The sequence below is a fragment of the Gouania willdenowi genome, chromosome 10 (genome assembly GCF_900634775.1).
Source record: "Gouania willdenowi chromosome 10, fGouWil2.1, whole genome shotgun sequence".
Lineage (NCBI taxonomy): Eukaryota > Metazoa > Chordata > Actinopteri > Blenniiformes > Gobiesocidae > Gouania > Gouania willdenowi.
In genome coordinates, this window is record NC_041053.1 from 20,548,154 (window position 1) to 20,618,883 (window position 70,730).

General features: G+C 37.9%; 8 protein-coding genes and 1 long non-coding RNA gene across 17 annotated transcripts in view; 8 read left to right on the forward strand and 1 right to left on the reverse strand.

Moving 5' to 3' along the window:
- Positions 1-5,187, forward strand: part of frmpd3 (FERM and PDZ domain containing 3) — a 100,978-nt gene extending 95,791 nt beyond the window's left edge. For 4 of the 6 annotated variants that reach the window (XM_028459826.1, XM_028459830.1, XM_028459831.1 and 1 more), the window contains one exon: positions 331-5,186. In XM_028459826.1, coding sequence (XP_028315627.1) covers positions 331-3,110 — 2,780 coding nt within the window. In that variant the 3' untranslated portion in view covers positions 3,111-5,186. Of the gene's footprint in view, positions 1-330 lie in introns of all 6 variants that reach the window. The other 2 variants (XM_028459833.1, XM_028459827.1) reach the window with 2 other exon arrangements.
- A 5,995-nt stretch (positions 5,188-11,182) lies between these two features.
- On the forward strand, positions 11,183-21,411 carry prps1b (phosphoribosyl pyrophosphate synthetase 1B). Of its 3 annotated transcripts, XM_028460352.1 has the most exons (8): positions 11,183-11,300; positions 11,387-11,560; positions 13,742-13,931; positions 14,695-14,793; positions 18,553-18,677; positions 19,219-19,392; positions 19,484-19,643; positions 21,273-21,411. In XM_028460352.1, the coding sequence occupies exons 2-8, from the start codon at positions 11,439-11,441 to the stop codon at positions 21,363-21,365; spliced, it is 963 nt and encodes a 320-aa protein (XP_028316153.1). In that variant the 5' UTR covers positions 11,183-11,300; positions 11,387-11,438; the 3' UTR covers positions 21,366-21,411. The 3 variants fall into 3 exon arrangements, with proteins under 3 accessions (XP_028316153.1, XP_028316152.1, XP_028316154.1); XM_028460351.1 differs by having other exon boundaries at positions 11,223-11,560; XM_028460353.1 differs by having other exon boundaries at positions 11,224-11,560; positions 13,742-13,925.
- A 3,632-nt stretch (positions 21,412-25,043) lies between these two features.
- LOC114471386 (solute carrier family 25 member 53-like) lies at positions 25,044-27,277 on the forward strand. The gene is made up of 2 exons (XM_028460158.1): positions 25,044-25,183; positions 25,342-27,277. Exon 2 carries the CDS (start codon positions 25,349-25,351, stop codon positions 26,219-26,221), a length of 873 nt encoding a protein of 290 aa, XP_028315959.1. The 5' UTR covers positions 25,044-25,183; positions 25,342-25,348; the 3' UTR covers positions 26,222-27,277.
- Positions 27,278-38,207: 10,930 nt separating this feature from the next.
- Positions 38,208-40,513, forward strand: LOC114471531 (zinc finger protein 836-like). Its single transcript, XM_028460370.1, has 2 exons — positions 38,208-38,635; positions 39,074-40,513. The coding sequence occupies exons 1-2, from the start codon at positions 38,416-38,418 to the stop codon at positions 40,240-40,242; spliced, it is 1,389 nt and encodes a 462-aa protein (XP_028316171.1). The 5' UTR covers positions 38,208-38,415; the 3' UTR covers positions 40,243-40,513.
- A 10,115-nt stretch (positions 40,514-50,628) lies between these two features.
- LOC114471530 (zinc finger protein 468-like) lies at positions 50,629-53,133 on the forward strand. The gene is made up of 2 exons (XM_028460369.1): positions 50,629-51,142; positions 51,581-53,133. Exons 1-2 carry the CDS (start codon positions 50,923-50,925, stop codon positions 52,843-52,845), a joined length of 1,485 nt encoding a protein of 494 aa, XP_028316170.1. The 5' UTR covers positions 50,629-50,922; the 3' UTR covers positions 52,846-53,133.
- Positions 53,134-55,006: 1,873 nt separating this feature from the next.
- tmsb1 (thymosin beta 1) lies at positions 55,007-58,197 on the forward strand. Its single transcript, XM_028460464.1, has 3 exons — positions 55,007-55,162; positions 56,668-56,782; positions 57,771-58,197. Exons 2-3 carry the CDS (start codon positions 56,680-56,682, stop codon positions 57,812-57,814), a joined length of 147 nt encoding a protein of 48 aa, XP_028316265.1. The 5' UTR covers positions 55,007-55,162; positions 56,668-56,679; the 3' UTR covers positions 57,815-58,197.
- A 1,336-nt stretch (positions 58,198-59,533) lies between these two features.
- Positions 59,534-67,973, forward strand: LOC114471618 (uncharacterized). Its single transcript, XR_003674998.1, has 3 exons — positions 59,534-59,602; positions 64,816-64,996; positions 67,077-67,973. It is a non-coding gene; the product is annotated as an uncharacterized LOC114471618 (long non-coding RNA).
- On the reverse strand, positions 64,129-67,338 carry LOC114471616 (probable basic-leucine zipper transcription factor K). The gene is made up of 5 exons (XM_028460463.1): positions 67,058-67,338; positions 66,059-66,247; positions 65,011-65,094; positions 64,799-64,930; positions 64,129-64,726 (listed from the first exon to the last, which is right to left on the reverse strand). The coding sequence occupies exons 1-5, from the start codon at positions 67,311-67,313 to the stop codon at positions 64,443-64,445; spliced, it is 945 nt and encodes a 314-aa protein (XP_028316264.1). The 5' UTR covers positions 67,314-67,338; the 3' UTR covers positions 64,129-64,442.
- A 1,935-nt stretch (positions 67,974-69,908) lies between the features above and the next one.
- LOC114471196 (SLAIN motif-containing protein-like) overlaps positions 69,909-70,730 on the forward strand; it is a 15,955-nt gene continuing 15,133 nt past the window's right edge. For both annotated transcript variants that reach the window (XM_028459835.1, XM_028459836.1), the window contains exon 1: positions 69,909-70,243. The gene's annotated coding sequence lies outside the window, so the exon portion shown is untranslated. The remainder of the gene's footprint in view (positions 70,244-70,730) is intronic.

A 70,730-nucleotide genomic window follows, 5' to 3' on the forward strand; every position in this document is an offset into this window, starting at 1 on the left:
TTGAGTTTTGAGAAATTTAAAAAGTTTCCCAAATTTGAAAGAAATTGTCAGATTATCATTATTATTATTTTGGTAACTCTAGCATCAAAATAAACACATTTACATTAGTGTAACCATGACAGCAAGAAATAGCAAAGCAAGTAGGGAATCACATGTATTTTTGGAAGATATTTTGAAGCACAAAGGAACATTTAAAATAATCTCCTTGTAAATTATGACGTTTTGGTTTTTTTTCTGATCAGTAAGCCTTACCAATTCTATTGTACAGTTGAATCTATTTCTGTTACTATGTGCAACCATTCCTGAGGTTATACTGTGTTGTCTCCACAGGTTTGATTGTCCTTGCAGCGATTACACCTGAGTCATCGTTGGACTCAGGCCATGAGACCAATTCATCTGAACTGACAGATGTTTCTGAGATGGTGTCAGCCATGAAGCAGAACCAGAATCAAGCCTACCTGCTGGCTCACCACATCAATAAAGAAAGAATCCTCTGTCGCCGGGACTTTCCTCTGGCTATCCCTGGTTGCACTGCAAAGACCATTGGGACTGGCGCCTTCTCTGTGGGTCAGATCCGTGCTGGCTGTCCACCCAAGCAAGTTATCCTTAGCAAAACGGTTCCCTTTAAAGTAAGCTCCAGCCACGACTCTGCAATACTTAGTGTTTTGACAGAACAGGCATTAAATCAAGATGCCATTAGGAGTGAACAGAAAATTGAAAAAAAAGCTAACTCTGAGTCCACCAAAGCACCACCTAAAATGCAAGAGGAAGTAAGAGTGACTGACTGTTCACTGGCTGCTCCTGTCAGTAAAGATCAAAAGGTAACAAATTCTTCTGGCGAGGCAGCGAACCAGAATCTGTCCAATGATACAAAGATTAAGGCAAGAGCACCACCTGATCCAGACAAAACAAGCAAAGTCTTACCTGTCGTCAAAACTGCTTCTGCCAAGCTTTCTCCCGCTAAAATGTGCCAAGATGCCAAGACTGCCTGTAGTGAGACCATGAAGCCTTCAAATTCTGCAGAATTTTTGTCAATTGATGACCTTTTCTGCACGTGTCCAGTGAAACAAGAGCCTGCACCTCAGCTACAACTCAAAGACCCACAGGTTCAGAAGAAAGCAGTGTTTCAATTGTCCTCTCCCACGGATGATGAGGGTCTTCGAGCAAAAGGCCTTCAACTGGCCAACAGCAAAGAAAATCCAGTGCGAACTGGATCTGAACTTATTACAGCAAAACCAAGCCCGCAGTTACAAACAAATTACTCTTCTCATTTGCCTGTTAAAAGTGATCAGAAAGAGGCAGCTGAAGCTAAGAATGAAGGTGTTCTGGTCAAATCCCTTGAATCACAAAAAGGCCTCATAAAGTCATTACCTATTTTAGATGATCTATCAGCCCCCATTACTTGTGTAGATAAAGTTTCTACTCTACCAACTAGAGAGTCAAAAAAAGAAGGCAGTGGAAAAGGAAGATCTCAGCGCAGTGCTCCTTTCTTGAGCTTTAGAAATCTCCTTTCAGCTACATTTCCTGCCAGAATGCGAAGAGAAACGGATGAGCGGAAGGCTCAGTTGCAAAAAGTCCGACAATATGAGCTTGAGTTCTTAGAGGAACTGCTGAAACCCAAATCATCACAAGGTGAATTTTTGCACCAGGGATCATCACCTGTGCCATCAGGCACTCCTTGTGCATGCCAACTACGCACCAGTCCCGTACTAAAGGCTCCAGGGATCTCAAGAGAGCAAAGGCGCAGCTGTGACTGCAAACGTGTGTGCCGCGGTATGCGACTCCCTGACACCCCTGTTGGATCTACAACAGAAACTCAGAATAGAGGGAGAGAAAGAACTGTCTCAAAGACTCCACCAGCAGTCTCCAAAACCCCTCACAACCAAGGCAGCACAAGACCACACACATTAGAAATTAAGACTACACGAATACGTTCTACAAGCCTTGAATCAAGAGAGCCAAGAGGAGAAAAGGGATCTTCTTTGGCCATTTGTGCATCTCAAACAGATTCCCTTGGAGCTCCACATAAAAAGCTCCAGCGGCGATACAGCATTGGAGAGGTAGAGAACAACACAAACACACCTGTGTATGCTGAGGTGAAGCCCAAAGCCAAAAGCCTTGAGAAGGAGATGGAAAGAGTGAGGGCCACAGGACTGAGGCTCCCTACACCGGTAGAGCCAGTGCATACACAGTCTCACCAGGCTGAAGGGAAAGGAAAGAAGGGTGTATTTTTCATTCAGGGAGAGGAACTGCAGCGCAAAGGCAAAGAGGTAACAGGGGAGATCATGCTAACTCTACCAAGTGAAGACAGTGATGACAGGGACAAATGCTGCTCCTTCTGCTTTTGCTACAGAAAGTGTGAGGCCACAGACAGAAGCAGTGAGAAAGATGAACTCTCATATTCCATACCACTGCAGGTCCTTCCAGGCATGGAGTTGGATTCAAACACTCTTCCAGTTGTAAGCAAAACACTGCAGGTACTTAACGCAGAGGACTGTAGTGCAGAGGAAGAGGAAGAAGAAGAGGAGGATGAGCCTCAGACACAAGAAATTGACCTGAGAGCCTGCAGGACACTGGAAGGCAGCCTGGCACGAGTTCAAGCTCTCCAAGGAAACACATTCACCTTGCCCGATGGTTTTCTAAACGCACAGCTGGATGCAACTGAGCTACTTGCTATCTTGCGTCAGTGTGCCAGCAACCAACAGCCTGAGGGTGAGGCTCGTCTTCAGCCTTCCCGAATCGCGGAGTACAAGCAGGAACTGGCAGTGCGCTTCAAGGAATTCCGTGCATCATGCCGGCGTGTGGCAAGTGTTGAAAAGAGCCCAACACGCATGCTAGCTGTTGTCTCAGCTAGCTTTCAAGTCCTGTGCGAGTTAACCCAGACCTTCATTAAGTTGGTCAGAGGGGTTCGGTCAGAAACTCAAAGGCTGCAGCTGCTGAAAAAAGTAGAGGAAGTAGCCATCAACTACACTTTGCTTCTGCGTGCTGCAGAAGAGTCAATGGGGCACTCAAGCAGCTTGCCGACAAAGACATTGAGTCCTCAAGTTTCCTCCAACATGAATAACATGAGCTCTCTCACTCGACCAATCAAAACTCTTCCTGCCCAGTAAGAATAAAAATAGGAAGAACACAGTTAAAGCAGTCCAAAATATGGGTGGCTATATTATATCCACATCTCTCACTCACTCTCTCTCTCTCTATATATATATATATATATATAGATTTATCTATTTATTTATTTATTTATTTATTGTTGACATTATTTTTTACATGTGCAATGAATCATCCTCAGTGAAAATTTGCAATGCAACTGTTCCATCTCATGTTTACAGGCCCTGAGGTAGCCTTGTGGATCGTGTATTGAAATAAAGATGCACCGCCCTAATGCACAAGCAGAAAAAGTACCTTCATGTAAAGTGGGTGACACAGGGCTAATCAGCTCAAATCATATAGTAGAATATTTTATATGTAATATATATTTCAGTTGTGTCTACTTAGCAAATAATATAATGTTTTGTGATGAAAAAGGTGAAGAATATATTTAAAGTGTGTTTATAAATTATAACACAACAGATTTAAATGTTTGTTTTGGAGAAGAAAAAAAAATAGATCAGAGATGTTGTTCATTTATTCTGGTAGATTCAGTAAAGGCAGTGATCTTTCGTGGACTTCCATAAAATGAAATGTCCAGACAAAATTTACCACTGTTATCTTTACCCGGATGAGCGAGAGCTGTTACAGACTTCTCCTCGTATAGTGAATCCTGTAAATTGCGTACTCAAAGGATTGAATAATTAGGTGGTGATGTGTTTGTGGAAATGTCTATACTGTTGTAATGGGGCAAACTGATCCCTGTTGGCTATGTTTCCTCTGGTGTGCAGATTAAAAGTCAAGATGTAAGCAAAGATGTTGGGAAAATGAAACCTCCTGAAAGCCAAGTATGACATGCTGAACACTGTTGATGAACACTGCTCACTGTTTCACTGAAGTTCATTCGGTCACTATGACGTGCAGGTTTGCGATTTACCTGCCCAGGTCAGATAATGTAGCAGAACAGCCAAGTTACAGTCAATTGCCTTTAGAGAAGCAGTTCCCTCAAATGATAAAATAATGCTAACTATCAGTGCAAATAGTTCATCGCTAACCTAATTCTTACTGTTGCTGATCATTTGTTTCACTTACAGCCAACTTGCTCGGATTTTGCACAAGTTAGCTCAAATAGCTCAATGTATCTTTTTCCAAGTTTGATCATGTGTTTGTTCCACTTTGCTGGTAAAATTTAATAACTTCACTTAAGCTCACATAACTAGTTTTTCATGGTTCACGAATCACGCTACAACCCATTAAAAATTTATTTTTTATTTTTTTTCCAGGTTTCAAGAAATACTACAAATGACTTTGCTCTTGTGTGCTGTTTCACTTTGTGCAATCTAGCCAATATATAAAAGACACAAAAAGTAGTTTTCTATGTATTTTAATAAAACTAACACATCATTTGTGTCTGAAATCTTTTTATTTGTGTGTCTTGCCACCTTAGTTGTGCTGAATATATAGATGACTGTTTCCTATGCTGCTGAATAAATTATTTTAAGAAATGTTGTGAAGCCAAATTACCCACAGTTACAGTTACATAGACACCTAAAATCAACCAGTCAATCTGATTGTCCCAATTCCATGAGCACTAATAACACAAATAAAAGAGTTTATTTCAAAGATGTTCATTATAAATAGATGGAGGTGGTTATATGATTTAATGGTGCCACTGTTTAATCTGTTTTCTTTATCTCCTTTTAACTGCAGTTAATGACAGAAGTTGTCTCGCTGTACTAAACATTAAAAAAAAAAAAAACTTTTTGTTGATTTTCCTGTAAAGTATTTCCTTGTGATATTAAAAAAAACTTTCTTATCCTCAGTCTGACATATAGTGGACTCAGATTGCTGTACCCTTTCATAAGGCATGTGATTAATGTGGTTTCAGACAAACTCAGAAATGAAAATGTATTACTGCCTCTTGCTGGAAACGCTTGTTCAGTCTAGCAGTGGATTGACAATGTAAATTCTGCTCTTGACAAAGATGTGCTGCTTTATTTTTTATGACAGCTGTATATTCGGGTTTATTTTTTAACATGATGGTTATACAATTTTATTTTTCAATTTATTTATGAACATCTTCCTCATTAAACACACGTTCTTGACTGAAAGCAAATGTTGCACACTGGAGTAGCCTTTCTGCTGGTTTTTGCATCCTTTACTTGGTTTTTCAAAACACTTGTGATGGTTGCTCCTCTGTTGTTGTCAGTCCATGTTTTTTTTGTGGTTTGTATGGTTTTTTTTTTTACACTGGACTGCATGTATCAGACTTTAAAGGGCAGGTTAAAAAAAGCTAATACTGATACTGTTTTTATTTTTATATCCTAAACATAAAAATAAATTGAAATCAATTGGAGCTAATGATGGCAATAGTTAGGTTACAGTTTCAAAATTCTTCCCCATTATTTTAATGCATATTACATTGTAAATGTACATAAAGAAAGACAACATTTCAAAGGTAAAAGCACTTTGTGCTTAAATTTTGATTTATTCAAACTCCACTATCTTGTAAATAGGACGAGAGAAAAAAAAAATATGTACAGCCATATTTATAGTAGTGATGTAACATAGAGACTAATCACATTTATTTTAAGGAACATACAATGAGTATAAAGCATGGGACATGCTTATTTTTCTAAATAAAATGATCATGCAATGCCATCAGCACTTGATAATGAACATTTTGTGTGGTTGTCATGGTTATGTTGCTTTGATAGACTGTCTGAATTAGTCTGTGTTTCATTCACACAATAACCAACCATGGTTTTGGCCCATTGTTTGTTTATGTGCTACTCATTCTGTCTTTATTTACTGTCAATGATCTTGTCCTCACTGTTGTCTTCTGTCTGTGTACAAAGTCAAATCATGTTTGAAGAGCAATAAAGTCTATTATATGAACTCTTACAGAGAACCCTGAAATGATGACATTGCATGCACTAGACTTGCAGTATTGCTGCAGAGTTGATCAGTGTTGTAGGTAATGCAACGAGGAAGCAGAGCATTTTACAAGAAAGGTCTGACTGCAAAGGCTGATTCTGTGATGTTGACTCAACAGTGCAAATGTCAAACACTGGACACAGCATTTACAGTTGACACTACGATGTTATGTTTTGACTACACAAAAAAAAACTGTCTATCATTTATTGTTGTACTTATGCTAAACTGCTTAAAAGCTGCAAACAACCTGCAATACATGTCCAAATCTGAGCAAAAAGGACACAATTTGATTCTGGCTGTGCACCTATCTGCTTAGAACACTATTTTAGGATAGTTTTGGTCTGATTTCATACATCAGACCAAAACAAGTATAGAACTGTTTGTGTATGTGTACTATAAGCAATTTATTCCTTTCAAATCAGCGAATTAGATCACATACTTTAACACTTTACCTTTTAACATATTTACAACAAAGTCGTTTTGTCTTGTGCCTGCTGCTGCTAAACAGAATAATGCAAAAATTACAGGGACTCTATTTAGTTAGTTAGTTAGTTAGTGAGTTAGTGAATTAGTTAGTTAGTTATTTTAGAATTAGATGAAAAGAACAAAAGATAATTATCATTATATACAGGAGTTTTCACCAACATTTTTACTTGCATCAGTATTCAGATGATTATGGTTTGTTTACAGAAAAGTTTTGGGTTTTTTTCCTGCTTGAGGACCAAAAGAATGTTACGTATTTTCAAAAACAGCTCAGAAAATGTGTCATTGGCCTAACTGCATAATGGCCTATGCCATATCAGACAATTTTCTACACTTTCCTATCAGCAGTGTTTGAAAGCTGGGCAGATATGAGCCAATAAGTCATCATGCTATTCCACAAACACTAAGTTACTATGAGGACAATTATATATTCTCCGTTATACTATAAAAAGTCCAGCCAGGAAATTACTCGCCTCAGATGTGTTGGTATTTCATTGATTTATTATCCTCTAACCATACACCTTTTTTTAAGTCTCTGCGAATGTCTTACAAAAAATAAGATTTTAATTGAGAGAACAACCAAGAAACTAGTCTTGTTTTGATAATCTTAATAATTCAGTTAAAAACAGTTAAAATTGTACTGCTTTGGGCCAACGAACTACTAGACTATATTTATCTGGATAAATGTAGTGTTTGTTACTCAGATTTAAGCAATATAGATATTGTTGGATTTTTTTTATTATTTTTGTTAATTTTTTCATGATTTTTTTAAGTCATTATAAAATGTCATTTAAACAGCAATTCCTACATACTTTAACCTACCCATAAGAATCGTTTTCCTTGAAACATTTCCACTCCTTTATCACATGAACGTTACCAGATAAGCCCCATGACAAGTAAAATGCTGCCAAATCGTTACTAAAAATGACATGTTTCCTGCTGATTAAAGTGGGTGGCACCGTAGCACCTTCAGCTACTAAATAATCATAATAATGTCTGGCATTTTGTTGATCACGCCATTTCAAAAGGCAGCCAACAGTTGTTCTCTCACAAGATTTATTACATAGAAAGGTTTACATTTCTGTAAGACGTTCATTCATTGTATGACTGTATGAATTAATAAACAGACAAGGCAGAAAGATAATGGAACTGCCAAATTCAACCTCACACACATGAGAAAAGTGCAAAAATTGCATGCCCAGACTATAGTAAATAAATACATTATTTATTAAAATGTCGTAATGAGCATTTGATATATAAGATAATATATATAAATTATAAATAATTAGTAATAAAATAAATGAAAGCTCTGTCCACTGGTTTTAGCCTTTTGTGACAACTACAATTACATTTTTATGTGAGAGATTTTTAAATGACTGTAGTGTTACGGTGTTTTAATAATTTATTTATTTTAAAGAAAAACATTCATTAGAATCCAATGTTTCTGAAGGCGCTACATGTAATCATCTAATTTGTGACATCACAGGTGACTGTCATCTTCGATCATGTAATTTTTTAATGAAACTTAAAATCTTCCTTACATTTTTGGGGGTATTATTTAGGATATTTGCGACTTTTTTTAAAATTTATTTAATGAATTCCAATTTTTTTGGTATGAAGACACAATATGTGGATTTGAAATAGGAAAATAATTACATTTGAATTAACGATTTCTTTATTTTCAAAATAAACTCTCCATGACTCATTTCTCCAGTTGACTTTTAGTCCCATGCCATCATTTTGTAAACTGACACTTAGATCATCTCTATCATCATCTTCAGGTGGAAATATTTGCTCTCAAAATCAGAATTCAATGCAAACTTAAAAAGCACATCGTCAAAAAAATAAAAGAATTGGCTGTAATGTGCATTTTATTGCTCTGCTCTGTATCTATCATCAAGGACAAATCATGGAATTTAAAATAACACCTCCAATTTCAAAATGTCATTTTGAAATTGGAGGTGTTTGTCATTAAGTGGTATTTAGCAGCAACAGGTTTGGTAATTTATAAAGCTGCTACCCCTGAATTTCCTTTTAAATATAAAATCATAGTGTATGCCTAATCGATCAATGCTTGGAACATAATTTACTCAAAAAAAACCCACTGTAAACGCTTCATTATGTGAAACGCTGTGCTTTGCATCATGGGCTATGGAGTCCAGTAAACAGATGAAAAGAAGTGTTTTTACTTCATTCTTACTGTCGTTGTTTGTGTTTTGCACAAAACAAGAAAGACAGTGATTCACTGGACACCATGTAGTTCTGGGTCAGGGCGGGGGGTCAAACTCATTTTGGTTCAGGGGCCAAATACAGAGCAGTTTGATCTCAAGTGGGCCACAGATTTTGTGGATGAAAATGAGTAATTTCAACATAAATGTGCCATATTTGCACTTCTACACCGACATAAAATACAAAATATGGTAGTTATCGACCATATTTAAGCATTAAGTGATAGATATCAATCTTAATAGGATCTTCACTTTAAATTTCCCTAGATTTTGTGACCAATTTTATTACGTTTTAATTTAATTCAAGGAAATGTCAATTTGAGGAAAATTGAAGGATTGAAGGATTGAAGGAGTTTTTCCAACTGTTTAACATTAAAAATTACTGCAATTATGCAGTGTAAGCACCGGGGTAACTGTGAGCCCCTGCAAATATTGTTGAGGTTCATTTACACAATGATTCACGTTTTCTCTGTCATTTTTACTTTCTCCTATGCACCGAATTGGATCCTCGGGTCATGAATTTGACACAATTGTTCTAGGTTGTGCCCGGTATTCCCATTATATCAGAATTAATTAAAAAAAAATACTTCAATGAACGGATCTCTGCGACTTTACATCCCATAATGCAATGCGCAGAAATGTCAACAAACAGCATTCACAGTGGAGAACATGACAAATTTTCAAGAGGCAATTTGTACCTTCCTCCTTTCTTTTTTGAGTAAATGGTGTTTGATTCATTGATCTGTGAAGCTTTCACTATGATTTTATCTAATAAAAAAAATAAAAATATCGGTGGTAGCAGCTTAAACCATAGACTGTAAAAAGAATGGATCGGACAAGCTCCCCGATGAAGTGAAGCTTTTATTTTTAGAGCTCCCCCTGCTGACTGGCTGCAGTATAGGTCATAAACCCCGCCTCCTCAATGATAACAGATGGGATGTGGGTCAAACTGTAAAGTTCAAATACTCACATATTTTTTTTCCAAACCTAAACTCTGCTGTGATCATTAGTTATTATCACCCTACATTGTGTTCAAGAGCTCATTTTTCTGTGAAGGGCTTGTTTTAAATAAGTTATTTGAGGTTGAAAAACAGGATTTTACATCATATATGACGTTGATTGACAGACGCGAATCTTGCAAAGCTCTCTTTGTGAATAGCAGTTACGTCGTGAAGGAAAGCCGAGACGCCATTTAACTAGATATTTGAGTTGAAATATATCGTGACTTTGTACTAACCTCTATGATCTGAAGAAGACGTTGGTAGAATTTCTAGCAGAAAAGATACCTATGTTCTTGGCATAGCTGGGCTGCATAAGTCATCTGGGCGGTACGCTAAATGGTGATAAATTTGCAAGATGGAATATTTCGGCTTTAAGAATGTTGAGTGGGAACAGCTAGAGTGCGCGCCCACTGCTTTAAACTGATATTCCACTGGTAAAACATGTAATAATTCTATCTATCTATCTATCTATCTATAAAGCAAGGAATTTCTGTCTGTCTGTGTCTCAAATATCTGCAAATCCAGCTCAGATTGACCTGAGACTTTCAACATGGCTGCTACTTGGTTCAAAGGTGTGGAACGTCAGATTTGTTTGAACTGCAATGATACCGTTCATAAATGATTTCATAGAATTTTCTTAAATGCAGCTTTGCAGAACAGCTCAATGTTGACAGGTAGTCATGGTAACACAGGATAGAATGCTACATAGAAACAACTAAAGTGGTCAAATATCCTAAAACACCCCGTAAATATTTACCAGCAGGTGTCCTCAGTCAGCAATTTTTGTAACTAAGGTGAGTAATAATAATAATAATAATAATAATAATAATAATAATAATAATAATAATAATAAATAATAAGGCTTTGACTATATATATATATATATATATATCCTATATTACATTTCATTTAGTCAATTAGCGAGCTACAAGTTGACACTGTCCGCTGCGCACTGGCCCTGGGCCGCTCGCAATTTACAATTAAGTTATAAATGTTGTAAAAGTCGAGGTTATGTACAGGATTATGACATATATTGATATACACAAGCATATGCGCCCGGTTATACACACACACACACACATATATATATATAGATATATATATATATATATATATATATATATATATATATATATATATATATATATATAGTACTTTCTCGCTATGTATATTATAGTGCTAAATATTAAACCTCCCACTTTTCTATAGCAATACATAGGCTACTTCCTACGGGCACTGCACTAGAAGTTAAATATATATATATATATATATATATATATATATATATATATATATATATATATATATATATATATATATATATATATGAAAAAAGGGTAAAAGTCCATTTTGTAGACAAAATAAGCAACAACAACAAACCAGGCAAGGTTAAGTAACGTTTGCAGTAACAACATCGTAAATTTGGCGGTTACGGTCAGCCAGCTTAAATCTGGCAACCTCGCTGGCATGGGCGGAATGACGTCACGGCAGCAGGACGTTAGTGAAAGCGTGCGCGCGGCCCGGGGCAGAGCAGCACGCTGTGGGACATAATGGTGGATAGGTAGGAAGTACGGAGAAGCTCTGTGTGGTAGCTCTAAGCTGTTCACCCTTTAGTAGCCGCTGACCCGGACTCTCCTCTTCATCTAGACTCCAGAGACACTCTTCGCTCCGACTGAACTGAATCCTGGACCGCCGCAAAATGCCGAATATCAAAATATTTAGCGGTAGCTCACACCCGGACCTGTCTCAGAAGATAGCTGACCGCCTGGGTCTCGAACTGGGGAAGGTTGTGACGAAGAAATTCAGCAACCAAGAAACATGGTAAGTGCTTATGTTCGTGTTACCACCGCAGACCAGTGTGAGTGCATTCATGTGTTTCTGGGAAACGTGGTGTCACTGCGCAGTGTTGATGGGACTTGTAGTCCACACATGGCCCTAGAAAGCCCCAAAACTCTCTGAGCCCACACGTTGTACAGTAGCTGCTTCGTCCCTCTACAGCAGTGGTTCTCAGCCTTTTCAGCCCACGACACCCAGAATAAAGGTGCCATACACGTGGAGACAAAGCCATCTATAAGGGGGAATAAAGAGGAGAGCTTTGTGGGGGTCCATCCATAAAGTAGGCAAATGATGGTCCATTGTTCTATCAGTCTGTGATAAACGTATTCACTTATTTATCTGAATAACATCCACTATTATCCAGAAAGTTCGTTATTATTTGTCATAGTATACAGTCATCTTAAAGATGTAAATCCTTGTTTTGTTTTCAGAAATAAAATGGGTTGAAATTGACCAAAAATGGTGGAAAAGGTGGTGAAATGGGATTTTAAAAACCACTAAAATTGGTTAAAAGTTGTAAATTAGAGTAGCCAAAAATGGACAGAAGTGGTTCAAAGTGTCAAAATTGTCTTAAAAGTAGGAACAGTTAGTTTAAACTGGCATATAATGGAATCTGTGTAGCTTTTGTTCTTTAGTTATTCCGTTTCAAAACCAAATTAAAACAGAAATACAAAAAAACCAAACAAGCAGCGTTTTTCTGTTTTAAAATTAAATGTGGTTCTGTTTGTGTAATATTGGATATTTACGGGGAATCTAGGACGAGAGCTTCATGTGTTCATCTCACCACCCAGAGGGGACACACAGACAAACTTTTACTCTGCTGCGTTTGATAAAAATTATCTATCGTGTTTTCCACCTCACACCGATGGCAGAGGCTTAATATGTGTGTCGATGATGTTTCGTTGAATAGTTATTGATGCTGGAAGTCAGAATCTGTGAATATCTCCACTTTTCTGAACAGTGTTACGGTCTAAATAGTATCTAGATTAACTGGTGACTGGGCGGACTTTTGCTCCTGGACGAAAAAGAAGCGACACATGTCAGATTACTGGTGAATTGAAACGTTATTAATACATAAATAAATCAAAACCAAAAAATGGATGTTACATAAAACATGCACATGATATGTGGAACCAGAGGTGGTGTAATAAATCTACTAGTGCTCCTCGTTTCTTGTGATCAACTTCTGTGTGTTGGCGGCTGCTGTTAGCGGTGTTCATAACGTGCAAAATAAACATTTTTAGTGCCCTCAAAAAAGCTGTAAGTGTTTTTGCAAAAGTGTGAAATGGTAGACGTTCTAACATCTATTGTTCCTCACACCAGCCTCACAGTTGATACCACAAAACATAAACGTGAGCACGCAGCTTTTTACGAGCTAATACATCCACACACTGAATGAAAACAGGAGCAGGACCAGAAAACTGCTGAAATAAATCCTAAACAGTCCTATTATGTGAGTAGACCTTGTCCAGGACCTGTAGAGGGAAAGCTGCAGGTGCAGTGGACTTCTTGCTCTAATTTCCTTATAATCATCTAAATATCTCACAAATGGAACAAGTTTAAAATGTTTTTTTTTTTTTTTTTTTTAAAGAGAGAAAGAGAAACGCAGCTTCTCTGGTTTTTCTGTATTTCTGTTTTGGTTTAAATCAGTAAAACAAAATAACTGCACTGTTTATTTGTTATTTTGATTTGGTTTTAAAAGGGAATAACCAAAGAACAAAGGGGACACAGATTTAATGAGCATGACAAATTGTGAATGTGGTTAAATTGGCAAAAAAAGGAATGAAATATGGTGAAAAGAGGTCAAGTGACAATAATGGGTCATCATATAAAGTGGGAAAGTGGTGGAAAAGGCATTGAAATTTGATGGAGAAGTGTCAGAAATGGGAGTAATTTAGCAAAAACTCATTAAAAAGAGCAAATAAAGTTATGAAAATAGGTTCAAATATGGCAAGTTTGGTGTAGTTGCTAAAATATTTTCAAAAAGACATCTGGCAACCCCTTCCTGTCTCTCAACCCCAAGGTTGAGAACCCCTGCTCTACAGTTCCCCTCCTGTCCTGCTTTAACCCATTATCACACATCAGACTGTTTACTTTTATCATTTATCTCCAGCCTGACACTGTGAGCTCTAAGTGATGTTTGCGTTGTCATGTTTTCACCTGCAGTGTTGAGATCGGAGAGAGCGTTCGTGGGGAAGATGTCTACATTGTGCAGAGTGGTTGTGGGGAGATCAATGACAATTTGATGGAGCTGCTGATAATGATCAATGCCTGCAAGATTGCCTCGGCCTCCAGAGTCACTGCTGTCATCCCCTGCTTCCCCTACGCCCGGCAAGACAAGAAGGACAAGGTGGGGGTGAGGGATATCAGTTTACTTCCTTCAGTCATGCCATTTACCATCCAGCCTGTTGAAGAGACGCTTGCAGCCATTTTCACCAACCGTGACTTTTTTTTTTTTTTTTTTTTTAACTTTTTTTCTCTCCTGCATGTTTAATTTTGTTATCATTTCAGTGATGCTGCATGTATTGCATAATAGCAGACTGTATATCATACAGCAGATTTGGCCAATGGCTCTAATTTTGAGTAAATGCACAAAATGGCTCCACAAACACACAAAACAACCAAAAAAAAACTTAATGAGAGGAAAAGATGCAAAATAAACAAAACACACAAAGCAACAGTAAAAAACACTTAAGACAACAGAAAGTAGAAAATGAGAGAAAAACACAAAATGACCACAAAACAACAATTGACCAAAAACACATGAAATGACAACACAAACCAACTTTTCTTCTCTATATTAATGATCAGATCGGTCATTGTTCCAAATGCTAACATGAATGTTGATAATGTGGCCCTCGGATCAGACAATCCTATTTTGGCCCCATTGTGGTAAAGGTTGCTCACATTTGTCATATAGTATTAGTTTGACTTTTTCTCATAAAACATAATTGTTGTCAAAACAAATCTGTTAACAATTAATGTGAATTTTGTCAAATGTTCTGTATTAGTGTAGGAGTTTTACTGAATCACTGAGCTCAGGATTGAATGCTATAATTACCACCGTCTGCCACTGTATTTTTTTTCCATGTCGTTAACTGTATCTATTTTTATTTCAGAGCCGAGCTCCAATCTCTGCAAAGTTAGTTGCCAACATGCTGTCCGTGTCGGGCGCTGATCACATCATCACGATGGACCTGCACGCCTCACAGATACAAGTGAGCAGCAATCACTTTCAATCAATAGGATGCTATTTAACTTTTGTTTTATCACAATTACATTAACTTAAATAGAGTAATATTAATTACATATTTTTTATGTACTTGTTTTTTTAAATCCATAATGATTAATTACAATTTTTTTCTGGGCATCGCCAACCTGAGAACTCATCAGTACACATGAAAGTGATCAGTACATGCTTTGATGCTTTTCTTATAAAGGAATTTGTGGGGATACAACATAGCGATTGCCTCTGAGGAAGACTGATAGTTGACAGTCGAAACATGGCAGGAGATCAAATCTTCTAAAAAAATAAATTAATCCATAACATATTATTTAAAGAAAAGACATAATGAACTTGCTGGAATTCATGTAGTTTGTAGATGGCTGATTATGCCTATATTTCTATTACATTTGCTCGTTATATTTAATCGTTGTTTAATTGTTCATATTTAATCCTTATTGAAAGAGGTGAGACTGATCACAGTTTGGATAGTATCATGGTTTTGAGTCACAGATCTGATCTGAAAAGGAAAAGACAAATATAACTTGTTCTTCAGTTTATTTTAGAAAACACTTTTGCCCATTAGATAAAAACATCCAACTCGATATCCAATATGGCCATTTAAATCATATGCAAACTAATGAAAGTGTACTAAGCACATGAGCAGCTGTTTTGCTTGCGTGGAAGTAGGGAACAACTTTGCTGATTCCTCCAAGTCTCTTATTCACAGTAATTCTTTTATGCGATGCTAAAAGTATCACATGTGCAAAGCACCCTATCGGTGGTTCCAGTCCTGCGCCATTCACTGCATTTATTTGTTTTTTAGCATTATCTGTTTTGACTGGGATTTTAGTGTTCAATCTCTATCTTCCACTCAGCCACTGCTGCCGTCAGTACGCGTGCCAGGTTTGTGTCTGTGTGACTCCCAGAGGGGGCGTCTCTGCAGCACCAGGCTCCTCATCACCCACTTAGCTGTGATGTAGTGAGCAGTCATTGTTGCATAGCTTTCCTTTGCCCTGGAAGTCCACCCATCTGTGTTGAGCGGAACAGATATTTATTTATTTTTTCCTGCTCATAAAGAGTTGGCCTCATGTCTGCAACAGTAAATGCCCCAATAGATTTAGCTTTAGCTTGGGTTTTTTTTTTAAACTCTGCAATATATATTGATATGAAAAAAATCGGAATTTTCACCATAGGACTTTAAATGCACTTTGTCATGCTGTGGTACATCTGACCTGCACTGATTTTTGCATCCATCCTGTGTTAGTAAAACTTTTAGTGCTTTCACCCACAACGTCCGGAGCTTGTCTTTGAATGTTCGGTTCACCGAGATGTCCATTGGCTGTACCAGGTCACTTATCCCACTAGGGATGATGGTCAGTGCACAATATTGTGTAGCCTAATGTTGAACTCTGCAGCAAAGGGATTCTTAAATGCTGCGATTGTTGCGCAGCCTTCATCTGGGCCCCTGTTGCTGACACACAGGGGGAGGTCGCTGAAATGGGCGGCCTTCACGTGAACATGCAACCTTTTTTTTAATCAGCCAATTTATGGAACACGAGCATCCTGAACCGTGGAGAGGAATCAATACGACTATGATCCGTTGCACCACTACTTATTTATTTTTAATCATTATTCTATTGTTGAGAATCATTGTCTTCAATCAATCAATATTTCTAAAAAGCGATTTTCATACAAATTGATGCTGCTCAAAGTGCTTTTACATAGTTCAAAATACACCCGTCCCGTGCAAAAAACCCATCCACTACACACAGACACACGAGTTAAAATAAGGACAGTGGCACATGGCTGGGTACAGAGGCTCTAGGTAAGGAGACATCACAAGGGATCGTAATCCTAAAACATAAACTATAAAAGCACTCGGAGAGCGCAGACCTCTGCCAAGCAGCTCATTTCCATCCCCATTGTGATATGGGTGACACGATCACCCTGTGTGCGTGTGTAGCCGGTGACAGGGTAGAGAGAAAGAGAGCATTGATCACTTCTTTTCCTTCTTGCTCCGTTTTTACGGTTTAAATGATCAACTCAAATTACACATGTCACGTCGCTTTAGGGGAGATAACTTGAGATTGCGTAATTCACATTGATTTTAATGTAATCGCGTTCAGTCGCGTTCCGTGTGAAAGCACCTTAACAGATTGACAGACAGATAAACGGAGGGTAAAACATAACTTTACCGCTCTGCGCTTGGCAGAGGTAACTTTGAAAACAACTTAAAAAAGGAACACAAATTCTGAAACTATAAAAACAACATAACTGATAACAATCCTGAAACTAAAAACAACAAAAGATAATAAAAAACATGAAAAATAACAATCCTAAAATGAATAATTAGTTAAAATCTAGTTTGAAAAAGTGGTGTTAATCTGTTTACTTTTACCCCCCCACCACTCAATCACATCTACTATAAGAATAAAAGGACTGAATTAATTCTACCCCCATCAATCGTATTAGTATTTTTTTTTTTCCTCCATTTTCTCTTATTCATGTGTTTCATAGCTACTTCTAGCTATAAAAGCAAAGAAAGTCTGTGTGTGTTTGTGGAGCGAATATTTCCCGACGCGGTATGTGTTCGACCTGAAACTTTATCAATGGCTTCCAAATACCCCGAGTGTGTGCATCTGTTATTTTGGAGTAATTTGAAGTTGCAAAACATTCATTTTAATTCTTTTTTGACTGGACGGCACATTCATTTTCACCCAGAAGTGAAACCTGTTCAGCTTTTGACCTCAGTGTGTGAGGGGGCGCGAGCGCACCATCTATCCATTTCACAGCACAGCTCCTCACCCAAGCTAGAGTCACGTGTGTGTGGCCAGAGCCAATTGCTGGGCACACAGCCAAGCAGACACGGACTGCAAACACACGAGTGAGAGAGAGGAAGATAGTTTAGACCAGGGAGGGGCTTCTGATATACACTGATATACTAGCAAAGCTCTCAAGTCTCACTGATTGGGCCTGATGTGAGTTACTAATGCGCGGCTAAAGCGCGTGTGAGCCACAGAGTAGCGAGTCACACACACACCAAACGGCAACAAAAATATTATGATTCAAAAATACGCAAAACTAAATATTTATACAAAAATAACACAAAATGACTCCAGAATCACACTACAATGGCAACAAAAAACAATACAGTAGTCCCTCGCTGTTTTACAGATTTTTTTTTTTTTTCTTCATTTTTTTTACACTGAAACAGTTGGTCGCACCAGTGCCACTACTGGAAAAGTTAATGTAGAGCCCTGATAATGACTCCAAAAAACATACATTACAGAAAAGTACACCTAACAAAAAAACATGAAAATGAGTAAACAACAAACACATTCATCATGCACATGTCCCATAGAACTAAACCAGGGAATTTGCACACGCTATTTTACTTTGCATCCGCAAATATACCCCTGTATAACACTACGGAGTACAGATTATGTACTCCTCTTTGTACATCCAACTGTCAAACACACTCATTTGGCCATAATGTACTCTACTTAAGCTCCTCCCACTATATGAATACATATTTCCGACGGGCACTACTAGTTAATATAAATTATATTCATAAGGTGCCTTACTAATAAACTTTATTCACACCCAAAGTTGGTAACCACTGCTCTGGATCATACTAAAACCATTTGAGGAGGGTGTGGAAGTGTTTGCAGCATAACATTTTAACTGCTTTGATGTTGACACAACAGTTCAATCTATTGATACTAGCGTGTACTGCTTTTGTTTTTTGCAGGGTTTTTTTGATATTCCAGTCGATAACTTGTATGCTGAGCCGGCTGTGCTGAAATGGATCAAAGAAAACATCTTGGAATGGAAGAACTGCATCATCGTCTCCCCTGATGCTGGAGGAGCCAAAAGGTAATCAAGGACTCTGTCATAGATCAAAGCTTCGCAAACTGGGGTGCAGAGACCCCAGGGGATCCGCAGACATAGGTCAGGGGTTTGCAAATGTTTTCGAAATAAAATTGTAACCCATTAACTTTTCTTATAAAATCTTCTCTCAGACATGAATGTTTGGCATTGCCCATTTTGCTCTGGATACTCACAGCACAGCTCCTCCTCATCATTCAGAATAGATCAACTAATGTAAAGCCTGATTTAGGAATCATTTTTATACCTAATTCACTGAAAATTGTTTTAATGAATTGCTTTAATTTCAATAAAAAATGCATTTCATGGTCAAACAGGTCGGAATAGTTATTTAGTTTTGAAAGAAATCCCTGTCAGAAGTAGTTTTGACTTTTGAATTTGATTATATATAATAATTCATTATTATTAGTTGTGATTCTTGCCATACTTTAATGGCGTTTATCTTGCTTTAACATTATCATGATGTAATGTAACTGTATCTGCCATGTTTAAATTAATAGAGCTTGTACATCGACCTGTGTCTGTGTAGGGTTACATCAATAGCGGACAGACTGAATGTGGACTTTGCCCTTATTCACAAAGAGAGGAAAAAAGCAAATGAGGTGGATCGTATGGTTCTGGTTGGAGATGTGACAGATCGAGTTGCTATCCTCGTGGACGACATGGCAGACACGTGTGGTACCATCTGCCATGCAGCGGACAAGTGAGTCTATTACTGTTTATTTCTGCCTAAATGTCTGTATTGTATGTTCAGTCACATGGAATTTAAAACTCATTCAATGAACCTCTTTCAGACTAATATCTGCAGGAGCCACTAGGGTGTATGCCATCCTCACCCACGGTATATTCTCCGGCCCAGCCATCTCTCGCATCAACAATGCCTGTTTTGAGGCCGTGGTTGTCACCAATACCATCCCTCAGGAGGAGAAGATGAAGCATTGTTCTAAAATTCAGGTCAGAAGACGATTTATGCCAACAACAGTGGAGACGTATGAAAAGTTTAGATTATGAGCAAAGCAAAGATGGACTGTAGTTTAAAAATGTGTCAGTAAGTGGTACCAGCAGTGCTTAATTTGTAAATCATCAGGTACCAGGTGTTGTTCTGGCTGTAATAGAGACAAATATGTCACAGAAAAAAATTTTTAAAGCGCCTTTTGCTAACTAAATTGGCCAATAATATCATGTAAACGCAAACAACCAATTTACCAAAATGTTTAATGAAAAAACGATGAATCAGCGTTAAAGAAGCACGGACAATTGCCCGGTACAGAGCGCGTCGTCTCTCACTCTGACGGCTGTCAAATCTGACATGTTTCAGCACCAAGGCAGCGCATAATCACTTCTAATTTAGTCACTCATCACAAAGGTCACTATACTTTAAAAACACACAAATATTTGCATTTGTGTGTTTTACATTTATTTACATACTTTTACACCATTATTCCTCTAATGAATCAGCATAAAATGAAAATAAAATGCATGCTTATCTTTTATTTGTCAAAATGGCCATGGAGAACTTTGTATCCTCGCAACTTTTTAACATATTTAACATTCGAGGCCTGCCTTGTCTTTCATAAGCCTAGAGTCAATGTCCGCCGTAGAACTTTAATCGTTGTGTCCTTCTCTTCTCTCTGTCCCCGAGTCCTCCTCATGTCCCCTAGATTGTTCTCCTCCTGTGTCATGTCTGTTGCTCCTGCTGCGCTGCTGTGTCGCCGCTCTCCTGATTGATTTCCACAGAAACCACTTTGGACTTCTGAACCTCAAAATTAGCTTCACTTATTGGCTTAAAACAGCTCTTTTAATCCAACTGCTTTTTCTTTTTAGCCATTATCTACCGTCTTCCAAGCTGAAAGAGAAACTGCGCAAAGTCACACTTTAGACGTAGCATGGGCGTGGCTTTACTTTGTTCTCTCTCGCTTGAGCTTAATTTTTACCATCATTTTTGCGTACAATGACATTTCCAGTGATTTCAACTCAATAAAAGACACAGCTGTCCAAATATAATACTTCAAAATTTAATCATTCAAAACACTTAAAAGCAAATCAGGTGAATTTTAGGGATATCCCGATAGAACTTTTTCACTTCCGGTACGATGCCGATATTGCAACCTTGCGTATTGGCCGATATTGATACGATGCGATATCAGCACGAATCATACATACTGTTATTAATTTATAGTGTGGAATGTTAGAAAAGACTTGATCAAGTGATGTTACTCAAACAAAGAACAATAGTCAGCAACAGTAGGTATGAGAAAAACTGACCCATTTATTATTAACCAATTTGTTAAATAAATGTTGACCTTCAACATGATATCTACAGTATTCTACAATTGAATAAATATAATATGTATCAGAGATTTTAGATGTAGTCTGATAAAATCTGATATTCATTTTCTGGCTGATATCGGACCAATATAGTTTTAAAACAGGGTTTTTAACTGAAGGCTTTGTTTTAGTTCTAATTTAGGCCCTTATAGATTCCATTTGCTCCTCTTAGGTTTGATGCACAGATCTACAGTAGTATTTAGAAGTTGGTCAGTTCACTGTATGTTAACGGTAACCTCTTATGTTCCTCTCCAGGTTATCGACATCTCCATGATCCTTGCAGAAGCCATTCGTAGAACTCACAACGGCGAGTCTGTGTCATACCTGTTCAGCCATGTCCCCTTGTAACATCTGGTGTCTGCTTTCAATATCAAGCTATTAACACCAAATAAAAGAACAGGGAGATGCTACGATCTCAACTACAACTCATAGCAAATAACCTGTTTTGAAAAAAAAAACTAAGTGAACTCTGGTCTGTTACTGATGCTGTTTTCACCTCTTGTCTAGTTTTGTTGGTTTTTGAAGTAATGATTCTTTGTGCACCAAAGCAATTGCAAGTTAAACTGGTGTATTTATTGTTCGCATCGTCTTTCAAAACATTTAGGTTTTCTTGACCTTTGTACCCACCCAGTAGGGCCTTGAACTTACGTTCATAAAGCCTGTTTGAAGTTTCTGCGTTCAAGAAAAGATTGTTCAATAAAGCTGTTACATTGATTTTTGTTACAAAGAATGAAGTGTAGGATTCCATGTTGCTCTTGTATCGTCTGCTCTTTGAGAGACTAACTGATGAAGTGAATGTGTTTTGAATAGTTTACAGTGCCACTGAAGCTCCACTCAACCAAGAGTGCCTCAACAGTCTGAAATGAAGCTGTTTTATCTCCACTCTTTATCTTTTCGCTATCCTTTTTTTTTTGGGTGGGTGAAAAACCATCACCCTAATGTGCTTGGCTGTTACAAGAAGGTCATGTTTTTTCAACTCTTGAGGTGCCCTCGGTGAGTGAGGTTTGCGGAGTGAGATTTACCCTTTGAGAGTCTACAGTAAAGATTGTTCTGTGATAAACAACCTGTGCAGGTTTTAGTGTGCAGTCTCTGCAGGTTGGAGCGTCTTTAAGAAATATCCACCTGAGATTTGTCTTGATTTTAATCCTCGAGAAAAGATCCGTTATCCATGTGCAGAATCCAAACTTCTGTGTTTTTTCAGTAGATTGGATGCAATGATTATTTGAGGGTGCAGTCCAAATGAGAAATAAAGATGTGTGAAATCTTAAGCGTATTGTAATTTGTGGTGTTTTTTCAAGTTTGAGTAAACACATTCTGAAATGGGCGTCTTTAAAAAGTTCTGTGCTATAAACAGGTAGCCAACATCATTCATTCAAATATTAACATTTATTGAGTATGTTATTTGTACTTAAGGCGAGATTAATATTGCACAATACATTTACGACGATGGAAATACCTTATTTTACTTTATTTGTGCCAAAAAACTAAAAAATCTTTAACTGAAAACATGTAATTTAGGTGTCCCAACAGTTAAAATTGAATAAAAATAATTTGATACACACATTGGTCCAAATAAGTAGTTTCAGTGTTAAAATATTTATCAGTATTTAAAAGTTCCCTACACAAATATGTCCTAACATGTAATCTCAGTTAGTTTTAGTAAAGAAATACATAACTGTATAACCTTGCTTGTGATGCTGGGTGTGTTAATTTCAAAGGATTCTTCTTCACTGCTGCTTTATTGTTAGTTTCGCTTGCTGCCATCTAGCGGAACAACTTGTGTATTGCTTACGGGGGAAAATGACGCCACAACTTTATAATAGTTAGTGTTTTCTACCTGTGGAATGAATTAAAAATGACAAAGAACAGATGAATTTTCGAGCAATCTAAGTTTTAGTCTTAAATTATTATTTTTTTATTATTTTGTCCGGAAGCCTTTTTTCAATACGAAACCCTTTATAGAGTAATGAAATTAAAAATCGTCCTAGTTTAATGTAAAATAAATGAAAAAAATAAATAAAAATTAAACAGTAATATGGGAGACACTACAGAATAGTAACCAAAGAACCAAACATATATGCATTCCTAAACTAATATTGGATAAATGCTACTAAATACTCTAAAACATATATAAGGCTCTTGCTCTTAAAAGGTTTTGAATATAAGCAAATTTAAAATTAAATAAATTATTGAACCAGTCCAGATACAAATAAAAAAAAGCACCTTTTTCACATTAATACAGATTATAGTCAAAGTTTAAAGACAAAACAAAAAAATAACCAGAAGGCTAAATAATGTTTTTACAATCAAAAAATGGCACAAAGTTTAAGCTTGTTCCTCCAGTGGGTGATGATAGGCTTAGATTTAAAGAAACTACATTTATAAATCTGATAATTACCTAACAAAACTATATCATTCACACAAAAATCAACCATCTTATCAACAAACAAGCCAAATTTCACATCAAATACATTGAACATATTTAGTTAAACCAATTCTGAACATCATGCCAAAAAACTCTGCACAATGTCACATAAAAAATAAAAGATATGATCGAAATCCTCAGGTCCAACTTCTCAAAATACACAATAACCAACAGCCAAATTAAATCTCTGTCTCATTAATTATTTTGTACACAAAACATCATTAATAATCTTGAATCTGAGTTTCTTTCACTTTGGGTAAAACTGAATAAACTAAGTATTTGCTGATTATCTTATTCCTTTCATCAATTTGTAAACATTTAGGATGTAATATCTTTTGGCACAGTTAGTGGAACAGGAACTCAAAAAAGCATTCCATATAATATAATATAATATAATATAATATAAGCAGGGCTTTAAATGAATTTTTTAGATCACCAGCCAGCATGGCCAGTAGATTCTTACAGTTACCAGCCAACCACATTTTCCACCTGCCAAATTTCTTCCCAGCAAAAATAACCTACATTATGAGAGCCACAGAATAAATGTAAGCGTTCATGATTCTTTAAATAGTTTTTTTATTTTAGTTGATTGCAAAAATACATTGAAATGATAAAAATATAAACATTTAATTTAAAAAAACAATGTTGCAAAAGGTGCAATATGGATGTGGGTGTGTCGAAGAAGTGAACCTTTTATTAAGTATAACTTAATATACAAACTGAACTCAAATGAAAATTGGACAGAAGTAATCACTAATCAGTACTAAGAATTACATGTACTGTACAGAAAAAATGTTTTACTAGCATGCATGCTTAATGTAAACAAATCCCACTCCCCAAAAACTGTATAGTACACATTTAAAAGGTGAACCAATGGTCGAATACCAGCCACTCACGAGCCGACATTCAATTTCTTTTTCTTTTCAAATCATTTCATCTACATTTTTCCTGTGTCGGCAGCAGCCTTCCTTTTATGCAGTTCAGCTTTTTCAACACCCAATAAATATCTCCATGTTTGTTTGTTTTTCCAGCTAATTTTGAAACTTCATTTTAGCTCCTGTTGTTTGTTTTGTGCCATTAAGTTTGTCTTCTCCGATAACCACAATCACGAGCCAGTAGTTAAATGACGTCACGACATAGTGTTCATGGGAAATGAAGGATTAGTGAAACTAGCAGTGTTGCCAGATACACATTACGCTTTAAAGTCTAAACACAAACAAAAACGCAAAAAATTTCTTGGAGGAAAAGAGCCCAACCTGGCAACAATGACTTTCCGCAGCCTGCCGATTCAAACGGTCGCAACAGTAGTGTTTTCATTTTTCACCAGCCAAAATGGCTAGTAACGCTACAATGTTACCCGCCAAAGTTAATTTTTACCCGCATTTGGTGGGTTGGCAGGTGTTAATTTAAAGCCCTGAATATAAGCTAAAATAAAATAAAATACTTTAATTTCTCGCGTTGAACACGCCCTTACAGGAAAAAGCTCAGACTTTGATTGATGGATGAACTATCCAATAACCAAACACGTGACCTTGCCGCTCTCAACCAATGGTTATTGTCCTTAAGGGCGGGTCATTAGCAGACACCGGCTCAATGCGCTCATCATCTTATTATCAACACCCGGTGCATTGTTTCAGTTTAACATCAGAGCAAGACGAGCGTGTAGTGATTATTAGCACCATGATCTAATAAAGGTGTTCCTCAATCTGAGTATATTGGCTCCCTGTGGACCGTTCAGTGGGTAAGTCAATTACTTTATTACATATATTGTTCATATAGTTCAAAAATACTGTTTTCGTTTAGGGTATTTCCTGAACTGTTCCTCTTTGTGAGCTTTGTTTTACCATTGATGTTCAGCTCTATTTTCTGATTTATTTTTTTATTTTATTTTGTTCTAAGCTCAAGGATGACATTGAGCCCAGCCCAAGACGGCCATGGAGACCCAAAGGGTCGGTTTCAGAGGTACTTGCATGGAGGAACGTCCAGCCTGCTATCAACCCTCACCACCGTTATCGTCTTCCCAGTATATAAGACTGTTTTCCGCCAACAACTCCACAACACTCCAGTTAACCCAGCAGTGAAGCAGCTCCTCAAGGAGGGGCCTGTGAAGCTCTACAGAGGCGTGGCCCCTCCATTGCTGATGAAGACTCTGACTGGCACTCTGCTCTTCGGCCTGGAGGACACCCTCTACCAAAACCTCTCCCTGTCCCTACACCACGTCCTGTCTACTCCGGCCCTGCTGCATGCTTTGGCTGGCTTTTATGCAGGAATGGTGGAAGCTGTGGTTTCAACCCCCTTTGAGCGTGTCCAAAATGTGCTGCAGAATGGTCGGAATGATCAACAACTTCCCAACCTGAAGAGTGTCCTCACAAAGCTGAAAGAACAGAGGGTGGCCTCAGGCTTCTACAGAGCCTTCATTCCCATCACAGCCCGTAACGCCCTGGGCAGTTCCCTCTACTTTGGCCTGAAGGGGCCTGTGTGTGGGGCGGTGTCCACAGAGGGGCTTCCTCCAATGATCTCCTCCTTCATCTCAGGGACTCTGACCTCTATGGCTATCGGCTTGGCTCTATTCCCACTGTCTGTGCTGGTGGTAAACATGCAGGCTCAGGTGGGAGACGATGTGAAGGGCTTCACGGCCTGTTGGAAACAGCTGTGGAAGTCTCGCCATGGGAGTGTAGCTCAGCTGTACCGAGGAGGTTACCTGCTTATCCTGAGGTCATGCATCACGTGGGGAATCACCACCACAATCTATGACATACAAGAGAAGCGATCAGGCTGAACGAACCAGACTGGTCACTTTGCTTTATTAGAAATATAATGCATGAGTGATTTACATCTTACAATCTATTATCTGAACCAGGGTTGGGGTCAATTACTTTTTTCAGTTACAATTACGTTTTCAATTACCCATGTTCAATTGAAATTCAGTTACAATTAGTGATAAGTATTTTGTCCAATTACAATTATTTTTTTTATCCTCAGAAAGTCAATTACAATTGTTCTCAATTACTAAAGTTCAAGTTCATTTAATCACAATTACTAAACCTGAAATAAATAACCTAATAAAAGTTAACCCTCCCTTATATTAGCTTTCTGTTGGCATCTCTTATGATGATGGGTCCTAAATCAGCTGTAAAATACATAAAAAAACAAATATTAATCATCTAATTTATTTCTTATCTATTGGTTAGGTTGTTAGGCTTTCTAATCAATGAAAATATAGGTGTTGATATTTAAGACGTGGGCGTCTGAGCCCTTTTTTTGTCAGTAAATCCCCAGATTTACACTTGTTTTAGATTGTAAAATGTGGGAATGCTTGATATGAAACATATTTTATTATTTAACTACATATGTGTAGAACTGTAACATGGTTCCCCAGTTTTGTATTAATTATGATACAGCTTTTATAGAACTTCCATGACAATTACATATAGAAAGTCAATTATCTGAACTCAGATACAATTTAATTACGATTACATCAGCAACTGATTTTTATAATTGTAATTAATTATCAATTACACGACTACAATTTAATTGACCCCAACTCTGATCTGAACTACTGTATATCTGATATACAGGTGCCAGAGGTTTAGGCCTTCATCATTTGATGTAGCAAGAAAAGCACATGGGTGGTAATACAGAAAACATACTCTGGACTAGTGATGCACGATATTATCGGTCGGTTATCGACATCAACCGATATCACTCAAAAATAAGTGTTAGATAATGGCTGGTCTGCTGATATATCGGCTTCCTATCTCAATATTTTTTCTCAAAATAGGGATATAAAATATTAATCTCAATATTTTTAACTCAATGAAGTCAGACCAGAAAAACAATTCTGGGTTAAATTTGTTGATGAAAAATGCCACACAGGTACATTTATTAAACAGCTGCACAATATGTAACACTTTTGGCTTTTTTTCCACTAAGGGACAGCACGTGTGAGTGAGTTCTGTAGTGTGGCTCATGATGCACTCTGCAATCCATCTAACTGTACTTTTCATGTTCTGAAAAGTGACAAAAGCAGCCACTTCTGAAATGAGTATTTTAACACAAAATAAGCTACAAAATATCTCCTAAATATGGAAAAATTGTCAAGGACACTTTGACTGTTCTCTATGAATCATATTAAATACTAGTTTTTATTTATACAACCACACAGTACAAATCACTTCATACAAGTTAAAATAAGTCTTGATATTGGTGATATTCTCATTTTCTATATCACCAAAATGGAAAACTCAGTAACTCTTCAATCATGATATATTTACCAGCACTACTTTATCTTATTTGTAGATGTATAACATATTACTGATGTTACATCATTTTCAGCTTTGTCTTATGTCTATACATTTACCAGCAGGCCAACATGAAAGAGTATGAAAAATAAATGTGAATATTAAAGTAACTAGATCATCTCTGGAATTAGGTGTTTTTGACGGTTATTGGCCAAATCAGGTTTAAAAAAATATATATCGTGTATCACTACTCTGAACTGTTTTAACCTTCTAGTAAACCAAAATATGATGGTAACATTTGAACATTGCCAACTTTGGAAGAAAAAAGTAATCCATCAGTGGTCTATTTCTTCAGGTATATAATCCATTATTATTGTTTGGGTGCAAACATGTGGTGCCCTCTGTATTTTATTACAGGGGAACTTTTCCATGTTTACAAAGTTGTAAAATATTCTCAGCTTCTTAAAACACATGTATGCTTGCATTGTGATGTATTATATTTTTTTAGGGATTTATTGTGGGACATTCAACAAGACTTGAACTGTGGTTTTAAAAAAACAAAAACATACAGAACCAAAGGAAATAGTAATTCAGGTGTAACCAGAGAACAAAACTTCTCTCCATCTGCTGTCATCATACTGACTATATACCTCATGGGTGGTTCTGTGTGTAACATGTAATTTGTGTCATTCTGAAGTACTTAGCATTGCCTTGATGATGGTCTAGTTTTACTACTTGGGACGTGAGCTATGCTAAACAAATAATGTCTGATGCTTTGAGTATTTAAGGCATTCTACAGCAGGGATAAATTAATGTTACTGTTTGGACGAGTCTGATCTGTATTTAGTGGATTATGGTGGCACTGAACAGACTTGAATTGTCAATGTTTTTAATTGTTCTGTATGCAGTTTACAGTTTGTTTGCATTTATTTATAGTGGTGTTTCTGTATGGGCACAATGTATGTTACTTGCTAAAAGTAAATTTTCTGCAGGATTGTTGTCGATTTTTCCTCTTTTTGTTTACATGATTTGGATGGATGTTTCCTCATTGTGGGGTATTATTTTCCTTAACTCTATAGTATTTAACTTTTTCATTTTTTTTATTTCATAAGAACTGGTTTCCATTGTTTTTAAATCAAAATAAAATATACTTGTCCATCATGTTCTAAATGTCAGTGTTGACCAGAGGTGAAAGTAACTAATTACAAGTACTCACATTACTGTAATTGAGTTGCTTTTTTCGGTATGTGTACTTTTTTGAGTATTTATAAATCAGTCATTTTAATTGTACTTAAGTAAGTTTTTAATGAAGGAATTTGTTACATTTGTACACGCAACCATTACTGAGTAAATTATTTTTAGTTTTAAAATGGTCAACGGAGATTGTGAAACTACAGAAAAATGAAATGACCATGACGACAATCAAATGCATCACATCATAGCAGACCAATTAGATTAAACATAATGCACCGCGCCAAAACAGCATTCAATAACTGTCATTTTCTCAGAGCATGTATTAGTTATTTCTTATATATTTTGTATTGTTTGTTTATACATTTAATTCATTTATATATATATATACTGTATATATGTTATTTTTTTTTTAGTTGATTTCATTGGTGTTATTTTATTAAGAAAACACTTGTACATTTTGACAAAGCTTTTATTTTATACAGATGCCTTTGTGGAAAATAAATTAAGTTCCAATTGTGGTAGAATTGCTTCATACATGAGATGTTTACTCTCAGCAAGAGAACCGGGGAAAGCTTTTACTTTGAATACTATTTAATTGAGCTACAATTTCAATCAAGTAACAGTACTTCTACTTGAGTACTAGAACATATCCGTACACTTTACGCCTCGTGTGATGGGGGTTTTGTTGATGTCGCCGAGAGGACATGGCAGACCACAAGGAAGTGATTCAGTGAAGTGAGAGAGTATAGCATGCAGTTCGTGTCGCAGAAAATTAACCCAAGATTGCGGATCAGAGTAGAAGCAGAAAGAAACGAAAAAAGAGTTTGAAGTGTTGACTACGTCAGATGAACCAGAAAGGAAGGCCAGGGTGAAGAGCTTAAATTGGTTTTCAAGCTGAAGCACGAGGGTAGTTTCACTGCTTGTAGCCCAGTGGCATTGACAAAGTTTATAAATAAAGCTATAGGAGAAGTTAAAACAGCTAAAATAATACGCAATGGTTCGTTACTTGTGTGTAAGAATAGAGTTCAGTTTATATAAAGTTAGTGGTATTCTCATTGTAATATTATTTTTATCATTATTTAATATTTATTATTAATATTATTGGTTTTATTATTGTATTATAGTTACTGGATTCATATTATATTATTTTATTTTATTATTATTATAACCATTATTATTATTACTATTACTATCACTATTACTATTATATCATCATCATTAATTATTGTAGCCAAAGAACTGAAATATTAAAGGATGTGGAGAATAGTTTAAGTGTTGAGTGGTAAAACCAGCATTTTAAATATATCCAAGCATCAGTTTATAAGTCAACGAATAATTCTACTTAGAGGTTGAAAAATACATATTTCTGTCGGATAATGTCCATGCACCGCTGCTTCCACCTGCACCGGTCCAAGATGGCGGCGCTGTTGACGTGTCCCTCCACGGTCGATGCGGCGTCTACGTATATAATGTCTATGGCGTAGCTCTTGCTGTGTGAGCCTCACTCCGGAGCAGAAGGTGGCGGTAATGCTCCATTAAACTAGATGTAAACCGCCGTAAAACAACAACATCAAAAAGATGAAGAAGAAGAACCGCTGAGTTAAAGCATTCAAAGTGTCTCTGTTAGTCTAACAGTGAATGTTATTCATCTCCAGCCTACAGACGGAGTCAGGCCACACTATAATAGCGCCTTAAAGCTTTACTGGAAGGTCAGAGAGCACAACACGGTGTGAGAAGACGGAGTTTCAGACACAAAGAGAGGCTGGAGCAGAATGCTAACCGAGCTAGCAGAGGAGCTAGCTCCGCCGAGACGCTACAGGATAAAAAGTAAAGAGAGCAGAAAAAGTGGAGGAAATGGAGCAGTTCAAAGTACCGTCACCATTCTCTCCCACCGCTAACCCTGCTGACAACTGGTACAACTGGGAACAAAGCTTTCGGCGGTTTATAGCGGCCTCAGGGGAGAAAGATGAACAAGGAAAGATTGACATTTTACTCCACACCATCGGTGAGGATGCACTGGAAGTGTTCAACACACTGACTGTTAGAGGTGATGGAGATGAGCTGACAATGGAGGAAAAACTTGTGCTGGCTGCCTTTATGCCCAAAGTTCATCTGCACAGATTAAAGCTCAAGCAGCCGTCAGTCACTGACTGTGTTTTCATTGAGAGGAAGAATGTGGAGCAGCTGCTCCCAGAGCGTCTCCACATTAAGGAGGAACCAGAGACGCTCAGTGAAGGTCAGGAGGAGAAACAGCTTTGTGTGCAGCAGGAGACAAACAGTGCTGCTTGTCCTGTTAAAAGTGAAGATGAAGAGGAGAAGCCTCAGACCTCCCAGCTACACTGGAGACAACTAACAGAAATGAACATGAAGGAGGAACCTTCAACCTGCAGTTTAAATGAATTAATGACTAGACAAAGTGTGGGAATTAACAGCAAAGGACCAGAAGCAGCCCAGAACCCAGATCCAAACAGTTCAGTACTACAAGGTCCTGATGGAACGGACACAGACTCGTCTCTGACTGTAGATAGTAACGAGGATGATGAAGATTGTTGGCAGAAACCTCTGTCAGAGTCTGAAACTGTAGCTGAAGCTGACTCTGACTCCACCAGGAAAAAGACAAAGATGTCTGACTCAGGAACAAAAGCTGAAATCGAATGTAAATCTTCCAAAACACAGATTAGTTCATTTCAACAGATTTTTTCAAAAACGAAGGTTCAGGTAAAAATAACATCTGAATGTGTGGGGGGTAAGAAATCATCACTCAGTGCAGCTTCAAAACTGAAAATCCACGCAAGAGAGAAACCAGTTAAATGTAATATTTGTAGTAAATGTTTTATTCAAAAGTCTGACCTTAAGCGACACTTGAAAATCCACACAGGAGAGAAACCATTTAAATGTGATGTTTGTAATAAATGTTTTATTCTAAAGCATCACCTGCAGTCACACATGGTAATCCACACAGGAGAGAAACCATTTAAATGTGATGTTTGTAATAAATTTTGTGCTCGTAAAGATAACCTGCTGTCACATATTAGAATTCACAAAAAAGAGAAACCATTTAAATGTGATGTTTGTAGTAAATGTTTTAAACGTAAGGTCAACCTTAAGCAACACTTGAGAATCCACACAGGTGAAAAACCTTTTAAATATGATGTTTGTACTAGTAAATGTGTTAATCAAAAATCTCACCTTACTAAACACACGAGAATCCACACAGGAGAGAAACCATTTAAATGTGATGTTTGTAATAAATGTTTTGCTCGTAAGGATAACTTGCAGTCACATGTGAGAATGCACAAAGAAGAGGAACCATTCAAATTGTGATGTTTGAGTAAGGAAATGTTTTAAACACAAGTCTGAACTGAAGGTCCACAATAGAGTCCACACATAAGAAAAGACTTTCAAATGTGATGTATGTAGTAAACATTTTCTTAATAGTTCATTGTATAGTTTATGTTTGAAGTGTAGTTAGAGTTTTGTAAATTAATTATTTCAGTAAGTTAACATAACAGATTTTGGCAAATGTTTTAGAGTTGGGCAGTATGTTTATTTTATGTTTTTGTTTACCTTCTATAAGTATAACTGTAAATATTTTGTAGACCTTGTTTTATTTTTGAATATTAAAACATATCTGTGTTACTTTTAAAAAAAAAAGTTTGGTCTTTATTAATTTACATAGCTGCAGTTTATTATTATTTTTCACAGATTGCACGAAAACAGATGTTTCTTGAATCTTGATCTTTGAATCTTAATTTTCCACAGTAAATATTGGTTAGTGAACTAATTAATAACTAGTAGAGATCTTGGGATCTATTTGAAAGCAGCGAGCAAACTCAACATGGGTCCAGTGGTCTATGCTAGTGCCCAGGCTGTTTCTAGGTACAATAGTTATTTATTTTGATGTTGAAAAAGCACACAAAAAACCAAAATATATCAAATATGCAGAATGGGAGAAAAATAAACAATACAACAGACTTCAAAATAACAAGAGACAAAAAAAAACAAAACACAAAATTACTCAAAACACACTAAGCAACAACAAACACAAAACGGCATTATATGCAAAAGGACTTCAAAAATATACAAACCAACAAAAACAGAAAAGACTCCAACGACATAAACATGACAAGAAAAACATAAAAATAAACAAAACACACAACTTTTGTTCTGTCCTGTATTAATTGATTGGTCATTATTACTGAATGTTCATAATGTGGCCCTCCGATCACATTTCTGTGCAAGTGTTACTACTACCACCTAGTGGTTCGTTTTTGCCATTACATTGGTCTAAATCAGAGATCATCAGTTTAGGCCTGCATCAGGTTGTCCTGTGTTAAGACAGTCCAGCTGCAGACCTCCACTGTCAGCCACCTTCACTCTGAGTTCCCCTCCACCGTCAGAAAGATGTGACTTCAGGATATAAAGTTAAAAAAAAAAAAACACAATAAAATCAAAACCACTGCCTTCAGAGTTATGTTGGCTGTACGCTTTCAGAAGGTTTTTCTGCCTTTGTTAACTTGATTCATCAATAGTGTAGCATTAAAAAACAAACTATAAAATGCATCTCATCAACAACACAACATAAATTGGTTGGCACCTCCATGAAGGATTTTGAACGTTTTGATTTTATCAGGAAACGCAATTGTTGTATTTCGCTTCAGTCCTATGACAAATGTAAAACCAGGGTAGAAGTAGGATAAATTCAAGGTTTAAAAATTCACAGCATTACAAATAACTATAGTTTACTTTTGTAGCCCCGCTTCTATGTGTAATATGAGTGAGATGTCTCACTACAGGATGTCGCTTCTGCTACATTTTTCAGAATACCTATTTCATTTTGCCAATCCTGATTGGCCGTGAAGCGCATCAGTTTGATGAGAAAATATCCCACCTCCTATAAAAGGAGGGGACGAACAGGTGCGCGTCATACTTAGTAAGCAAACCTCTTCTCCTCGTTTGAGAAAGAAGGGCAGTATGGTAAGATATCTCACTCATATTACTCATAGAACCGGGGTTACAAAAGTAACCTCTGATTCTATTTCATAATATTTTGTGAGATGTCTCAATATGGGATATGTAAACTCCTGTAGTGCAGATATGCTTACCGAGCGTTACCAGCTCAGGGGGCAGGAGTCTGCTTACATATGGACAGTAAGACCGCCTGTGCCAAGCACGGGGCAGAAATGTCCAGCATGTAAAAGCAGACAAACATGAGGGGCGAGGACCAGCTTTCCGCCGCACAGATGTCCTGGACAGACACTCCCCTGAACAAGGCCCAGGACGTGGCAAGTCCCCGAGTCGAGTGTGCACTCAGACCCGTAGGCGGCAACAGACCCTGACACGAGTAAGCCAAAGCAATAACCTCCATCACCCAGTGTGACAGGCATTGCTTAGAGACAGGCTTCCTCTTACGGCGGTTGGCCCAGGAGATGAACAGCTGATCGCTCCTCCTGAGGCCCCTTGTCCTGTCCATTTAAGTGTGGATCGCACGAACAGGACACAACAAATGAGGCTGCTGCATACTCTGAGACAGAAAAAGCCAGCAGGTCCGTCCCACCCATCGAACAGGAGTCCCTTAAGACCCTCCAGAACCACCGTCAGATTCCAAGGTGGAACCACCGATCTGGACACGGGAAGTAGCCTGCGGGGAGCACAAAGCAGCTGGTAAATCTCCGCCAACCAGTCCATAGCCAGCCAGTGGGGAGCCACCAGAATTAGAGAGTGGTCACATTCCCTCACCCTGTGCAGGGTGGGAGGAATCAGAGCCAGCAGGGGGAACGCATAGAGAAGCACGCGTGGCCAATCGTGCGCTAGTGTGTCTACGCCGAGGGGCGCAATTGTACTGTGTAGGGAAAAAAACATCGCACACTGCTCATTTTCTTCCCCTGCATACAGGTCCACCTCAGCCCATCCATAACGTGCCCATAGCTGTCGCACCACGTCCGGGTGCAACATCCATTCCCTGTAAATCGACGCTCACCTGGAAAGCAGGTCCACGCCCACGTTCATGATCTCCGGGATGTGCGTCGCTCTCAGGGAGAAGAGACGTCCCACACTCTATAGGATTAGTCTGTGTGCCAGCGAAAACAACCGACGGGAGCATAACCGACCCTGCCGATTGATATACGCCACGGCCGTGGTGTTGTCCATCCTCACCAGGACATGATGTCCCCTGAGAGATGGGAGGAAGTGGATCAGCATGAGAAACACAGCTGAGAGTTCCAAGTAATTTATGTGAGAGCCCTGGGGGGCCGCATTCCAGCGGCCCCTCACAGATCTGCCCTTGTGAATCCCACCCCAGCCTGACAGGCTGGTGTCAGTGGCGATCACCTTCCTGTCTGTGACAAAAGGCCCTCCATCCGTCAGGAAGCCAGGGACACACCATTGACGCAGTGCTGCACTTTGGCGTAACCAGAACACTCCGAGCGCCATGACACATGGGATTGAGCCCAAGAGAGGCCACCCACAGCTGTAATTCCCTCATGTGTAGGCGACCCAGACGGATCACAAGGATGGCCGAAGCCATCAACCCGAGTAATCGAAGACATAACCTGAATTGAACAGAGTTCCTCTGTCAGAACAGTGCAAGACACGCTCTGAATGACCTCACCCACTCTGCTGACAGGTGCACGGTAAAAGGCACAGAGCGCAGGGACAGGCCCAGGAAGACTGTTTCCATGGAAGGGGATAACACGCTCTTCTCCGCATTCACCATGAATCTGAGATTGTACAGGTGACGCAGCAGGTGATGCGAATCTGAGCCTTGGCCTCTGTCTCCAATTGGACCAGGAGCAGCCAATCGTCCAGATATGTGGCCAAGCAAACGCCCTGCCTCCTTAGCGGGGCAATCGCCGCATCTGTACTGTGCACAAAGACTCTTGGGCTCGGAGAGAAGCCGAACGGGAGTATGCAATTTTCGTAGCATGTCTTCTGGAAAGCAAACCGTAGGTACTTTCTGTGAGGAGGATATATTAGGATGTGGAAATACACGTCCTGGTCGACAGATGTAAACCAGTCGCTCTGACGTACCAGACATAGAAACGCTGAAAGTCTATTTCCTGAGGCCACTGTTCAGGGCTCGTAAATCCAGGATAGTACTGATTCCAGTCCCCCCTTGTTTAGGGACAGGAAAGTACCTGGTATAAAATCCCTCCCGGGAGCGACCACGAGGGACCACTAAGAGCACTTCTTTGTGCAACAGTGAGCCGATTTCCTCCTGTAACACTTGGGCTGAATCTCCTCGGCCCAGGGAGTGTATTATACCGGCAAAACCGGGAGGGACAGACGCAAACTGCAGTCTGTATCCCTTCGAACAAGTCCCGTTATCACCCTGTTTATTGTGGCAGACAATGCTTTTACATTGTGGGTTGCCTCTGGCCTTTGGCCTAGAGGCGTGAGCGATGAGCACATCATTCTGTTTTTGATATGTGTGTGGTTTCGTGCTTGTGGACATATTTCAGCCATAGTAATCTATCAACCTTTATTAGTGTCAAATGTTGGGCAACAGCCAAACCTTCTGTGGAACCTCTCCGTCTCTCCTGGTCATCAGTGGGCCGGGTCTTGGCAGTGGGGAGAGCAGGGCATGAAACGCCCGTGGAAGCTCGCGTGAATGCGGAACAGCTGGAGTCGGTGAAGGAGGAACAATCAGCTTCAGGTTTGGGGTGAGGGAGAAAAGCGTTCAGGCCATCTTTTTCTTTCTCTGTGCCTGCGTGCACTGGCATTGCTGCAACGGTGGAGCAGCAGCTGGGGCCAGGGACTTCCCGGGCCAAGCTGGCGGGCCTCGCTGAAGTTGCGGAGGCGGGGCGGAGGGTCTCGGTGTCTTGAACAGCGGACTCAGGGGAGGAATCTGTGGGGCCGTTCTCCGACAGAGCCAAAATTTCCCTCAGGAACAATGGGGGCAAACAGGTTGTCGCATCTTTCAGCTTCCGTCAGCTTTGCATGGTCGAGCCAGCAAGTATGCTCCTGGATCACCATATTGCCCATGACCTTCCCCATAGTCTGTAGTGAGCAGACTTGGGTACGGAGGCACACGCCCGTGATTGTGGAGATCTCCTTCATTTTTGCTGGGTCCTGGGACAAAGCAAAATACTCACAAAGTTCAGCCTGGTAGGCGGTGAAAAGGTAGAGGACATTCATGGTCCTGACGGAGAGGGCAGCAGCCACATAAGTCCTGTGGGACACTTCGTCCTCTTCGTCTACCGCGGAGAGGATTGGGTCGAAGAAGTCCCCATCATATTCTCCACAGTCGCTAACGAGGACGTCCTTGTCAAGTGGGGAGATATCTGCAAGGTTCAGCTGGAGGGTGTGAAGTGAGGAAGGATTTTGATGGAAAATTACTGCTTCTTCAGAGCTCTGCTTATCAGAGCTTTGTTAAGACCTTGAGCAGAGACTGTTTTTTGCTGGCACATTGAATACAGCACAATCTGTCTGTACTGCGAGTAATCTCATCAAACATGACTCAGCAAAGGAGCTGTTCAAAAGTACAACGAATAATGCAGTCATCATGTATAAAAACATGAAACATTGTCCACATGAACACTAATTTGATGATATGATGATTAATATAATAATTGCCATAACATACTGTTCTCATACATCTTTAAATGACGTATAAATAATTAAAAGGAGCAGTCAGAATAATCCATGTTACTAGAACTTATACTGTATATACCTTTTAATTGTATCTTACTATATATTTTACATACATTTTTGTTTAATTATGGGGTTTTTATTTATTAGTATTTATTTTGTTTTCTCACAGAAGTTAAAAACTAACATTTTCAACATGGAATTTGGGAAAAAATAAAAAAAGATTTTATAGGGCCTTAATTATTGCAATATACAACTACTTTAAAAAAAAAAAATAAAAAAAAAAAAAAACCATTTAATTAATATATATCTTATGAGAAATATAGTTGTCTGTCACATTCTATTTGGCTTTCGTAAATAATTATACACATTTACAGATATAGTACATGATATGAGTGATAACACATGTTATGTAGGCTATTTTGCACAATAGGTTTGCCTTCAAATTTTTACTTGTCTTTTGGTGTGCCTTGGGCAAAAATGTTTGGGAACCACTGTACTAGAGTACAATTTCAATCAAATAATAGTACTACTACTTGAGTAGAATATATCAGTACTTACACCTCGTCTGATGGGATGTAGCTCTTGCTGTGTGAGCCTCACTCCGGAGCAGAAGGTGGCGGTAATGCTCCATTAAACTAGATGTAAACCGCCGTAAAACAACAACATCAAGAAGAAGAAGAAGAACCGCTGAGTTAAAGCATTAAAAGTGTCTCTGTTAGTCTAACAGTGAATGTTATTCATCTCCAGCCAACAGACGGAGTCAGACCACACTATAATAGCGCCTTAAAGCTTTACTGGAAGGTCAGAGAGCACAACACGGTGTGAGAAGACGGAGTTTCAGACACAAAGAGAGGCTGGAGCAGAATGCTAACCGAGCTAGCAGAGGAGCTAGCACCGCCGAGACGCTACAGGATAAAAAGTAAAGAGAGCAGAAAAAGTGGAGGAAATGGAGCAGTTCAAAGTACCGTCACCATTCTCTCCCACCGCTAACCCTGCTGACAACTGGTACAACTGGGAACAAAGCTTTCGGCGGTTTATAGCGGCCTCAGGGGAGAAAGATGAACAAGGAAAGATTGACATTTTACTCCACACCATCGGTGAGGATGCACTGGAAGTGTTCAACACACTGACTGTTAGAGGTGATGGAGATGAGCTGACAATGGAGGATGTTCTTCTAGCGTTTAAAGATCACTACAGTCCACAGAGAACTGTTGTCTTTGAACGACTCCAATATTGGTCCCATCAGAGGACAGCAGAGACATCAGTGAACACATTCATAACAGAACTGCGACAGAAAAGCAAACACTGTGAGTTTGGAATAAGTGAGAATGACATGCTCAGAGATAAGCTTGTGTTAAGCATCACAGACTCTCACCTAAAAAAGAGACTGATACAGGAAAGACATCTAACGTTACACAGAGCAATACAAATATGCAGAGCAACAGAGCAAGAAAAGGCTCTGTTACAAGCCATCAATACTGAACATGGAGTGCAAGAAGATCCAGTGGATGGTGAAATGAAAATGATCCTTCCTGACAAGAGTCTCCATCATAACACCAGTAGACAATTAGGTTCCCAATATGTTCCAAATACAGTTGACACAGAAAAACTTGTGCTGGCTGCCTTTATGCCCAAAGTTCATCTGCACAGATTAAAGCTCAAGCAGCCGTCAGTCACTGACTGTGTTTTCATTGAGAGGAAGAATGTGGAGCAGCTGCTCCCAGAGCGTCTCCACATTAAGGAGGAACCAGAGACGCTCAGTGAAGGTCAGGAGGAAAAACAGCTTTGTGTGCAGCAGGAGACAAACAGTGCTGCTTGTCCTGTTAAAAGTGAAGATGAAGAGGAGAAGCCTCAGACCTCCCAGCTACACTGGAGACAACTAACAGAAATGAACATGAAGGAGGAACCTTCAACCTGCAGTTTAAATGAATTAATGATAAGACAAAGTGTGGGAATTAACAGCAAAGGACCAGAAGCAGCCCAGAACCCAGATCCAAACAGTTCAGTACTACAAGGTCCTGATGGAACAGACACAGACTCGTCTCTGACTGAAGATAGTAACGAGGATGATGAAGATTGTTGGCGGAAACCTCTGTCAGAGTCTGAAACTGTAGCTGAAGCTGACTCTGACTCCACCAGGAAAAAGACAAAGATGTCTGACTCAGGAACAAAAGCTGAAATCGAATGTAAATCTTCCAAAACACAGATTAGTTCATTTCAACAGATTTTTTCAAAAACGAAGGTTCGGGTAAAAATAACATCTGAATGTGTGGGGGGTAAGAAATCATCACTCAGTGCAGCTTCAAAACTGAAAATCCACACAGAAGAGAAACCATTTAAATGTGATTTTTGTAGTAAATGTTTCATTCTAAAGCATCACCTGCAGTCACACTTGAGAATTCACACAGGAGAGAAACCATTTAAATGTGATGTTTGTAATAAATGTTTTATTCAACAACATCACCTGCAGTCACACATGATAATCCACACAGGAGCGAAACCATTTAAATGTGATTTTTGTAGTAAATGTTTCGTTCAAAAGTCTGACCTTAAGTTACACATGAGAATCCACACAGGAAAGAAACCATTTAAATGTGATGTTTGTAGTAAATGTTTTATTCTAAAGCATCACCTGCAGTCACACATGGTAATCCACACAGGTGAGAAACCATTTAAATGTGATGTTTGTAATAAATGTTTTGCTCGTAAGGATAACTTGCAGTCACATGTGAGAATGCACAAAGAAGAGGAACCATTCAAATGTCATGTTTGAAAAAGAAAATGTTTTAAACAAAAGTCTGAACTGAAGGTCCACAATAGAGTCCACACATAAGAAAAGACTTTCAAATGTGATGTATGTAGTAAACATTTTCTTAATAGTTTTGTAGCTACTAAGGTTTAAGTATAGTTTATGTTTAAAGTGTAGTTAGAGTTTTGTAAGTTAATTATTTCAGTAAGTTATGCTATTTATTTTATTTTAGTTGGTTTACGAACCTGCCTACATTGATTTTGTCAAAATTGAAATAAAAATAAAATGACTTTTACTTGGACCGACAAGTTACGTCCTTATCGGTCCTGTTAATGGTATTTTTAAGGTTGCGTTAATCCTCAAGCCTCAGACAAGCATTGATTCCCGTGCTGCCTCAAGAACCTGCATGCGGAGCCGATTGATGGGAGGGGTTACTGTAAACAGTTGTCGCCTTGCTTCCATAGTAGGTGTGTCTGTTGACGTTATCCACACACTCTTGTTATGGTATTCAGCCAAAAAAAACTGCACACTACAGTAAAACACATGGCTATTTAAGCGGTTATTGTGATTGAGTCCTCTGCGGCAGCCACGCTTCTGCCGTTTGTTGCGCCGCCTCCGTCTGCTTCAGTGGCGGCGAGTGCTGGCAGGAAAACCCGCTGTTTCGTGGGCCGCTGGGTCGTCTCTGCATAGCAGTCCTTGGCTGTGTAGGTTTCCCCGCATATCGGGTGCTACCGTGCCTCGGCTGCTGACAACGTTTAGTTTTGAGTGGTGACTTGCGGTCATATGATCTTACAGCTAAAACATTGAGTTAATATGAAAAAAGAACAAAAAATGGGTAAATCAACATAGTTTGCCTTGTTGTCACCAGCCAGTGCAGCAGCAGCCATCAGAGGGCAGCTCACTAATTCTCCTTTTGCACAATTTTTCATGAAGTTATGTTTGACATGCTTGTTTTGAATATTTGTATTTTTTAGTGTTTTGTTAATATTAAAATTTTGATTTATACTGTATTCATTTATAGTTTTATTTATACATTTATAGTGTTTTATTTAGAACAATTTATTTTGTATTTTTCATTTATTTTGTGTGCCATATTGTTAGAAATGTTCAAAAATAAACAGATTGATGTTCATGAGTTGGGTTTTTTATTTTGTTTTTTCCATTTAAATTAAAAAACAGTAAGGTATCGATAAAGTATCGGATCGATAAGAGTAGTAGTACCGATAAATCCTTAACGATACCCATCCCTATTCGTGATTGAGGGAAGTAGTTTGAAAAAACTTATTTTCAAAAGTGCAGTTTAACAGATACACTGAGATGTGATCTCAGTTCTTTTGGAGAGCGAGGAAAAAGATTGTCATTTCTACCATATCTGTTTCACCATCTGAAAATGGGGATATGATTACTGAAGATTCTTTGACACCGATCCATGTGGTCGAAATAAAGACCTGCCACACTGCAGGCAAACCACTCATCACAGTGTCTGCCCTAAGAGTGAAGAAGAGAAAGTAGAAAGAGTCGGGAGACATTGTTTTTAGTTGAGTTTCCGTTGGCGTTTCCGTAGCACAACTCAACTATGTATTTGTATTTGGTAGAAATGAACATGTTTCTCCAATAATGATAAAAATGAACCAATAATATGACTTACCACTTTTACTCAATCAACCTGGTGTTTATTCATTTTCTTGCATAGTAAGAATCCTAATAATTTCTGAACATAGTGATTATTTTTTTACTATTGTTAACAAATCTGACAGTATTCTTGAATCAGAATTGTGGATTCTCTCAACTTTAAATGGCATCGTTCACTGAAACAGGTTAAATCTTGCCTTCAGACAGCTTGGACATTTCCCAAATCTCAATTTATGTTTTTAAATGTTTTCTTCAACTTTATGAAGCTTAGATCTAGATCTGTATATAATGATTGAGAAGAATTCAAGCTAATATGTTCCAAATTACAGATTATCATCAGAAATCTCAGAGTGAAAATCTCGATCTGTTTATGTACCATCTTGGTCAGCCATATCTATTCTCCTTGTTTAACCATCTCATCCTCTGTTGGACATCTTGCATCGCTTGTCTTAAAGTGTAGATGTGCCTTTTGGGGGTTTGAGCATCTTTTCAATTTTTATATTGTTCTGTTTCCATGGCAACAATTTCGACTTTGTCTTTTTGAAGGGTAGGGATTGTTTCCTGTGCAATGGTGTCTTAGAGTAGTATTGTTTAGCGATTTTGAGAGTTTGGGGAAGGGGAGACATCTGTATTTAGGAGTAAATACTCTCTCTTGTTTGAATAAATTCTAGTTGGATGTATGTCACTGTTTGTTCTGTTTGTTAAACGAGAAGCAAACTTGATTGTAAATTCTTGTGTAAGACTTTTTTTTATTTTTTTAAATACCCACCGAACTTGCGCAAGGTGCTAAAACAATAAATCAAAATCACAAACACTAATTTTATTTTTATTTTTATTTTGACCACCGACGTGAGATTTTAATCTAAAAATTTTGTGAACCAACTAACAACAGATTTTGGCAAACGTTTTAGAGTTGGGCAGTTTGTTTTTACAGTTCATTTATTTTATGTATTTGTTTACTTTCTATAAGTATAACTGTAATATTTTGTGTAACTTGTTTTACCTTTGAATATTAAAGCTTATCACAAAAACAGATGTTTCTTGAATCTGCATTTCATTTTCCACAGTAAATATTGGTTAGTGAACTAATTAATAACTAGTAGAGATCTTGGGATCTATTTGAAAGCAGTGAGCGAAAACGACATGGGTCCAGTGGTCTATGCTAGTGCCCAGGCTGTTTCTAGGTACAATAGTTATTTATTTTGCATTTAAACCTTTTCACAACAACCAGAACATTTGGACTGTGTTGCCTGAGATTTGTAGCATTATAGTGGACAACAGTTGGTATTTACTGTCTGCAAGGCAACCGAGTAAAGTTTTATTACCAAAAAAAAAAGTGGTTTAAGTGAAAGTAACTAGTAACTTTTACTTTGAGTACGATTTAATTCAGCAACTTTTTACTTGTACTTGAGTATTTTATGTTTGACTTACTTGTACTAGAGTACAATTTCAATCAAGTAATAGTACTACTACTTGAGTAGAATATATCAGTACACTTTACACCTCGTCTGATGGGATTTAGCTCTTGCTGTGTGAGCCTCACTCCGGAGCAGAAGGTGGCGGTAATGCTCCATTAAACTAGATGTAAACCGCCGTAAAAACAACAACATCAAGAAGAACCGCTGAGTTAAAGCATTCAAAGTGTCTCTGTTAGTCTAACAGTGAATGTTATTCATCTCCAGCCTACAGACGGAGTCAGACCACACTATAATAGCGCCTTAAAGCTTTACTGGAAGGTCAGAGAGCACAACACGGTGTCAGAAGACGGAGTTTCAGACACAAAGAGAGGCTGGAGCAGAATGCTAACCGAGCTAGCAGAGGAGCTAGCACCGCCGAGACGCTACAGGATAAAAAGTAAAGGGAGCAGAAAAAGTGGAGGAAATGGAGCAGCTGCTCCCAGAGCGTCTCCACATTAAGGAAGAACCAGAGACGCTCAGTGAAGATCAGGAGGAAAAACAGCTTTGTGTGCAGCAGGAGACAAACAGTGCTGCTTGTCCTGTTAAAAGTGAAGATGAAGAGGAGAAGCCTCAGACCTCCCAGCTACACTGGAGACAACTAACAGAAATGAACATGAAGGAGGAACCTTCAACCTGCAGTTTAAATGAATTAATGATAAGACAAAGTGTGGGAATTAACAGCAAAGGACCAGAAGCAGCCCAGAACCCAGATCCAAACAGTTCAGTACTACAAGGTCCTGATGGAACAGACACAGACTCGTCTCTGACTGAAGATAGTAACGAGAATGATGAAGATTGTTGGCAGAAACCTCTGTCAGAGTCTGAAACTGTAGCTGAAGCTGACTGTGACTCCACCAGGAAAAAGACAAAGATGTCTGACTCAGGAAAAAAAGCTGAAATCGAATGTAAAGCTTCCAAAATACAGATTAGTTCATTTCAACAGATTTTTTCAAAAACGAAGGTTCAGGTAAAAATAACATCTGAATGTGTGGGGGGTAAGAAATCATCACTCAGTGCAGCTTCAAAACTGAAAATCCTCACAGAAGAGAAACCATTTAAATGTGATTTTTGTAATAAATGTTTTATTCAACAGCATCACCTGCAGTCACACATGTTATTCCACACAGGAGAGAAATCATTTAAATGTGAGGTTTGTAGTAAATGTTTCATTCAAAAGTCTGACCTCAAGTTACACATGAGAATTCACACAGGAGAGAAACCATTTAAATGTGATGTTTGTAGTAAATGTTTTATTCTAAAGCATCACCTGCAGTCACACATTGTAATCCACACAGGAGAGAAATCATTTAAATGTGATGTTTGTAATAAATGTTTTAAACGTAAGGTCAGCCTTAAGCGACACTTGAGTATCCACACAGGTGAGAAACCTTTTAAATGTAATGTTTTTAGTAAAGCTTACTCAACACCTGAGAATCCACACAGGAGAGAAACCATTTAAATGTGATGTTTGTAATAAATGTTTTATTTGAAAGCCACACTTGCAGTCACATGTGAGAATGCACAAAGAAGAGGAACCATTCAAATGTGACGTTTGAGAAAGGAAATGTTTGTTACTAAAAAAAAAAAAAGTTTACTTTTTACTAAATAATTTACATATCTGCAGTTTGTTATTATTTTTTCACAGATTGCACAAAAACAGATGTTTCTTGAATCTGCATTTAATTTTCCACAGTAAATACTGGTTAGTGAACTCATTATGAACTAGTAGAGATTTTGGGATCTATTTGAAAGCAGCGAGCGAACTCAACATAAGTCTAGTGGTTTACGCAAAAAAATAATTTTATTGAATTTGTAGATAAAAACGATTTACAAAAATAAATAAATAAAATTGATTTTAAATGTATCTTATTTATTTTTCTAACCACATTTTTTTTTCAGACTTTTTTGAGTTCCCTACTTGTGCGTTACCGTAGTGAGATGTGCGCCAGCCCCCTCTTTGTTTACATTTGTTTACTCTTTTAGTAGGCTATATGTGTACCACAGGCATGTGTTAACTCTTGAGGACAATCACAGCAATAAATGTGCACTTTTGACAATATATCTGATGTCTGCAGTCATTTTTAAGTGCACTGAAAAAAAAATCAAAAATTGAATCGAAACTCGAATTTTTTTTGAAAAAATCTGGGGGTTTTTTAAGGCAAAATCTCCCATCCCTCGTACAATAGTTATTTATTTTTAAATTAAAACCTCACAACAATTAGAAAACTTGGTCTGGGTAGCCTGAGATATTTAAACAATGCCTGATTGTTTAAATGAGGCATATATTGAATTTATGTCTTCTCTGTATAGAACTAGACTCTCCTTGTCTAGACATTATGCTATTGTGGAAGATATCACAACAGTAGCATTATAGTCGACAACAGTTGGTTAAAAATGTATTTGCAATGTAGTCCCTTTTGATAACATAAAAATCTGAATGTCTTTTTATGAAGAAAAATTTCAGAAGCCCAAAGTAGACGTTAAAACAGCACACAATTTGACTTAAAAAAAAAAAAAAAATCAAATATACAGAATGATAGAAAAATAAACAAAACAACAAAAGACTTAAAGATAACAAGAAACAACAACAAAAAAAACACACAAAATTACTCCACACACAAAACGGCATTGAATGCAAATGGCTTAAGAAAAATACAAACCAACAAAAAAAGAAACGACTCCAACAACATAAACATGTCAAGAACACACAAATTCAATAAAAATAAACAAAACACATAACTTTTGTTCTGTCCTGTATTAATTGATTTGTCATTAATCGAAATGCAGAACTGAATGTTCATAATGTGGCCCTCGGATCACATTAAATTACATTTCTGTGTAAGTGTTACTACTACCACCTAGTGGTTCGTTTTTGCCATTACATTCGTCTAAATCAGAGATCATCAGTTTAGGCCTGCGTCAGGTTGTCCTGTGTTAAGACAGTCCAGCTGCAGACCTCCACTGTCAGCCACCTTCACTCTGAGTTCCCCTCCACCGTCAGAAAGATGTGACGTCAGGATATGAAGTTAAAAATAAATAAAATCAAAACCATTGCCTTCAGAGTTATATTGGCTGTACACTTTCAGAAGGTTTTTCTGCCTTTGTTAACCTGATTCATCAATAGTGTAACATTAAAAAACAAACTATAAAATGCATCTCATCAACAACATGAAGGATTTTGAACATTTTGATTTTATCAGGAAGCACAATTGTTGTATTTCGCTTCAGTCCTATGACAACCTCCTTGTTAACACTCAATGGTGTTTCAAGTGTAAAACTAGGGTAGAAGTAGGATAAATTCAAAGATTAAAGATTCACAGCATTACAAACAACTTAATATTATAATACTAGAAAATACAAGTCAAACATATGTAACCCAGTGGTTCCCAAACTTTTTCTGTTGCACTCCCCCCTTTGAAGATTGAATAAGATCTAACCCAGAAATGGGCAGCTTTTATCACAACATTCATGTCAGCATTAAAATAATGACCAATCTGAGCATTAACACAAGAAACAACAAAGGATTTATGCTTTTGTTGTTGTGTTGGTTGCTTTTGGAGTCATTATGTGCATTTGTAATTTTCAATATATTTAAATACATGAAAATTACATTGGGATTTTTCTGAGGCATTGTGTGTGTGTGTGTGTGTGTGTGTGTGTGTGTGTGTGTGTGTGTGTGTGTGTGTGTGTGTGTGTTTTGTCATTATGTGTTTTTTTTGTTGTCATTTTTGGAATCCTTGTGTATTTTTGTAATTTAGTGTATTTTCTGTAAATTTGTGGGGCGGTTTTGGTCATTTTTGTTTTTGTTTTATGCAATTTTTGAGTCATTTTGTGCTTTTGCTTTGGATCTACACATAATTAGACCGAAGGCCACATGTGACAAATTTAATAGTAAATATTCAGTGTATTGTTCAAAAGCCCCTTACAATAAGTAGATTCTGCGAGTCAATAGCAAAGTCCATCTGTAAAAGTATGAACTCAACTGCAAAACTCTAAAACATTTCCCAGCAAGCAAGTGCCGATATACAGTAGACAAGGGTAAGGTCATCCTACTGGGTCGTGTCTCTGACCTTAGCTCATCACCTTATATGGAATTAACTTGTTCTAGAAATAGTTGGAGGAAGAGACAACCTATCAATCAGTGAAACAGGGAGCTTGTTGTTTGACCCCCAAGTTTAAATATAACTCAATGGTACACTGACTCAAAAATGAAGGCCTCTAAGCTCTTCACTGTGATGTATTGAAAACAGTTAACCTTAGCTGAAAAGAGTATCAACCTTATAATATTGAGATGTTAAATACTTTGATACACATCAGAAGTCTTACATTTAGGAAATGAAATGAAGTCATAGTAGTAGTAAAGAAATTCCAAAGTCCTTTGTTATCTCGGTTTCTCTCTCTCCTTGTAATAAAAAAAATCAGTGCAGGAAGCAGAGATATTGTGTGCCAATGTGTAGAGGCAGTGTAACTATAATATTTTAGGATATTTTAGATTTTTTTTATTATTATTAAAATCAGTATTCAAATTAGCACTATTACAATAGTATAAAAGGTTAAAATACCAGTAAAAAGTAAATGCTTCAATAACAACATTTAATTGGTGAAAAATACAGACATAGAAAATAAAAATAAAGAAACATAAAGATGAGCGTGTGTGATTGGCAGAGCTGAAAGTGTAATGGATTACAAGTACTTATGTTACTGTAATTGAGTTACTTTTATGGGTGCTTGTACTTTTTTGAATCTATTCCAAAATAAATAATTTTACTTGTACTTACTGTAAGTACGTTTCAAAAGAAATAGAGTAATTTGTTACATTTCTACGCCATACCATTATTATTATTATTATTATTATTATTATTATTATTATTATTATTATTATTATTATTATTATTAATATTTTATTTCAAAATGATTAACGGACATTGTGAAACTACAAAAATAAATAAATAAATTAAATGACCAGACAACAATCAAATGCATCACATCATAGCCGACCAATCAGATTAAACAGAATGTCCCGCGCCAGTACAGCATTGAATCACGGTTATTTTCTCAGAGCATTTATGAATTATTCATATTTTATTATTATTATTATTATTATTATTATTATTATTATTATTATTATTATTATTATTATTATATTTCCTTTTCTTGATTTTAATTTATATAATATTATTATACATCAGTTATTTTAGTCTGATATTTTTTTTTTTTATTTTGAATTGATTTCATTGGTGTTATTTAATTTTTTTAAATAATTGTACATATTGACAAACCTTTTATTTTATACAGATGCCTTTATGGAAAATAAATTAAATTGAATTTTGGTAGATTTGGTCTGTTCCTTTTTAAGTTCATACATGAGATGTTACTGTACTGTCTGCAAGGTAACCGGGGCAAGATTTATTACCAAAAAAAATAAATAAAACATGTTTTGGGTGAAAGTAACTAGTAACTTTTACTTTGAGTACGATTTAATTCAGCTACTTTTTACTTGTACTTGAATATTTTATGTTTGACTTACTTGTACGAGAGTACAATTTCAATCAAGTAACAGTACTACTACTTGAGTAGAATACAGTGGGGCAAAAAAGTATTTAGTCAGCCACCAATTGTGCAAGTTCTCCCACTTAACATGATGACAGAGGTCTGTAATTTTCATCATAGGTACACTTCAACTGTGAGAAACAGAATGTGAAAAAAAGATCCAGGAATTCACATTGTAGGATTTTTAAAGAATTTATTTGTAAATTATGGTGGAAAATAAGTATTTGGTCACTTCAAACAAGAAAGATCTCTGGCTCTCACAGACCTGTAACTTCTTCTTTAAGAAGCTCTTCTGTCCTCCACTCGTTACCTGTATTAATGGCACCTGTTTGAACTGGTTATCTGTATAAAAGACACCTGTCCACAACCTCAAACAGTCAGACTCCAAACTCCACTATGGCCAAGACCAAAGAGCTGTCGAAGGACACCAGGAAAAGAATTGTAGACCTGCACCAGACTGGGAAGAGTGAATCTACAATAGGCAAGCAGCTTGGTGTGAAGAAATCAACTGTGGGAGCAATTATCAGAAAATGGAAGACATACAAGACCACTGATAATCTCCCTCGATCTGGGGCTCCACGCAAGATCTCATCCCGTGAGGTCAAAATGATCATGAGAACGGTGAGCAAAAATCCCAGAACCACACGGGGGGACCTGGTGAATGACCTGCAGAGAGCTGGGACCAAAGTAACAAAGGTTACCATCAGTAACACACTACGCCGACAGGGAATCAAATCCTGCAGTGCCAGATGTGTCCCCCCTGCTTAAGCCAGTGCATGTCCAGGCCCGTCTGAAGTTTGCCAGAGAGCACATGGATGATACAGCAGAGGATTGGGAGAATGTCATGTGGTCAGATGAAACCAAAATAGAACTTTTTGGTATAAACTCAACTCATCGTGTTTGGAGGAAGAAGAATACTGAGTTGCATCCCAAGAACACCATACCTACTGTGAAGCATGGGGGTGGAAACATCATGCTTTGGGGCTGTTTTTCTGCTAAGGGGACAGGACGACTGATCCCTGTTAAGGAAAGAATGAATGGGCCATGTATCGTGAGATTTTGAGCCAAAACCTCCTTCCATCAGTGAGAGCTTTGAAGATGAAACTTGGCTGGGTCTTCCAGCATGACAATGATCCCAAACACACCGCCAGGGCAACGAAGGAGTGGCTCCGTAAGAAGCATTTGAAAGTCCTGGAGTGGCCTAGCCAGTCTCCAGACCTCAACCACATAGAAAATCTGTGGAGGGAGTTGAAAGTCCATGTTGCTCGGCGACAGCCCCAAAACATCACTGCTCTCGAGAAGATCTGCATGGAGGAATGGGCCAAAATACCAGCGACTGTGTGTGCAAACCTGGTAAAGACCTATAGTAATCGTTTGACCTCTGTTATTGCCAACAAAGGTTATATTACAAAGTATTGAGTTGAATTTTTGTTGTTGACCAAATACTTATTTTCCACCATAATTTACAAATAAATTCTTTAAAAATCCTACAATGTGAATTCCTGGATTTTTTTTTTCACATTCTGTCTCTCACAGTTGAAGTGTACCTATGATGAAAATTACAGACCTCTGTCATCATTTTAAGTGGGAGAACTTGCACAATTGGTGGCTGACTAAATACTTTTTTGCCCCACTGTATATCAGTACTCTTTACACCTCGTGTGATGGGACGTAGGTCTCGCTGTCTGAGCCTCACTCTGAAGCCACAACCCCCTAGCGGCAGGGCGGCCAATCGCATAGCGAGGCGGTCCCTCCATGCAGAAGTAAAAGGACCAACTTCCGCGTAATGTTGATGGCATGTTTCCGGCGTAGGTCCTGACACTGAACCTTAAACCAGGCTTAACAGTGAATGTTATTCATCTCCAGCCTACAGACGGAGTCAGGCCACACTATAATAGCGCCTTAAAGCTTTACTGGAAGGTCAGAGAGCACAACACGGTGTGAGAAGACGGAGTTTCAGACACAAAGAGAGGCTGGAGCAGAATGCTAACCGAGCTAGCAGAGGAGCTAGCACCGCCGAGACACTACAGGATAAAAAGTAAAGGGAGCAGAAAAAGCGGAGGAAATGGAGCAGTTCAAAGTACCGTCACCATTCTCTCCCACCGCTAACCCTGCTGACAACTGGTACAACTGGGAACAAAGCTTTCGGCGGTTTATAGCGGCCTCAGGGGAGAAAGATGAACAAGGAAAGATTGACATTTTACTCCACACCATCGGTGAGGATGCACTGGAAGTGTTCAACACACTGACTGTTAGAGGTGATGGAGATGAGCTGACAATGGAGGATGTTCTTCAAGCTTTTAAAGATCACTACAGTCCACAGAGAACTGTTGTCTTTGAACGACTCCAATATTGGTCCCATCAGAGGACAGCAGAGACATCAGTGAACACATTCATAACAGAACTGCGACAGAAAAGCAAACACTGTGAGTTTGGAATAAGTGAGAATGACATGCTCAGAGATAAGCTTGTGTTAAGCATCACAGACTCTCACCTAAAAAAGAGACTGATACAGGAAAGACATCTAACGTTACACAGAGCAATACAAATATGCAGAGCAACAGAGCAAGAAAAGGCTCTGTTACAAGCCATCAATACTGAACATGGAGTGCAAGAAGATCCAGTGGATGGTGAAATGAAAATGATCCTTCCTGACAAGAGTCTCCATCATAACACCAGTAGACAATTAGGTTCCCAATATGTTCCAAATACAGTTGAAACAGAAAAACTTGTGCTGGCTGCCTTTATGCCCAAAGTTCATCTGCACAGATTAAAGCTCCAGCAGCCGTCAGTCACTGACTGTGTTTTCATTGAGAGGAAGAATGTGGAGCAGCTGCTCCCAGAGCGTCTTCACATTAAGGAGGAACCAGAGACGCTCAGTGAAGGTCAGGAGGAAAAACAGCTTTGTGTGCAGCAGGAGACAAACAGTGCTGCTTGTCCTGTTAAAAGTGAAGATGAAGAGGAGAAGCCTCAGACCTCCCAGCTACACTGGAGAGAACTAACAGAAATGAACATGAAGGAGGAACCTTCAACCTGCAGTTTAAATGAATTAATGACTGGACAAAGTGTGGGAATTAACAGCAAAGGACCAGAAGCAGCCCAGAACCCAGATCCAAACAGTTCAGTACTACAAGGTCCTGATGGAACAGACACAGACTCGTCTCTGACTGAAGATAGTAACGAGAATGATGAAGATTGTTGGCGGAAACCTCTGTCAGAGTCTGAAACTGTAGCTGAAGCTGACTCTGACTCCACCAGGAAAAAGACAAAGATGTCTGACTCAGGAAAAAAAGCTGAAATCGAATGTAAATCTTCCAAAACACAGATTAGTTCATTTCAACAGATTTTCTCAAAACTGAAAATCCACCCAGGAGAGAAACCATTTAAATGTGATTTATGTAGTAAATGTTTTATTCAAAAGTCTTACCTTAGGCGACACTTGAGACTCCACACAAGAGAGAAACCATTTAAATGTGATGTGTGTAGTAAATGTTTTACCCACATGGCTAACCTGCAGTCACATGTGGTAATGCACAAAGAAGAAAAACCATTTAAATGTGATGTTTGTAGTAAATGTTTTGCTCGTAAGTCTAACCTGCAGTCACATGTTAATATGCACAAAGAAGAAAAACCATTTAAATGTGATGTGTGTAGTAAATGTTTTGCCCGTAAGACTTACCTCCAGTCACATGTTAATATACACAAAGAAGAAACACCATTTAAATGTGATGTTTGTAGTAAAGGTTTTAAACATAAGGTCAACCTTAAGCGACACTCGAGAATCCACACAGGTGAAAAACCTTTTAAATGTGATTTTTGTAGTAAATGTGTTAGTCAAAAATCTCACCTTACTAAACACATGAGAATCCACACAGGAGAGAAACCATTTAAATGTGATGTTTGTAATACATGTTTTGCCCGTAAGGATAACCTGCAGTCACATGTGAGAATGCACAAAGAAGAGGAACCATTCAATTGTGACGTTTGAGAAATGAAATGTTTGAAACAGAGTCTGAACTGAAGGTCCACAATAGAGTCCACACATAAGAAAAAACTTTCAAATGTGATGTATGTAGTAAACATTTTCTTAATAGTTCATTGTTTTTTAGCTACTAAGGGTTAAGTATAGTTTATGTTTCAAGTATAGTTAGAGTTTTGCAAATTAATTCTTTCATTAAGTTAACATAACAGATTTTATTTTATTTTATTTATTTATTCAGTTCACTTCCGACGTGGTTGCAATCACAGAAATTCATTTTGACATTCAGAGCAAAATCACATCATTGTTTTTTTTTTGTTTTTTTTTGTCCTTTTGCATGCCGGAAAGGGCGACGGAATTTTAGGCAGTTTTACCCTTTATAAGTATAACTGTAAATATTTTGTATGACTTGTTTTACCTTTGAATATTAAAACTTATCTGTCTTACTTCAAAAAAAAACATTTGCTCTTTATTAATTTACATGTCTGCAGTTTATTTCTTTTTTTCACAGATAAAAACCGATATTTCTTGAATCTGCATTTAATTTTCCACAGTAAATACTGGTTAGTGAACTAATTAATAACTAGTCGAGATATTGGCATCTATTTGAAAGCAGCGAGCAAACTTAAAATGGGTCCAGTGGTCTATGCTAGTGCCCAGGCTGTTTCTAGGTACAATAGTTATTTATTATGCATTTAAACCTTTTCACAACAACCAGAACATTTGGCCTGTGTGGTCTGAGATCAATAAACAATGCCTTATATTTTTATTATATTGAATTAATGCCTCCTCTGTATAAAACTAGACTCTCCTTGTCTCGACTGTGTGTTATTGTGGAAGACCAGTAGCATTACAGTTGACAACACCAGTTGTGTTTTTTTTTTTGACAATATTTTTGATGACATCAAAATCTGAATGTCTTTTTCAATGGAGAAAGTTCCTAGATGTCCAGAATAGCTGATGAAAAAGCCCATAAATTGATTTAAGGCCCAAAAGTTGTTACATAGTTGTGATTCTCAACTAGTTCGGTTCTCATTCACACAGGTGTTTTTGCAAAGGAACCAAATACTATGAATGTTAGAAGTCACCTGTGCTTACCTGCTAGTGCACACCCAGTGACACTCCCAGCACCAATAAACCAATTCCAACAAAGGTAAACACAAGGGGCAGCCACTTATTTTATGGCTCCTACACTGAATGTACCAATAAAAAGATCGGTAAGGGTCAAAGTTCATGATATCACAAAAAAACTGAATAATACAAATTGAGATACAGTTCTCAAAGTGGTACCATTGAACATTTCCTTTGTGTGACCTTGACCTTTGCTCAAGGTTATATTTCAATTGAATTAGTAAAAAGAAAAAAAAAGCTTGTCAACAAATCCAGATACAGGTTGTCATTTTTGCCATTTTTATTTATTTTTTTCTCAAATGGCTAAATATGTATTTGCCTTGCGAATGCAGGTGTTGCCTAGTTTCGAATTGAATTCATTGGTGTTATTTTATTTCAAAAAGAATTGTAGATAAATGAAGTTCTGATTGTGCAAGATTTGGTCTCTTCCTTTTTAAGTGTATACATGAGATGTTTACTGTATGCAAGGGAACTGTGGCAAGATTCATTACCAAAAATAAACGCGGGGTGTGAAAGTAACTCGTAACTTTTACTTTGAGTACGATTTAATTGAGCTATTTTTTACTTGTACTTGAGTATTTTATGTATGACTTTCATGTACTTGTACTTGAGTACAATTTCAATCAAGTTACAGTACTACTACTTGAGGAGAATATATCAGTATTTTGTACACCTCTGATGTTGACAGTCAAAATAACAGGTAAGGTGAAAACTGCAACAGTGTTAATCAAAGTAACATATCTCCATTTGACTTAAGAACAGTTCACTTTAATTACAGTGATATCCCCTTATGAGGCCCAGCAATTAATTACAGCGTCCTAATTAAGAGACTAGTTTAATTTTAGAAAATGCAGTTCCACTTTTTGTCCACTAGATGGGGCTTTATTCCCATATTTACAGTGATCTCGCTGCACATCCACGGACACTGAAAAGACGCAATGGACGTGATGAACCATCTTTGCTCAAGACGAAGTCAGTGCCCACAGAAAGGGGCGGGGAAACGCACAACGTAGCCAATTAAAAGACTTCTGATGAGCTTTGGGAACCAATCAGCGGCAGAGCGCCAGTGTTCCGTGTTGGCGTGCAGAAGGGCGTGTTGTCACTATTTAAACCGTTTGCTTTGCACGGATTACGCAGACACATCCCATCCTGACTATATACACACACACGCACACGCTACGCACCTCTGCCGCTGGTAAATACATCTTTATTTGTTTTCCGTCTGTCAGGTGTGTGTTGTCCTTATTGGGGGGTGTTTTGTATCTGTTATGCAATGCGCAGACAGGGCGTCAGTAGATATAGATACCTGACAGCTGCTGCGACCCAATTCATTTCTTTGCCTCACCTGCTCACACACTGCATCATTTATCATTTTCTAGCTAAATGTTTCACTTTAATGAGATCTATACCTATTGTTCCATTTGCATTTATCACAATTTGTCACAAATGAAATGTGAAGTGTGATGATTATTAATGAAATAATAATAATAATAACTGTGGTCAGAGCCCTATTGCAAGGCCAAAGCTTCCATCTCCTTAATTGAAATCAGTGTGAACCTATACTGTATGACTTGTGTCTAGTGAATCTGAATCAGTGCTAGTAACACAGCAGCACCAACTCGACTCCATAATGAGTGGTTTGTTCATTGTTGTCTATGGAGGGGAATGCATGAGAAGTCCAGATATGTGTTTATTCTTGCCTGGGTTGCACAACTCCACTGTTCAGCCAAGGACTGCCCCCCTCCACCTGAGGAGAGGCCTGAATTGTTAACCTGTTTGGGCACGCACTGCAGACATCTCCATATCATGTCAGTCAGTTACATCACTTTACATTACCCGAGAAGATTTAAACAGAAGTGGCAAAGTACTAGTCTTCAGTACTCAAGTAAAAGTACAGATACTTGAATAAGAAATGACTCTGGTAATTGTAAAAGTGTGGAAGTTGCTCCCTTACTTGAGTAAAAGAAAAAAAGTACATACTACTAAATATACTTAAAAAGTTAAACAAATGAAATGTCCCTTCAATAATAAGACAGGGTTTTTAAACCAGCAAATTCCATATCTTTTATTTTGTTAAGAACTTGTAGAATACTGGTACATGGAAACAAGTTAAATATGTTACCTTAGAACACCTGGAGAATTTAGCACTCGTACATAAAATGTGTAAAGATAATAAAAGTGTAAATCCTCAATAAAACCCAAAGTAGCTTTGAGTTTAACATTTTTAAGAACTTGTAGAAAACTGATGCATGATGGAAATAAATAAAATCCACTACCCTTTATGAACACCTGGAGAATTTAGCACTATATTATAGATAAAGTTTGTAAATAAAATGTTTCAAGAAAAAAAAAAAATGCATCTGCCTAATTAAACCCAGAGCAGCTTTGAGTTTAACATTTTAAAAACTTTAAAAAGCTGTTAACCATAAAACCAAGAGACCTGCCTAACAGAAAAAAAGCTTAAACTACCAAATTTGTGTGTCTTTTTACATCGTGACGTCATCTTAGAAGGTCTAAAAAGTAACGAGCTCATTTATGAAATGTAAGCAGTAGAAAAGTACAGATGTTTGTACAGATACCAGAAAAAACTACTTCAGTACAGTAACAGTATTTGTACTTCATTACTTGTCGCCTCTGGATTTGAAGTTGTGCAGGTGAGAGCTGTAATATGTAACTTCTAATTTTGTTTTCCTCCCTAAGAAATCTTCTACAATGAGCGACGCTCTCCCAGTCACTGAGGAGTTGACACAGTTCAACAAGGGGAAGTTAAAGAAGACTAACACGAAGGAGAAGAACATTCTTCCTACCAAGGATGGTAAGGACTTTCACTAAGACTTCATCTGTACCTCTGCTGTAGAAACATTACAACACTGATTAACTACAGGTTCACACCCTTAGAACCAGGGTGAGAAGAACACACACCACCCTGTTTACTCACTCCTCACATTTCTGCGTCTTTATAAGACGTCCTTCCCTTTCATCAGGCCAATCGAGCGCCCTTTTGTCTAGCATGTCACCATAAAAATCCAAGGTGTGGCTACATGAAATCTTCCAATCCTGCCTCTGATATACAGTAGATACGTTTGAGTTTTATTTGAAACAGTAAAAGCATGTCATAAAATTCCATCATTGATTGCTGTACTCCTGTCAGATTAGGACGGCCAATATCTGCAAACAGATTTTTTTTCTCAGTAATCTTTTTTTGTCCCTTTTTTTATTGAAGACTATCTGAGGCTAGTCGATTTCATAACCTACCCCCCCCCCCAGTAATAGTCAAATTTTCAACATCCGTGTCAGCACACGTGTTTGGCTCTGCTTGCAGTGAAGGAGGTGTAGTTTGGGGAGGACTAACAGAGTGAATAAGAGCAAAGCCAGCACTGTACTCCCAAATGAAACATGTTTCTGCAGATATCTTACAAACACACACACACAAAAAATAACACCCACTGTCAGATTTTGTCGATACTCACAGCATTGATTCTTGCTAGTTAATCTGACTTTCTCTATTGCCTATACTGTAAAGTGATCTGTATTGTTTTAGGTTTAAATTGCAACATTATTTCATTAAAGATTTGACAATTTACACATTCATCTTGAATTGGGTTACGATATGTGGTTCCTGAAGGCAGACAACTTAGACTTTACTGGTTTCATTGGCACTTTTAAAGCATGGATATATTTTTCAAAGTAAAAGAAGGGCAGTGAGGTTTAATGGGATGTCTCAAAAGATCCTGTTCGACCAAGGACACCTTTAACATTTTTCTCAACTACATATATGTTAACACTTGTGTGTATCTCTACAGACATTGCCCAGGAGAAGAAGGAAAAGGGTCAGGGATCCTCCTGAAGGACGCCGGCAATGATCCTCCTCTTAAGTCCTGCCCAGTTAGCTATTCGTCTGCCAATGAGAAATCCTTTATATCGCATCTGCCTCTGTTCTGCATCAGTGTTTAAATGGTATTGTTGAGTCACGCTATGGGGAATCGTCTGCCTTATGCAATGGATGCTTTTATTGGGCTTATTTTATGTAGGTTAGAGCAGCTTGAACATTGCAAACAGAGAGAACAAAGTGTTGCTTAAAGTAAAAAAAAAAAAATCACTGCTTATCATTTGGGTTTCATCAGTTTTTGCAGTGTTGATGATTCCACCTGTATACCTGTAAATGGTACCATTTGAGAAATGTAAACGTACACAAGATTATATTTTTGTTCCAATAAAAACTGATGTGTTCAAACTTTTGAACGAGTTGTTTTCTGTTCGTTTTAAATTCAACATTTTTTTGCTGAGCATTAACATAAAAAAAACGTAGGATCTTTATAAGAGGCCATTTTTAGCTGCGCAACAAGCTGCTATTGTGTTCGACTGTCAACAGCACTGCTTCAGAGCCTTTGTGTTTATCTGTAGGCACCAGTGGTAATTTTGACAATATATATTCTGATATAGTATTAGTCATAGTCTCTCGACTAAAACACAACTTAATTTTATTTAGAAAGACTTTTTCAATTATAGTCTAGTTTTAGTCAATTGATATTTTTAGTCGACTAAATTTCTTACAGTCAACTAAAATATACAGGAAAAGAGATGTTTTGTTTAATTTAAACATTCAATGACCACTTATCAACCTGCTATGGAATGGCTTTGTTTGTAAATACACATTTGATATGATCATTGCTTATGATCACATGAGTTCTGATGGCAATTATCCCAAGTGATGAAATTATAGTTTTGCCTTTATCATTTGACAAAATGGTATATATATTTTGAAATAGTTTATGTTAACATGTTTGTTATTTTTATTTATTTTTTTTTTTTTTAGTCTAGTTATTGTCACTTGAAAAAAATATAATTGAGTAAAAATGACAAACATTTTTAGTGGACAAGACAATCACTGGATTTTCCCATCAATGATAATTGTAGTGTAATGAATAAAGACTATTATCTACAGAAATTACAAGGGTAGTGTATATATAAACTTACACATGCAATCCATCACATTAGTGCACTTTAGATAAAATGTCTAAAACTAAAGAAAACAACTTTTTTTTTACTAATTTGCATAAGAAATGTCTTTATAGTCATTTATATTGACTGTTAGCCTCATATACTTAACCCTATATATGTGTGGATTGCCATTTTTAATATTTCAACCATTCAGTGTTCTACATGTTTCCACTTTCATAGAACGGCTATAGTGAAATAGCATTTCAAATCAATGTTTTAGTGCTTACTTAATACTTACATGTCATCCAGGACCTTGGATGTTATGATTTTATTTCAGAGAAGACCAGGAACATTATCGTGGACAAGTTTGGCACTTAAATAAACTGGACTTTGCACTTGCCAGGAGTTCCCCCAGTGGGAGCAGCATCACTATCAGCGATCTCACTACAAATATACACACGTTAAACAAGAAAGACACCATCGGATGCCTTTAACCTCAAAAACCTGTTGGACTTACATGAAGGGCACACTACCTCCAGTGCTCACTACGTCACAGTTTGTCAAACATATCGACCTGCTTAAGTGTGCGTTTAATGGGCGTTTATAGTAATAATAAAAAATACACCAGAGAGGTACTCATCGGCAGAGCAGCACTGCTAAATGCAACAACCTGACATCACTATCAGTGACCGAGGTGAGCAAAATGGCGGCCACCGCATCTGCTGGTCAACTCATTTTTTTTCTACTCATGGCTGATCTACAAGGATTCTTTAGAGAAATGTACCGACTAAACCTCTAGTATTATATATGCTATTTAAATAGATCTTGAAATTTCACTACAGGTACCATTTAAAGTGCTTTTTATTGCATATGCAGCCTCCCATTAGTGACGTCTACATAGTCATTTGAGCTGTCTGTCATTTGTGTTTGTTCCTTTCAAGAAACTGAAAGCCCTGTTTATTAAGAAAACAGATGAGCTATCAAAAGTGTATTATTTCATCTGGATTTCTAACTTACATCTGCATATAAAAGCTACTAGAGTTACACTGAAGACCAAGGCATGATAAAAAATAAAAAACAAATTACAATTTGTATAGTTTGTTTTCTGAACTCAACAGTTTTAGTTATGCACTTTACAATAAACTATAAACATCTTTGCTTTAACAATGGTGTATAAATCCTAATTTCTGTGATGAATGTGATTGTACACAGTCATTCATGATTGCCTATGGGCTATGAAGATTTTTATCAGCGGACACTGATGCAAAACACACAAAGTGAAAGCTTTCTCTGTTTCTGCAGTACAACACATCTGAGCTTGTAGGTAAAAGGGAGTGGAGTAGCTGCATGTGTTGCACATTCCTGACCGCCATGATGAGACATGGTTCATGTGATGAACTAGAGCCAAATGTACAGTCTTTATTTGCACATTTTTTAAAAACTTTTTTAACAGTTATTTCAAATTTTGCACCTCTCTGTTTTTGACCACACTGTAAAGAAAAAAGTGTTCAAGAAAATGTGATGAAAGCATGGTTTTCATTTAAACTGTGTGTGTGTGTGTGTGTGTGTGTGTGTGTGTGTGTGTGTGTGTGTGTGTGTGTGTGAGTGTGAGTGTGAGTGCTGTGTTTTTCCACAGCAGACTTGCTTAAACATGCCTATTTCGATTGCCTGTTAGTTTAAACAAAACAAAAAAATTCCCCTTTGTAACAAGGAATACTGTTTAGGATTTTAATAATTCATTATCAGCTTTTTAAAGTATGTTTTTAGCATAGTAATAAAAAAAAAAAAAAAATGGTAGCTCTTTTATCTTTTGCAAAGATCTCAACAAGAGACAGTTCTGCTTCTTTCAAAGCAGTTGTCACACCTATCGTTTTAATTCCTGTTTTTCTCATGTCATACTTCCCATTCATGTCTTGTAAAACAAGTCATACAGGAATTTTGAAAACATCATTATTATTTTGTTCACATTGTGCAACATAGGAATAGGCAGCAGCATGTGTTGCACGCATTACCATTGTTGTGATGTTATTTATAGATTTATCTTCAGGCTCATTTTACGCAGCCCATAAATATAATATGAATATAATTATTGATCCCTAATTGGTATAGCAGATTTTTTTGAGGACTATTACTGAATCAGGTGAAATTGATTGCTCTTTTTGAGACTAACCTAAAGTGAATTAAAAACCCGTGATAGTCTGGCACCATGCCCAGGGCGTATCCAGCTGAGTGCCTGAACCTGGAGATAGGCAACAGCCGACCCCCACGACCCTAAAAGGGCAGCAAGCACCTCAGAAAATGGATGGATTAATTAAAAACTGTTTACTATAATTGTATTTAACAAGAAGAGCATTAATGAGTGCATTTAAATGATCAATATATGTGCATACACAATTTATTTGTTAGGAGAAGACTAATTTGAATTTAAAAGCCTGTATAATTGACGGTCTATTTTCAGTCCCAGGCAGCGGTGACAAGACAAGTCTTCAGGTGGGGCCATCTTGAATTTCATCTCTTTTTATCCATTAATCACACTGAGCATCAGAGATTTAAACAATATCAAAAGCTCTCTGGAGGAGGTGCTCTGGAAATTAATAAATTACTGCAGTTTTTATTTTTTATATTATGTACCACGTGACATGTTCAATTTTCAGAAATAGGGAAACATACAGTTTGGTACAACCAAGAAATCCCAGTAATAATGAAGTAAAAATAATTTAATGCCTCCATTTTGGGGACTCCACATCCCACAATACAATATTCTGCTGCTTAGTGACAATGTTGCTATCTAATTTGTGAAATGATAACTCTTTTACCTTTACTGTAATTTAAGGTTTTATGCAAATGTACTGCTTCTACTTTAAACTGATATTACTCAGACAATTTTTTTAACTCACTAAAATGTTGAATAAATGTATATGCATTTTTTTTAAATGACCCTGTTTGACATGCTGCATGCAAGCCTTACTTGACCTCTGTGATAGCAGCAGCTTTAATGGTGAACGCTCCAGGCACACTTATTACCTTCTTAAAATTATACTTTAATGAGAATGCTTTGCATTCACCCCTTGCTATGTTTCATTTTGGACTAGGAAGGTAATATAGGAGCCTCCTCCCACCTTATCATATTTTTTTTGTTTCTGTAACTAGTTAACTTGGGCTTATTTTTTCCTTCACTAGTAAGTCATTATACACATTTACCATCACTAGTTCACTAGTGATGGTAAATGCCAACTCTGACCCCAGTTCTCCTCCACCCTGACGCTGACGCTTTTCAAGATACTCAAAGACACTTTATAGGTTAAAAACAACAACAGCTAATACAGTGATTAAAACAAAGAAATATAAATCAGAAAAAAGAAAGAACATCGGTAAAGAAAAGGCAGGAAACAGGCATGAGTGAGTGGGTGGGTAAATGTCAAAAGCTCAGTGAAATAGGTGTGTTTTGAAAACATATTTTGTACTTGGTTTTGGGGACAGTGAGATGGATTGTTGGGGTTGAGCAGTTCTGTGACATAGGGTGTCTGGTGGTGAAGGGCTTCATGGGTGAGATGGAGGAGTTTGAATTGGATGCATTGTGGAACGGGGAGCCAGTGGAGGTTTTGGAGGACAGGGGTGGTGTGGTTGCTGGAGCGGGTGGGGGTGAGGAGGCGGGTGGCTAAGTATGTTGAGAAGTTTGGAGGTTGCACCAAAGAGGATGTTTTTGCAGTAGTCGAGGCAGGATGTGATGAAGGCTTGAATGAGAGTTTCGGTAACAAGGAAAGAAGAGTGAGGGGCAGAGACGAGAGATGTTTTTGTTTTTATTTTAATGACATGTTTGATGTGGTGGTCAAAGGAGAGGTTATTATCAAAGATGACACCAAGGTTACAGCAGTGAGGGGCGGGACACAGGGTGTAGTTATTGATGGTGAGGTGAAAGTCTGAGGCTGTTTGGGAGAGAAAGTTTGGACCAATGAAGATCATGTCAGACTTGCCACAGTTGAGAATGAGGATGTTTTCTTTAGGCCATGCTTTGATATCAGAGAGACAGTTTGACAGAGTGGAGTGGGTTTCAGGGGTGATAGACCTGATGGAGATGTATAATTGGATGTCGTCAGCGTAGCAGTGAAAACAGAGACCACGAATTATTTGACTGAGGGGAAGGAGGTAGATTATGAAAAGGAGAGGACTAAGCACAGAGCCCTGGGGGACTCCTCAGAACAGGGGAGCAGTGGAGGAGGAGCAGTTGTTGATAAAGATCAATTGTGTTCCGTCAGTGAGGTATGAGTGTAAGCAGGTGAGGGCATTGCCAGTGATATTAAGGAGGGATTGCAAGCAGGAAAGTAGGATGGAGCGTTTGATGGCATCAAAGGCAGCAATGAGATTGAGAAGAACAAGAATAGATAGTCAGCCGGAGGTCATTAGGGATTTTGAGGAGGGAGGAGGGAGGTTTCAGTGCTATGTCTGGTGCGGAATACAGATTGAAATTATTCAAATAGTTTATTATTTATATAATATTGTCTTATTGGTCTGTGATGTTGAGCACTTAACCAGGTCACTCTTGTAAATAAAAAGAGGAATAAGGAATTGTGGCTTCTCCTCAGAAGTCCTCATGTGTTGAGCCACCAAACACACAACAATCTTATCTCCACGTTTGAGGCTGTTTGAAGATGAAAAACTGTTGTTTCAATATAAAAAAACATTGCGGTGTCATATTTTGTCACGTTATTTTCACAGGCCATTTAACATGTGAGTGTAACCCTGTATGAAACAGATTTACTGTAACGCACATTGTTCCTGTTATCATGTTGTTATCTGCTTATAAACTGATAACTGACTTGGTTTCCACAATAAATAAATCAGAGAATCAAAGGTTGATCTTGATCAACATGCTCAGTGTGTTCCTGCTGCAGTCACCATGCTTTCACTAACTAAATCATTTAAAATAGCAGTTGTGGATATTGATTTTTGATTCATTAACTGCTGCTTCCTCCATCAGTGAATAAATGACACTAGGAATGTAGTGGATATGTCAGAAAAATATCAGGTATTTAATAAACCTGTGTTATCTGTTTTAACGTAAACGTGTGTCTGTAACTTCCAATAAAATACTGAGATGTCTCACAGCTCATATCAGAAATTTTCTGTGATTATGGATAATTTACTTTATACTTCATCATGTGACTAGTGCTACTCTGTAGAATAGAAACACATGACCACTGAAGAGTCGAACACATCAACTTCATCTCCAGTTTGTAGTTTAATAGCAAAAACTGTTTACAAAATTCACACGTGATATAAATATACATAATTTATGAAAAAAATAAGTGAGATTTGGAAAGTCTGTTAAAAAAAACAAAAAACAACTTAATAACAACTGCTGCAAGACTTTATTAGTCAGTGTTATTCCTCTACATTCTAACGTCAAAACCAAAATGTGAAACAAAAGTAATCTTTGTTGATGTTTTTTAGTTCTATTCATAAAAAATATTTAGGTCCATGTTCACTTCTTCTCAGTGAGCACAGAACTCAAACAGTTAAAAAAAATTTGTTTCTCACATTGCAAAAAGTAGGTGACCACTGAAGCTGTTAGGGTGATTACCATCATCATATATTCTAGTGTTTGACCACAGACGCAAAAATACAACATCTCCCATCTCCAGCAACAGGGTAGCACCATTAGAGGCAGCTGATCCATGAGAAGGCTGACTTTCATATGCAATACAAATGTGTTGTCCGTTCTTCACCAGCATGGCTCCCAAGCCATGTGAAGGGTGTCCATGTCCATAAATGTAGAACTCAAAGTGATAGGCCCCCCTCACTGGTGCAGTAAAGAGCCCTGTGGGACAGCTTTGTCAATGAATGTATTCATGTTATCATCTTGTATTCATTAAACCAGTGACGTTCGTACCTGTCTGTGTGTTATAGGCATTTCCAATATTTTCAATAACTTTTCTGAAGATCAGGTTTGTATGTGTGTTGAACGGTCCTGAGTATCCAGATCCAGAAGCCAGCAGGGAGGTGGAGAAGGCAACCTGCCTCACTTTAAGAGAGAAAAGCCCTTTTACAGCAGCTGATGATCTAGGAACAGGAATGCTGTCGTACTGAGGTAAAATCACAAACCTTCTCTGTCTTTCCTCAGAGCTTCCACATGCTTTTCAGTGATGTTTGCTTTGCTTTTAATGGTGACCAGCTCTGCTGCCTGTGCTGAAAGACAAACCTTTGCACTTATTCTCTATTTAAATAAAGCAACACTGTTTTTCATACAAGTATTCTTCATCACTCTTCAGTGGGACCTTAAACCAGTGGTGGCTGCTGCTAAAATTGATGAGTGGGCGAGCAAGTTTTCTTAGTTGAATATTAGAGCAAGTCTGCGGCTGTAAAATGTAGCCTGATGGTTTGAATCAGGGTTTGAAACTGTAAACAAATTCAGTACAAAAGGTTCAACATGTGTTTTATGTGTTTATGTGCATTTACAATAATTGAAACCTATTATATGTCCTTTTTTTTAAAAGTGATTCTTCAGCAGACAAACATATACATATGAGAAGTTATTGTCACGGCAAATTTACGGCTGTCCTCGTTTGGAAACATGATTTGTGCTCTGGTTGAATGATGAAGTCCAGTCTAAGCATGATGATTTTATAAAAAAGGATTTATTATAAACTAAATGAAATGGAGTGCAAAAAAGGGTGTTCCATCCTGCAGGAGGGCAAGGTGGCCAGCAACTAACAGAAAGTTTTCTGAGCACCAACTTTTACACATATATAGGAAGAGCCCCACCCTAAGATGAGAGGGAAGGAGGGTGTGAAGGGATGAAGGAGTGGAAAATCACTGTTAGCTCTGCTTATCAGAGTTTTGGTATGAAACCTTGAGCAGAGACTGTTTGTTGCTGGCACTGTGAATACAGCACAATCTGTCTGTACTGCGGGTAATCTAATCTAACATGACTCAGCAAAGGAGCAACGTCTCTGTTCAAAAGTACAACAATATAATGCAGTCATCATGTATAAACACATGACAAATTGTACACATGAACACACATTTGATGATGTGAAGATTAATTTAAGAATTGCCATAACATTATGAATAATTCTGTATCAAATATTTATCAAATCCATTCAGGTATTTGGAACACTAATAGTTCTGTGATTGCAAATGTTATACTTACTTTGGATTTGTTGTTGTTGTTGTTGAAGTTGCTGTTGTTGGTGTGTGTCTTGTTGTTGCTGCTGTTGTAGTTGTTGTTGCTGCTGTTGTAGTTGTTGTTGCTGCTGTTGAAGTTGTTGTTGTTGTTGTTGTTGCAGCTTTTCCAGCTCACTTTTTTGCAGTTCCACTTCTTTCAGTGTGGTTGATTGCTCTAAAATATAAAGTAAATGTTGAGAACATGAAATATATCCACCCTATGAAGGGCAGATGTAGTTTATTTGAATGTACAGTGTATTTGTTTCTGTTTCAAAGTCTGCTTTAAGATGTTTATAACACAACTGTAACATCACATTGCACTCTCGGCTTAAAATAGCCGACTCTTCCCTACACCCCTTCCTACCCTGTCCTACCCTGACTCCCTCTTCCCCGTTCCTTTCCCACTCACTAATGTGTAACACTGCCCTCTTTTTTATCTTCTAGAGATTTTTTACTTTTCGATCTTTATCTTGAGGAACTATTACAGTATGAATCTATAGGTACATTTCCATTGGCGGTATTGGCTCTACACGGCTCCACACTCCTCGCTTTCAGGACCCAATACTGTTTTTCCGGAGTGTTTCCATTGAGCACCAACCTGACACGCAAAACTGCTAGACTCCATGGATTTTACTGTTTTGCTGCTATCCTCACAAGATTGCCAACAAAAATCAATGGTAGCCAAATGCTTCCTCTTCGTGCTTGAGTTGATGACTCTATGTTGTGATGATTCTCTGACCCAATCAGTGTCTGCTTTTAGCCTGCGTCACATTTTCAGACTAGGGCTGCTTTTTTGTAACCTCAACAAAGGAGATACTAAAAAAGCAGCACCAGGTACCACGGAGGAGGAACTTTTTCCTAGTGGAAACGCACAAAAAGAGAGTAAAGCTGAGCCGAGTAGAACCGATAACGCCAGTGAAATAGCGCCATATGATTTCAATGTGTTCCACTATGTTCCAATGCTGAGCGATGTACATAACATTACCTTCATTCTGTCTTTGCAGGTGCTTCACCTCCACCTCAAGTTTAGCCAGCTGTACGATGAGTTCTCTCAGCACAGAGTTGATGTCGGGGATGCAGTTCTGTTGTTGGTTCAGGACACTTGAAGGTTCCTCTCCTGAAGGTTTAATTGAAATTATTTCATTCTCAGACTCAGTTTGGGGTGCAGTTGCTGAGACGCAGCAGATGCTGAGCAGCACGAATGGAAGAAGCAAAGCCATCTGTCTTCTCTGTTTGTGCATTTCAACTGTTAAACCAGCCTTAAATATATTTCTGACTGTAGGACAAGGATCAATGAGTTATCAGAAAAGTTTATCAGACACACGTGCAGGAGATATCATTCAGTACTTTGAACAATAAATCAAACTTTATTGTTGTTTATGTCAGAGATCCAGCAAAGTTAGAAGTGGCATTTCCAGGGTGGGGAGCATTTTTTGTTGAAGAGTACTATTATTTCTTTGATGTTTCAAGTGTTCAAATCCAGGCTGCAACTGTTGCACCACAATGTCATTTTTTGAAATATAAATATTGGGAGGAGGAAATGCAAATACATTATTGTAGCACAATCAAATTTAACAAACTTTGAACAGTTTGCGGTGGCTCTTTTTTTGCGTGTTTATTTAGCAAGTCACAGTTAACCCCGGAGGAGAACCTGCCTTCAGCCCTGGAGAGTACAGATCTCACCTGTGTTTCCCAACCACAGTTAGGAGACAAAAAGGCTTTAACAATTAGAATATTACATTCATGAAATAATAAATGAAAATAATTAGAACCATTGTTAAAAGCCTAATGATTAAAATATAAACACTTCATGTAATATTTAAAATTAGTTTTTGCCAAATTTCTGAAACCCACATGATTAAAATTGATCAGCTATGTATAGTAATGGGTGTAAATATGGCAGCACAATTTAATATTTTTCTTTTAAAAAACGATCTGTTTATGTGGGAATAATTGTGGCACTATTTGAACAGTTTTTGCAATCCATACAAAATTTTTACTGAGCTATACTCATATAACCTACTCAAGTAGAAGTACTGTTACTTCATTGAAATTGTACTCAAGTACAAGTACAACTAAGTCATACATAAAATACTCAAACACAAGTAAAAATTAACTCAATTAATTAGAGCTTAAAGTTAAAGTTACAAGTTACTTTTACTCCCCCACGTTTTTTTTTTTTTGGTAATAAATCTTGCTACAGTTCATTTGTATACAGTAAACATCTCACGTATAAACTTAAAAAGGAAGAGAGCAAATCTTGCACAATTGGAACTTAATTTATTTTCCCCAAAGGCATCTGTATAAAATAAAAGGTTTGTCAAAATGTACAATTCTTTTTTTAAATAAAATAACATCAATGAATTTAATTCAAAATGAGGCTGAAATACTCAATGCTGTTTTGGCTTGGTGCGTTATATTTAATCTGGATGGTCGGCTATGATGTGATGCATTTGATTGTTGTCTGGACATTTCATTTCTTGTAGTTTCACAATGTTGGAGTCTCTAAAATTGCCCATAGGAGTGAATGAGAGAGTGAGTGGTTGTCTGTTTATGTCACCCTGCGATGGACTGGCGCCCTGTCCAGGGTGTACCCCCGCCCAGCGCCCAATGACAGCCGGAAATTGGCACCGGCAGACCCCCGCAACCCTGATAAACGGGAATTAGCGGGTCTGAATATGGATGGATGGATAGTTTTGCAATGTCTGTTGATCATTTTAAAACAAACAAACAAAAAGATTATTAAGTATTTACTCAGTAACGGTTGGGTGCAGAAATGTAAAGAATTACTTTACCTCTTTAAGACGTACTTAGAAATAATTGATTTAGAAATGTACTCAAAAAAAGTACAAGTACCCATAAAAGCAACTCAAATACAAATAGAATATTTGCATTTCTTAAAGAAAATGCATGTGAGGATGCAGGTGCTGACCTGCGTCACACTGCATTAGCTTTGTATTAGCATTAGCTAGTATTAACATAAATTAGCATTAGCTAGCATTAACATAAATTAGCATTAGCATCTGCATTAACATCAGCATTAGCTAGCATTAGCAAAAGCAGTAGCATTAGCCTAGCATTAGTATTCACCGATCAATAGCATTAGCCTAGCATTAGCATTCACCTATCAATAGCATTAGCTCAGCATTAACCTCGCAATAGCTGAATATTAGCAATAAGGTTAAATGGGTTGAAAAGGTTGAAAAAGGTTTAAATGGGTTGAAGGCACTAGCTGAACATGTTAAAGGTTAAATGGACTTTGGGGATGAAGGGTTGAAAAAGTTGAAATTTCCCAATAGACCCCTTAATGGCCCACGTCACAACCTGGTTCCGCTAGAGATTTATCCCTATAAAAAAGAGGGAGTTTTTTCTTCTCACTGTCACTAAATGCTTGTTCATGTGGATCTTGTTGGGTTCTTTTTTCCTTACTATGGACTTTATATTTTGTTCGGGGCTTTGAGATGACTTTGTTGTATTTTGCGCTGTATAAATACAGTTGAACTGAACTGAATTGAATTGGAGGCAAACAGGAAACGGCGCTGGCTAACGACTGTGGACACTAGTAATGTTACAGCTTTGTTGAGTATTTGGGTGCCGGAATAAGAATAATGTTAGTGGATGTATATTTAAGTTTTATAGGATTCCAGCGGACACTCGTGCTCAGAAAAACAAAGACAATTTTGGTTTTGCCCGCAGGCTAAGCCCCGCCCAACAAAATACGTCACACATTTGACAAATAATCAAAAGGTCTATATGCTAATTTTCCAATGACCATGGGCCATTGGTTCAGCTGTTTCGTTTTTATAAGTAGTAAAACAGCGACGTGTAGTGGCCTTTGTGTGTATTGCAGACTGGTGTTGTTGCAGTACCGTCTTTAACCTTGGGGTGGCAGTGTTAGCAGTGCAGGGGGAGGTCCGTTCACCGGGCTAACTAAAGTCTATCATCAAGCTAGTTAGCGACGGTGTTACCGTCCACAGCGGACCGTGGACTAGACCAGTCAGAGGACCCACGTCCCTGTTCCGTCCGTCTCTGGGTAGTCTGGACCTGTCCATGTGGTAATAATTGGCCTTTTCACTTCATTCATGCGGCGGACTTTGAGCTTCTGAGTGGCGCGTAAACGGCCATCATCAAGCTCGCTGGGACTCGCCGGGAAGACACGGAGCTACCACCGGTACGTGTGTTGTTTTCATAGCATTTTTCCTCATCCTCAGGGTTCAGGCTTACTAGTAAAGACTTAAACTGCTGGAGGTTTCACGGTGCAGGAGCATCACAGCGTGCACGATTATGAGACTGTAATTACAACAGTAGGATTTACTAGCCTGATGACGGATATCACATTATATTTCCCTACATCACTCATTGATGTCCTGGTAATGTACCTATAATTAAAATACATGGAGAAATAGCAGTGTTTGAGTAGCTTGCTGCTGTAGTAGTGATTAGTATCCTAATGGGGGATTAATGAAACCACAGGACCTGTTCTGTAATGTAAATGTATGGGGAGAGTGGGCTCCCCCATTATCTACACTTTATAACTTAGATCACTGTAACCAGGCAGAGCTCTCTGCTGTCTTTGAAGTAAATATATATAATATAGACAGATAAAGTCTCACTTACAAATGGTGCACATAAACAGGTTTACAATCAGGCCCCCGAGT

Excerpts from the sequence above, each read along its gene's own strand:
- prps1b (XM_028460352.1), top strand. The coding sequence starts at position 11,439 with ATGCCGAATATCAAAATATTTAGCGGTAGCTCACACCCGGACCTGTCT. Across the intron at positions 11,561-13,741 it reads TTCAGCAACCAAGAAACATG|TGTTGAGATCGGAGAGAGCG; the intron begins GTAAGTGCTTAT and ends TTTCACCTGCAG. Across the intron at positions 19,393-19,483 it reads ATCTGCCATGCAGCGGACAA|ACTAATATCTGCAGGAGCCA; the intron begins GTGAGTCTATTA and ends AACCTCTTTCAG.
- LOC114471386 (XM_028460158.1), top strand. The coding sequence starts at position 25,349 with ATGACATTGAGCCCAGCCCAAGACGGCCATGGAGACCCAAAGGGTCGG.
- LOC114471531 (XM_028460370.1), top strand. The coding sequence starts at position 38,416 with ATGGAGCAGTTCAAAGTACCGTCACCATTCTCTCCCACCGCTAACCCT. Across the intron at positions 38,636-39,073 it reads AGATGAGCTGACAATGGAGG|AAAAACTTGTGCTGGCTGCC; the intron begins ATGTTCTTCTAG and ends CAGTTGACACAG.
- LOC114471530 (XM_028460369.1), top strand. The coding sequence starts at position 50,923 with ATGGAGCAGTTCAAAGTACCGTCACCATTCTCTCCCACCGCTAACCCT. Across the intron at positions 51,143-51,580 it reads AGATGAGCTGACAATGGAGG|AAAAACTTGTGCTGGCTGCC; the intron begins ATGTTCTTCAAG and ends CAGTTGAAACAG.
- tmsb1 (XM_028460464.1), top strand. The coding sequence starts at position 56,680 with ATGAGCGACGCTCTCCCAGTCACTGAGGAGTTGACACAGTTCAACAAG. Across the intron at positions 56,783-57,770 it reads CATTCTTCCTACCAAGGATG|ACATTGCCCAGGAGAAGAAG; the intron begins GTAAGGACTTTC and ends GTATCTCTACAG.
- LOC114471616 (XM_028460463.1), bottom strand. The coding sequence starts at position 67,313 with ATGCACAAACAGAGAAGACAGATGGCTTTGCTTCTTCCATTCGTGCTG. Across the intron at positions 66,248-67,057 it reads CCTGCAAAGACAGAATGAAG|AGCAATCAACCACACTGAAA; the intron begins GTAATGTTATGT and ends TTTATATTTTAG. Across the intron at positions 64,931-65,010 it reads TCTGAGGAAAGACAGAGAAG|TGAGGCAGGTTGCCTTCTCC; the intron begins GTTTGTGATTTT and ends TCTCTCTTAAAG.